This window comes from Garra rufa, chromosome 1 (genome assembly GCF_049309525.1).
Source record: "Garra rufa chromosome 1, GarRuf1.0, whole genome shotgun sequence".
Lineage (NCBI taxonomy): Eukaryota > Metazoa > Chordata > Actinopteri > Cypriniformes > Cyprinidae > Garra > Garra rufa.
In genome coordinates this window covers 26,292,675-26,358,897 of record NC_133361.1, presented here as the reverse complement: position 1 = coordinate 26,358,897, position 66,223 = coordinate 26,292,675, and the positions used below count along the sequence as shown (strand labels likewise).

At 35.0% G+C, this 66,223-nt stretch overlaps 4 protein-coding genes across 4 annotated transcripts in view; 1 reads left to right on the top strand and 3 right to left on the bottom strand.

The window, feature by feature from the left end:
* Positions 1–19,991, bottom strand: part of pbx4 (pre-B-cell leukemia transcription factor 4) — a 54,951-nt gene extending 34,960 nt beyond the window's left edge. Inside the window, exons 1-2 of the mRNA XM_073838008.1 lie at positions 18,873–19,991; positions 6,212–6,285 (exon numbers count right to left, since the gene is read on the bottom strand). Of these exons, the coding sequence (XP_073694109.1) occupies positions 6,212–6,285; positions 18,873–19,054 (256 nt within the window). The 5' untranslated portion in view covers positions 19,055–19,991. The remainder of the gene's footprint in view (positions 1–6,211; positions 6,286–18,872) is intronic.
* A 6,806-nt stretch (positions 19,992–26,797) lies between these two features.
* Positions 26,798–35,248, bottom strand: dsn1 (DSN1 component of MIS12 kinetochore complex). The gene is made up of 10 exons (XM_073849525.1): positions 35,133–35,248; positions 33,011–33,290; positions 32,846–32,919; positions 32,652–32,724; positions 30,819–30,900; positions 30,668–30,718; positions 30,502–30,573; positions 30,247–30,394; positions 27,915–28,002; positions 26,798–27,397 (listed from the first exon to the last, which is right to left on the bottom strand). The coding sequence occupies exons 2-10, from the start codon at positions 33,147–33,149 to the stop codon at positions 27,315–27,317; spliced, it is 810 nt and encodes a 269-aa protein (XP_073705626.1). The 5' UTR covers positions 33,150–33,290; positions 35,133–35,248; the 3' UTR covers positions 26,798–27,314.
* Positions 35,249–37,429: 2,181 nt separating this feature from the next.
* On the bottom strand, positions 37,430–60,966 carry atp13a1 (ATPase 13A1). The gene is made up of 25 exons (XM_073849513.1): positions 60,505–60,966; positions 60,210–60,299; positions 58,292–58,555; positions 57,891–58,046; positions 56,653–56,722; positions 55,887–55,993; positions 55,676–55,805; positions 54,573–54,628; positions 54,255–54,381; positions 53,308–53,445; positions 53,102–53,222; positions 52,566–52,723; positions 48,942–49,117; positions 47,349–47,459; positions 47,139–47,264; positions 46,476–46,584; positions 46,176–46,369; positions 45,976–46,072; positions 42,955–43,136; positions 41,719–41,833; positions 41,440–41,636; positions 41,209–41,351; positions 39,652–39,763; positions 38,595–38,738; positions 37,430–37,964 (listed from the first exon to the last, which is right to left on the bottom strand). Exons 1-25 carry the CDS (start codon positions 60,823–60,825, stop codon positions 37,854–37,856), a joined length of 3,555 nt encoding a protein of 1,184 aa, XP_073705614.1. The 5' UTR covers positions 60,826–60,966; the 3' UTR covers positions 37,430–37,853.
* Positions 60,967–62,512: 1,546 nt separating this feature from the next.
* On the top strand, positions 62,513–64,447 carry LOC141344627 (coiled-coil-helix-coiled-coil-helix domain-containing protein 5). Its single transcript, XM_073849503.1, has 4 exons — positions 62,513–62,584; positions 62,912–63,052; positions 63,909–64,060; positions 64,146–64,447. Coding segments are annotated over exons 1-4 (321 nt in total). The 5' UTR covers positions 62,513–62,582; the 3' UTR covers positions 64,172–64,447.
* The last annotated feature ends 1,776 nt before the right edge of the window (positions 64,448–66,223 follow it).

Here is a 66,223-nt window from a genome sequence, read left to right as displayed (position 1 = left end):
ACTACATGAAAAACATGTAGGAAGTTGTGACCCTGGACTACAAAACCAGCCATTTTTCAAAATGAATAAGCTTTCCATGGACGTATAGTTAGTTAGGATAGGACAAAATTTTGGCTGAGATACAATCATTTGAATATCTGGAATCTGAGGGTGCAAAAACATCAAAATATTGAGAAAATCACCTTTAAAGTTGTTCAAATTAAGTTCTTAGCAATGCATATTACTAATCAAATAATAAGTTTTGATACATTTATGGTAGGACATTTACAAGATATCTTCATAGAACATGATCTTAAGTTAATATCCTAATGATTTTTGGCACAAAGGAAAAATCGATACAATTTGATCTATACAATGTATTTTTGGCTATTGCTATAAATATACCCATGCTACATATGACTGGTTTTGTGGTCCAGGGTCACATTTAGTTTTCCAATAGTTGGAAAGCCAAACTGTTTGAGCGATTTGAATGATTTGCTACTTAAACTGTCAGGATAAGTTATTAATATCAAGCCAATCTTAACAAAACTTCACCAGACATCTCTAAACCATGCATCATGTAAAACAATGTGTTAAAACACCACTAGCTAGAGTAAGGCACAGCTGGATTTTAAAACCACTCGTGTTCATGCTAAAAATGAAAAATTAGTAGTACTACAGGAGACCAGACATGATTATTTCGTGGAAACTTAAAAGATACTGGAAATCCAGGACAAGAAGATACATAGCTCACCAGTGCACTGGACTTTTAGTCCTTTTAAAGGCTATTCAGAGTAGTTTAAATAAGCCATTAACCGCATGAAAACAAGTTCAGACATTAAAAAAAATGAAATTCATATTTAATTCATGCAGCACTGGGTTTATTTGAGGCCATGTCGTTCTAAGTCCTGCCAAATCTTTTATTTGTTTCTGGGATTTTAATAGCAGAAATGCACTATGAGTAAAGTTGACCTGGCCGGTTCTTCTGGTAGGTACTCTACAAACATCACATGACTTCACTTTTTTCAGCTATTAGCAAGGGAGTTAACAGCTTTAGAAGAGCCAAGAGAGTTAACCAGAAAACCTTCTGAGACAAATTCAGGATTTGAGATTCGAAACAAATCAAAGCAAAATTGATTCAGAGACCTTCAACATTTCTCACATTTTCAGTTTATTCACTATAGTTTAGAAAATGGTAATGAAATATGACAATTACTCAGAGTTCAACTGTGTCAGAAGAAATTAATATTGATAATGTCAGATACGTTTGATAGAAAGGTATGTAATGGATTACAATCAACCAAAAATGTAGACAACTGTTAGTATGACAATATTTACACAACTATCAATACTTTGTTGACCAATTACCAAGCAATGATTCATTTTGTTCAGTCTGTGGTGTAAAAAGGTCACATTAGCAATTAAAAAACAAAAAAAAAAAAAAAACACTTAAGCAAAACATGGTCAGATCAAAGTGTCTGAATAATTTCTGGTTTTAATGGTAGTCCACTGTATGAAGAATCTTTGGGTATAATGTCACATTTCACTTTAATTTGTTATCCACACTTACATAGATTAACTATAGTGTCCTGCTCCCACTAGTAAAAAAGTATCAAAAATTATATCTGGTGTCTGAATAATTTTTGGTTGACTGTAGGATACACAAAATTAGATTTGTTGCCCAGTTTTAAATTTTTTTTTCTTTTGCGTTAATAAATGAACATGCAGTTTTTATGACCTTGTATTGTTTAAGAAATGACAAGTATATTTGTTGCTTCAAAAAACAGCAGCGTTATGCAAGTTAACTGCAAAAATAGCTAAAAGAGTATTAAAATTGTATGGAGAAAAAAAAATAACCTAACGGTGACAGCATGTAAATACACACTTTCCCATTATACTAGGGCTCTATAAAATCGGTTTTATTTTTTTCAGATTAAATTTTAATTTTATTTTTTCTGTTTTAATAGTTTAATTAAATATTATTAAATCAAAAAGCATGTCTATTTAACTTAAATCATGAAACTTACACAATTTAACAGAAATGTATTAAAAGTTTAACAAAAACTACATTTTAGACCCTATGAAATAGTTTTTTTCTGCTCAAATCTATTTTTATTTTTACAAACTTCTGTATTTTCCATTAATTTTCTGAATTCTATTTTAATGGTTCTATTTTAAATTTTAATAATCAAAAGCATCTCGAAATAATTGATTTCTCCAAAAAAACTATATACATTTTTATAGAAATAATGTGTTATTTAAATTCTCCTGGTAAATAAATTCTGGTAAAGAATTTTTCTGGTAAATATTCCTTCAAAGTAATGTTTCTATAATATTTTTATTGCCAATAGTACCATCATTACATCAAGTGATATATTTCTATTTTAGTTTCTTCAAGTTAAACCAAACTTTTATTTTGACGGATTGCTGTGAAGACCTTCACATTTCTGTTTGTAAATGAAATGATGGTAGCTTTGTTTTTGTTTTTTTCAAAAGAAACTGTAAAATACTCATGAAGTGACTCAGAGAAAGTCCGAGGCTAAAGACACTGCACACGTATGTGTGTAATAAATAAAACTGTGCGTTTGTGCCATTCATTCACACAGAGAACATGCAGGATTCATATTTAGATAGTATTTTGTGGATTATATTCACAGACACTAGGCCATATCACATTTTAATTTAAGTGTACTGACTTACTTATTATAAAATTATATACATTAAATTCCATTTTTATAACTGGATTCTGCAATTCCATCTGCGTTTTCACAGAAATCATAGGGCCCTACCATTATGCACACAATCTGAGATCACTAGTTCAAATCTTCTATTCTAAACTTTTTAAAAAAAATACATTTTATAGGTTTTTAACAATTTGAGTGAAAAATGTAATTGGAAAATTGACCTGAATTACAAAATGCATTTGTATTCTCGATAGGTTTGCATGAAACCTCATGTTATCTGCAATAACTTGATCCAAAGAACAAGAACATCTGATGAGTTCACATGATCAGAAATTGTGCAGAATCCTAAATATTGCTGAACTATTAGTTTACGTAACATTTTTGAATTGTTTACCAATAATTTGCAAGTTAACAGCCCAAACCTGCAATGGCCAGATTGTATTTTAAAAATCATGTTGGAAAAAAAAAAGTTCACGTCCATGTTTCTCATCAACTAGCTATAATAATATTGCCTGAGCTTCATTTACAATTCAAAAACCTGTAAAAACACAAAGTACAAAAGCACGTGACCTCTGCGATGAGCTGGGCAGCCAGAACAAAAGTCCGAGTGCTGAAAAGGGTGAGAATCAACTTGCTGCGACCGTTTTTAAGTCGATGGGGGAGGGTCAAGAGCGAAGAGACAATTGGCTCGGAAACCTCATCTCTCTCTTAATTTGTTCCTAAGGAGATTAATTAACAAATCTTACATTTCACGCGCATGAAGTTTATGTTAAACAGATGGGGAAATGCGAGGTGGGGAGGGGTGGTGGGGGGGTTAGTGTGACTTGCATTTGAGCAGAACATTTCCTTAACAATAAAAAACAATCTTCCCAACTGCAGCAGCACTCAGAGGAATTCAATGCCCCTCCCCCACTCTTCCCTAACCCTCCCCTCCACCTCCATTACCATATCAAAGCCCCGAGTTCAGAGCAAGACTTCTCTTTCAAGAATGGAAGCAAGGCATCAGGAGGGAGGAGGAGGAGGAGAGGACAAGACCGCAGCGGCAGGGAAAGGCCTGAGCTCCAGCTCGCTTTTATCCCTGCTGTTCGGTGTAGGAGAGAGAGAGAGAGCGAGACAGAGGCAGACACACCGAGACTGTGGAAAAACAGATGTAAAGACTACTGATCAGCACTACAATCATGTGCAGTAGAGGAGGCTGCCTTCTTTAATTCACATTCCAGAGGCAGGAGATAAAAGCGGCGGGGAGTCTTGGAGAAAGGCAGTGCAGGTATATATATATAATGTGTGGAGCTGGGAAGGAGGTGGGGGACGTGCTGATCACAATGATGGACATCATCCACCACACAACTCCACTCAGAGCTGAGGCTTGTTCAGACAAAGTCCAACCAGATTTTCAAGCAAAACAATACATCTCTGCAAACTCCAGCACATCCAGTGTGAAAAATTGTACTGCGACAAGCCATTGTTTTTATTCAAATGCTGGACTGACTTTTTATATGTTTAAATCTCACTTAGTATGGAAAATAGAATTCAGATTCACATTCTACTTAACATTTGTTTTGTACAGTGACCAAGATTTTTACTACAATAATACAAGACGTTAATATGGTTACAAAACAGCAGCCCTCAAACATAAATATGAAATTATTTAAGTATTCCTGTTGAATAGCAGCACAAAAAATAGACAGCACATTTTCGTACAGTGCTGGATGAATGTAAAACAAAACTAAACATCATAAAAAAAATTTAATACATAAATAGATTTAAATAAAATCAAATAAATATAATAAAATTTATTGGGATTTGGAATTCCCAAATACTATTTACTGCAAATACATCAAATTTTAGTAAAATAAAATAATATAATTATGCATTAGAAATATATATATATATATATATATATATATATATATATATATATATTTGATAGAAATAAAAAATAAAAAAATAATCTAAATAAACAAAAAAATAATCTAATAAAAAATATATATTGGGATTTAGATTTCCTAAATAGTATTTATTGCAAATACAAAGCATTTGAATAAAATAATATATTATTAATTATAAATTGTGTATTGAAAAAACAAACAACAACAAATTAACTTTAAAAATATTGGGATTTAGAATTCCCAAATATACAGATTTTTTTGTAATATATATAATAATGTATATATATATATATATATATATATATATATATATATATATATATATATATATATAAATAAATTATGCATTATTAATTGTATATTTAAAAAAACAAAACTAATAAATATATATAAGAATTTTAAGAATATATATAAAGAATTTTCAAATAAATCCTTTTAGTGCAAATAGAATTTATATATATAGACACACTTTAAATTATAAATAAAAAAATCTAAGAAATATAATAAAATATTTTGGGATTTAGAATTACTAAATACCATTTATCGCAATTCCAAAGAATTTTAGTTTTGCCGCAAAAAATGCATTTTATCACAACAAATTGACCATAAACAGACTTTAACGGAAAAACTGCAGCTCAGATCAGACAGTAATGGCCTTGCTCCTGTCATCTAGTAAAACAGCTCATTTACGGCGAAGTCTTCAGGGTAAAACACGGATTGTAGATTAAGTTTGGCGATAACCGAAGTGATGTATGGAAAAATTCTGACCATTAACTTCGCCTGTCTGCACTGCCGACAACACCTTCCATTTAGTGCTGCATTTCGCCCCGGCCCTTTCTCCACTGGCAGGCTAAATGTGAAAATCAAAGTGAATGACATTAGGTAAATAAGACAGCAGGTTGCCTTGGCAACAGGGACAACCCCCGATACCCATTCCTCTAGCCTACCCTTTACTTGCATCCAATTATAGGAAAGTAAGACTGGGTTATTGACAGATTGCCACAAACCGACCGCTGCACATCATTTTTGCACTGTAATTCCACATGAGCATGCTTGTTACAGAAGCCGAGATGGATTCAAGCTGCAGGATATGACAGGAAAGAAACGAGAGAAACCATGGCACAAAGACAACGCCAACACCTCCATAAATATTTAATCATTTGTCAGCCTCTCGTTTGAGGGGAGAAAGCTGCAGATCTGCCAGAAAACTGACCACTGTGGATCTTCCAGTTAAGATGCGGGAGCCGTTACCTGTTTGGACCGCCATGGTTTGCGTGGACCGGGTTCACAATGAGAAACGCAACCTCTAAAGCAATCAGACTAAAGCAAATACACATCTTGCCAGTTCAAAGTGAGATTTCACACAACGTAAACATCGAATCCATTGCTATGACACTTAATGATTGCAGTGGGCGATACAATAAGACACCTGGAAAGCCCAGAGGAACGCTACCGACGCTAAAAAAAAAAAAAAAAAAAAAAAGAGCACAGGGACACAATAAATTTAGTCTGATGATTATTAAACACCTGTCTCTGCATATGGTCAATGCAGAATCAATACGGAGTAATGAAAAAGATCTACTCGTAATGTGGGAGTGCGGCTCGAAGACACAAACCCGCACACGAGTTCTGCATTGGCAGAGCAAGCGAACGACTTACCAGTTTTTTCTTTGATCTCGCATAAAACACTGAAGAGAGCCGGCTTCATCCTGTGGCAGTTCAGTGCGTGTTTTCTGCAAGAGAGAAAAGGGAGTGTGTTAGAGACTCTGATTTTATTTCATTTCGAACAGTCCAACATATCGACCGCTATTTGGCCTTTTTAAGCTTATTGGCATCTGTGCCCAATTAACAAAGTGCCTATCTGTCAGTTTACAAATCTACCAAATGAGGGAAATTCAAAGCCACTGATAGAGCCATTTATTTACATGCTTTGTATACGTGTTATTTTAGTGCCAGACTGACTAAAAAAATTATTCAAATACAACAACATAAGGTTCACACAAAACGTGTGCTGAATGCAATTGCAAAGTGAAGTTCCTCATTTTGTGGGTCAGTTCTGAAAGAAGCAGCAGATTAACACAATCTGGCATACTTTACCACATCTCTTTAAAATGTGAACCTGGACCACAAAACCAATCGTTAGGGTCAACTGTTCATACATAGCTTCCATTGATGTATGGTTTGTTAGGATAGGACAATATTTGGCAGAGATACAACTATTTGAAAATCTGGAATCTGAGGGTGCAAAAAAAATCAAAGCACTGAGAAAATCGCCCTTAAAGCAGTCCAAATGAAGTTCTTAGCAATGCATGTTACCAATCAAAATTTGATATATTTATGTAAGGAAATTCATAAAATATATTAAATGGAACATGATCTTTACTTAATATCTAGGGCTGTCCCCGACTATGAATTTTCATAGTCGAATCAGAATTTTCGAATCTTTCTATAGTCGACCGATAGTCGAATCATCTAGGCCTATGTGTGTGTGTGAATGGGTTGGGAGGGGCACGACACTATAGTCAGCAGGAGGGTAAAACTATTTTTATTTTATTTTACACACTGCACACAGCAACAACTTTTAATAAAGCGACCAAAACTGCCTGCCAACTGACAGACGAACTTATTTAGGTTTAAATAAAAACACAGAACGCGTCTTTTAGTTCTAAAAACGCGAGGCGCACAGCACTGCCTTTTTTGGTGACTTTTAATAAAAGAGCAGTGTGCTGCGGTTTTTTTATGTTGCTAAGCAACGACCAAAACAGCTGTCCTGTCAGTCAAATCAAAGGATTATAGCGCGAGCGCTCTAAAATCTTATTTTCTTGCTGTTAAGTAAACTGTCATATTAGCAGAAACCCTAAATAATAGAGCTCCGGGTTACCCACAATAGACACCAAAGGTTTCTCCTCCATTTCTTGCAGTCTCCGGACTTTTTAAGCAACGGTAAACTTTCCTCACCACAACAGAAGGCCCGCCTCTCCATTCATTCGATTGGACAATGGAAAAGAACGCGAATGACGTTGGGCGTTTTTCCGCTCAGAGCGCTCCTGCAAAAACACGAGTCTGTCACAGGGGTGGTTGGATTTATTCACAAACACGTTAAAAATATTTATTGAACGCTTCTTTCTTTTCACTTTTGTTTTTACTGCATTATCATAATCAAAGGCTGTATATAACTTAATATAACCGTACAAAACCAGTATTTCTGTGTGCAATTAGACATTGAGCACCCCCATATTGCCAAAATGGTATGATGCTCGTTTCACCCGCGAAGATTCGACTGTGAGATCGGTGGTCGAATCAGGCTCCGCATATCGATGCATCGAATCTTCGACTATTCGGGGACAGCCCTATTAATATCCTAATGATTTTTGCCATAAAAGAAAAATCGATAATTTTGACTCATACAATGTATTTTTGTCTATTGCTACAAATAAACCTGTGCTACTGAAGACCCGTTTTGTGGTCCAGGTTTACATATATGCCTGAATATATGACCAGATATAATGCTCTTCTACATCATTTCATAATCATTTAATTAATGCTGCCATAATCAAGAAAAAAATATATATACAAAAGCCTTTTTTACACAAAAACTATTTACTACTTGGGTTTAGTACCTGGCCTTTTTGAATTAGCCCAAAATGTTTTCACATTTTTGTGAATATTGAGTATATATCATTTACCATGCTTGAATTTTTTTATGTATAGCATCGATTTTTTACTAATCGGTCGGACCAGGAAAAACATTATAAACTGCCAAAAAATGTCTGAGGAACAAAAGGTGTTTATGGTTGGCCAAACTGAACCAGGATTTCCAGGGCAAGAATCTTGACAACATTTGTGTTGGTTTTAAACATTTCCAATCAGGTAGATGAAATAAGGCTAATTTCTTTATACTACTCTTTGTCAAAATATTGCGCATTTTCCTGCTTACTAAGTTCTTCTCTCTTTAGCAGCTTCCACACATTTTTTTTGTGGTTTAGACCGCACAAATGAACAGAACATCATATTCATTAGAACATTAACCTTGCAATCAATGCTGTCGTTTACATTTGACTATTGCCAATATGGCCGCACATCCAGGTAACTGACCAAATCGTGACCATAGCATGCAGGCATTTTATATAATTGACTAATCATGGTTTGCGGGCAAGCGGGATCTACAGAGAACGGTCAATGCAAACACACTTACTATAGAACACGTCAAGAAGAAAACAAAGCCAAAAGCCGGACATTTTAGGCCATTTAGAAATCCCAGCCAGGACATGTCCAGGAATAAGAGGACATATGGTCATCCTATTTTTAGAGAATCGTTCATGATTGATTCTTCAAAGTCTCAATTTAAAGCATGCGTCGTTTGGCCGCCAAACAAACCAGAGGATTTATGGTTATTGAGGAGATATCGACAACCTTTAACATTCCTTGCTTGAATATGATTACAATCACAGGTGCAAACATCTCCTCCGGAATCAATCAAGATGTAATGGACACACTAAGACTCGAGTCTTTTAAAAAGCTCAGCGTCTGTAGATTGAGAAGATACAGCAGCAGTCTCGGCTCACTCGGGCTAAATGAGTAACTGACACATGGCCCTCATTTGTCTTCAGGGAAAAGCATTCCACCCTTTAATGGTATTATCCAGCCCTTTTTACACCCTGAACGTGCTTAATTTATTGAGCAGGTCTGGAGAATATCAAAACAAGCGAGGACCCTCTGTCTCGCAGAGGAAACATTCTTCTCGAAGCCAGAATCATATGTGCTAAATCCAATCATCGATCATTTCAGGGCAGTCTCCCATCAGCAAACTTTATTTCCAGGCTCGGTGAGCTCTGATGCATGGGAAGCTTATCTACACGCAGCCAGATTTCAGCGCTACTGTATTAGAGAGCAGATGAAGCATGCTTTCCAGGAGCATTGTTAACCCGTAACAAATGCCAATAATCGAGGTGTACTCGTTAAAGCCGTTCAACTAGCAGCTGGGATTAACATGCCACCTGAGCACGAAACTGATAAAGCCACAAATCATGTGACATACACCCAATCGTAAGCGCTTTCTATTCTTAGAATTGCCTATCAAAAAATGTTGCATTTCGCAGAAATTCAATGCTACGAATAATCCTTTAAAAAAGGAAGAAAAAAGTCCTGAACACCACAAAACTCACCGCCTAATATTGCAGTTGGCCGCAGCTAAACAAAGTTTCCCTTTTGCTCCGAGGCAAACAGATAACGTGGGAAATCCCAAAAAAATATTGGTTTTTTTTGTGGATGAGGCCTTAAGCTGATGACACACAGTGCAACTCGTTGGGTAATTTTGTTGGAAATGGGCAACGGCAGTAGATTGGGCAACGCTGAATAGGTTACTGTTGATTAGTTAGCTTGTCTTATCACGTTGCCTGCTTTCCAGCTGTCGTGTTTATCATCCAACATGAGCTAGAGGCCGAGCAAACTTCAGATTTACTTCTAGCTATGGCTTCATTTGCTGCCTAAATGCTCTTTGTTGGCTTTGGCGTGTTCACGCCCAGATATTTCAGGTATGTTGCATTCAATGCAAGCGGTACAAATATTTCAATACATGAGATGGCAAAAAAGAATCATTGAGTTTTAAATGTAGGTTATTTCCTTTTGCTCACAAGTGACATATACACAAAAACATCAAGTAACGACAACTGACATTACAACAGAAATCCAAACTCATGTTTATGGATGGATGATCATGAAAAGGCGTAACTGACACAACTGAAACTTTCACTGGGATGTAAATGACAAGGGAAGGTTTTTTTTGTATTAATTGTATGACTATCTTAAGGCCATATGTGCTTGGGAGAGTTTCACTCTTGGTTCTCGGCCTAAGAGTGGGTGAGTTTCACCACATCTCACGAGGTGGTTTGAGTATGTTTTACGTTTAGTCTGAGGTGTTTATTGCTTAAAAAGTGCAATGTGAACACATACGGTGTCGGTTTTACCTTCTCATGCACATTATTTCTAAATATTTTGTCCATTACAAACTATTACACATAGGAGAATGATGACATGCAATGAAACAAAGGAGGAGGTAAGTTGCTCATTCTCATTTCTAGAGATAACAAGGGGCATGTTTTTAAACTATTGTCAAATACACACAGAAACTGAAAGGTTTTAGTTTAGTTTTCTGTGAATATGTAATTTTATAAATGACAAAATCATATAATAAATGAAATAGCATTTTTAAACACAACCAGTCAAAAGTTTTTGAACAGTAACATTTTAAAAGTAGTATCTTCTCTTCTGCTCACTAAGCCTGCATTTATTTGATTAAAAATACAGCAAAAACAGTATAATTTTTAATTATTTTTACTTTTTAAAATAACTGCTTTCTATTTGATTATCTCTTTGTAATTTTTTCTTGTGATTTCAAAGCTGAATTTTCAGCATCATTACTCCAGTCTTTAGTGTCACACGATCCTTCAGAAAGCATTTTAATATGCTGATTTGCTGTTCAAGAAACATTTTTATTATCATCATCAATATTTAAAACAGTTGAGTACATTTTTTCAGGATTCTTTGATGAACAGAAAGATCCATTTCATTATTTATCTATAATGTATACTTTTGTTTAGCAAGGATGCTTTAAATTGATCAAAAGTGATGAAAAAGATATTAATAATGTTAAAAATGATTTCTGTTCTTCTGAACTTTCTATTCATCAAAGAAACCTGAAAAAAAAAATTCTACTCAGCCGTTTTCAACATAATAATAATCATTTTTGAGCAGCAAATCAGAATATTAGAATGATTTCTGAAGGGCCATGTGACTGGAGTAATGATGCTGAAAATTCATCTTTGAAATCACAGGAATAAATTAAATTTTAAAAGATATCCAAACAGAAAATAGTTTATTTTAAATAGCCAAATTTAAAAGTTGTACTGTTTTGCCGTACTTTACATCAAATAAATGCAGGCTTTGTGAGAAAAAGAAAAAACATTAATCTTACTGTTCAAAAACTTTTGACTGGTAGTGTATGAATTAATATTAATATTTTTGACAAACAAATGGTTATTGTACAGACTATCAGAACTAAAACTGACCCAAATAAGAGCCCAGTTTTAGAGCCAGTGCAATGAGAACTAGTTCTTGCTTGATTCACATTGCGGTCTATTCAAATGAATCCGAGTTTGGTTGTTTTGAATGTTTAGCCCCACTTTATAAAAGATTAAGCTGCTTCTTAAAACTGTATGAAGGTGCATTTTTCTCTTTGTCATCAGCATGGAGGGGATGATGGGGGAGAGAAGAGGAGGGGGGTGCTCATGCGCTCCTGTACTGACCTGTGCTGGAAGTTGAGCGGCAGGGCACACCCTGCTGTGCTCCCCCCCAGCTCCCCCTCCCTCTGTGGGGTCCACTGCGCCGGTGCCTCCTCTGGCCAGCATCTGGACACAGGGCAACAGGGTGAGAGGCTCAGGGCAGCAGGCTCAGACAGCGCTGGCATCTGCCCCCCACCGTCCCTAATGACATCCCACCCCATCCTCCCCTTACACTGTGACCAGAGACCCCCACAGTAAATAATGCAGAGAACAAGAACAAAAAACAGAAATCAAGTCATATGAGGATGGAATCAGAACAAGTCTGATTGTGCCAAAAAAAAAAAAAAAAAAAAAAAGACATGGGTAAGAAATCAGTACCTACTAAATGCAAAGAAATCATAAAGTTACTTGACTAGAAATATCTAACCAACATGAATGAATAAGAACATTTAGTAAATGCTTAACTTGCAGCTCTTTTCTGATGGATGTAATGTGGTTTGTCAACTCAGCTGACCTTATACTTGCAGTGACAAAAACAGGCCAAAGCAAGTTAAAAAGTCTTGTGCATTTCATTTGTTTTAGCACGCAATGAAAAAGCAATCCAGACAGGACCAGGTCTTAACGCGCTCTTCCCTTTCTGAACGAAGCACGTGGCTCCACTCAGCAAATAATGCAGGTTTGGGACACATTATACTAATTAATTTAAGAGGCATTATGATCCATTTAATGAGATACCACAACTGTGCACATTTCATTAGTCTCAAATAAAGGAAATCTATTTATAAAACATGAAAAAAGAGAAATGTGTATTGTAGTGTCCAAGAATGCTGACCGGACAAGGTAAAATCCCTCTGCAAATGAAGCAGCCTTCTCTGCCCTAAAACCATCCCGCACTTGACAAAATAATAATGCATATTTCTCTCAGGTATCTGAACTATTTCAGGTCTGCGCGGAAGCACCGAAGGGCTTTTTTGCTTCATAACTGAAGGCGGCAAGGGCTTAAACTCAAGAATAACTGCAGAATATCAGTGACAGAGAAGAAGTGACTAAAGAGAAAATGCATTTACGTCCATCACTAACAATATCTGGCATTATCCTTAAAGGAATAGTTCAGCAAAAAAAGTCAATTCTGTCATTCGCTCACCCTCGTGTCAACGAGATGCTTTGAAGAGTGTTTACACTGCCTTTTCCCATACAACTCAAAGCTCCCTATGCTGCACCTCTCAAATCTAATTCGAGTCTGCATATTCAAACTTGCCATATTATGATCAGTTATGAGACACACAGTGTTTTGCATCATTAACATGACACATGCTGTGACAAATCTTCATGCCAGTTTGAAGACGCAGAAGTTTTGATTAGATTTGCAAGCTACGGCAGAGGGGGGGAAAGTAGTAATAGGTTACCTTGAGGAGTGATTTCTACCTAATCCAGCTTTTAAAAATATATTTTGTTATCTTTATTGTTGGGTATGATCTATGTAATAATAAAAACTTTTACACTCTTTCACTGGAAAACTTCAGACTCCCCTTTCTTCAAAACTTGGTTGAATGAAAGGTTTAAGCTATTTTAAGCCTAACTTTTGCATTGTCAAATTTCAAACTGTGTGGCTTTCTGGATTTTATCAGGTCTGCATAACGTACCTTTACATAAAGTTCTCCATGTAACAATTTTTGAACCTTTCGTAAGCCTATACACTGAAAGAAAATAATTAGGGATGCACGATATTTATCGGACAGATAAATTATTGACCGATATGGGTAAAAATTACGTCATTTTTATTGCTCCGATAAATAAATGAAATCCGATCCGATAAAGTACTCTTGCTGGTAAATCAATCAATCAGTCGGGTTTATCCGAGATTCATCTGCTTTCCGAATGCGAGTGACTGCAGCTGTAAACTGCAGTGACTCTCAGCCTTTGTCGCGTTTAATACGGCATCATCTGTGTCGTCATCATCGCCTTCGACAGTCTGGAAGTTTTTCGCGGTGGCAGAGGAGGACGATGCTATTGCTATTTGCAACATGTTTAGCAAGGATTCTGAGAGGAGGTAAAAAGCCGTCAAGTTTTAACACAACAAATCTCACTTCAGAGGTTGTCATCGCGGTGAATCTGTTTTAGGGGCCGTTCACGCGTGGAAAACGCTAGACGCGCCGCTTTCTCTTTCTTTCCAAACCTCTCTGTAGCCTGCTCTGCTGTGGCGTCTGCCATTGCTAAGCAACCATGACCTGCGCTCTCCATAAAGACGCTGAAGTTTCAGCAAAGGATAAATGAATTGTCAGCATTAAAAATCGCTTGCAGTAGCTGTTATTAAATTTATTTAAAAATGGTTATTCCTGTACAGCTATGATAAGCTGTTTCTCCACCTTGGCAGTGCTTTCAATGTTATTAAAGGAACGGGTGAAGCTAATTGGTTGGTTCATGTCATATGACCTGCGTTGGGCTTGCGGCATTCTGAAAAGTTGATGTTTTTAATCTCGATTCTGATGTTTTATTCCCCGCCTTGTACGATTTGGTTGCTGCACACATTCATAATATGATCAATAAGAAGCTTTAACGGACATTTGGACATCTGACGTTACTCCATGATGCACTTTTAATTTCTTCCAGGTTGACAAATGTCAAAGCATTTTATTTATTTAGAATTGTGGTGCCTTACACAAAAGATAAAAACATTTTTGAAGAGTCAGGAGTCAGGACTGATGTTTGCTATGATTGTTAGACCCAGATATATACAGCAATATACATTTCATTAGTTTATCTCAGATTTTGTATTCTCCTGGGTGCACAAAATTATCATATAAAAATATGAACGTATCGGTATCGGCCACAAGAAGGACTTAATTATCGGTTATTTGTAAAAAGTTTTCATATCGTGCATCCCTAAAAATAATCGTAGAAACAATTTTGACTCAGAAATTGTTAATAAATTTCACAAACACATATGAAATGCCAAAAATACATTAAACATGCATTTTGGAAGTAAAAGGATCTGAAACAGTATTTTTTGGTGAAATATACTCAAAGAATGTGCATGCTTATGCCAGGTGGTATAAATTCAGTTGAACTGGAACACTTTTTGTCACCGAGTTGACTGGGAAAACTAAATACACTCTAGACATTCCCCCACAAGAAACATTTTTAGGTTTCCATGACAAAAGATCTTTTCTAACAATTTGAGATGCCGGTCTGTTTCCTCGAATAAAGCTTACATATAAGACTTGATCTCAAGTCATATTGATGAACATTTTTTATTATACTTACTAATTTCTGAAGCTTGATTGCATTCTTCCCCATTCAATTTCATGACTTTCAGCAAAATATTTCCTGGATTTCATCAAGTCTGCATAATGTACCCTTGCATAATGTAATGTAATGTAATTCTCCCTGTAACAATTTTTGAACCTTTCTTAAGTCTACACTGAACGAAATTAAGCGTAGAATCAATTTTCACCCAGAAATTGCTGATAAATTTTACAAACACAAAAGAAATGGCAAGAAATATTTAATTAAACATGCAATTTTAAAGTAAAAACATCTGAAATAGTATTTTGTAAAGTATACTCAAAAACATTATTCACAACTATGTTGTACACTTACGTCAGCCTGTATTCAGCCTGAATTGGGACACTTTTTGTTATTAGGTTGACTGAGGAAAAACTGTCTCAATATATCCTAATGCAGGTGATATTAGATCATTTCAGGCTTGAGCAAAAGCATTTAATTTGGATGTTTGGATGACAAAGTCTCTCTGTAAGAATTTTAGAACCTTTCTTAAGTCTACACTGAACTAAATAAAGCGTAGAAACTTTTTTCACTCAGAAATTGCTGATAAATTTCACAAACACAAAAGAAATTGCAAGAAACACATTAAATTAAACATGCAATTTTGAAGTGAAAACATCTGAAACAGTATTTTTTTGAGAAATGTGACCCTGGACCACAAATCCAGTCTTAAGTAGCACAGGTATTGCGGTTTTTTCTTTTATGCCAAAAATCATTAGGATATTAAGTAAAGATCACGTTCCAGGAAGATATTTTGTAAATGTCCTTCTGTAAATATATCAAAACCTAATTTTTGATTAGTAATTTGCATTGCTAAGAACTTCATTTGGACAACTTTAAAGGCAAGTATTTAGATTTTTTTGCACCCTCAGATTCCAGATTTTCAAACAGTTGCATCGCAGCCAATTATTATCCTATCCTAACAAACCATACATCAATGGAAATCTTATTCATTCAGATGATGTATAAATCTCAATTTTAAAAAAATTGACCTTTATGACTGGTTTTGTGGTCCAGGGTCACAAATACACTCAAAAAGTATTTTATTCACAACTATGTGTATGCTTATGTTAGCCTGTAAGAAGACTTTTTGTCATCGAGTTGACTAGGAAAACCTAAAATCAGGATTTTACATCAGTAAAGGATTTTATATCATTCTGACTTGAATAAAAACATTTACTTTGGACGTTATCTTACATATAAGACTTGAACTCTAGTCATATTGACTATATTAATTTCTGGAGCTTACATTACGTTCTCTGTAACAATTTTTAAAATAATTCTCTAATTAATTCACAACTATGTGTAACCTATGCTATCCTGTATGAATTCAGGTGAGTAGACACTTTTTGACATTAAGTTGACTGGGGAAAAACTCAAAACAGGTGATATTAAATTGATTTGGGCTTGAATAAACTCATTTACTTAGGATTTGGTTTTTTGGTTTTAATGAAATTATTTTTTAACAGTTTGCTCAAAGCTTGAACTCAAGTCATATTGGCTATAATTTTATATTATATATATATATATATATATATATTAATTTCTGGATCTTAATTGCATTCGTCAGCCAGGACATTCTGCAAAATAATGATTTTTTTATTTTTAGACAACCAGTTCCTTATGTAGATGGCCTATCTACATCCAAACACCTTCAAAACCCTCTTCCAAAACATTATCAACACAACAATCATCTGACGGGTCTTTTGCACAAGTGAAAAAGTGGCCTCACAACACTATGCCCCAATAAATGCAGTATAGACATAAAAGCAATATGGTTGCATTCATAAGTTCCCTGTGTAGCGACCCTCCATCTCATTAATAGAAACTCAATTTGTGGACAGCTGCACACACGCGCACATTATAGGAGAATTGATTGCGCCCAACACACAATGAAAAGGATGAACACCAAGGGAGGAGGAGGAGGGTAAAAGAGAAGTGAATTAATTAAGAGAACCAGGTGGTCAAATGGCTTGGTGGAAAATCACAAGCTAATGACACATATACACGCACATACGATCCCTCATTAAAAAGGCAGCTTTTGTCCGGGATCGGCGGCTCGAGTTGACCTTTCAACAGATCGCGGGTCACCACCGATCCATACGAGATCAATTTCACCTCGGCCGGTAAAAACACACCGACTGGATTCTGCTTGAAAAGGGGGTAAAGTCTTCAAACTTGTCGGGTGCTTTCGTCTCGAGGTTAAGTCTGACACTGTTTGACGGCGATGACTTAATTAAGCGCTCGCTGATTATCTATGCTAATGACGAGGTAGCACATTAATCCAATTCATTTATCTAGTGGGGCCTCAATCTGGCAGACGCTCACTGAAGACCAAATGGCTTCACAGAGCCCATGGGCTCCTGATAACAAACATATTGCTTGACCTCTAAAGCCTTTTTGGCCCCATTTAGCAAAACCAGATGAGGGAAAACACTCAACTCCTGGAGTTCGAGCAATTATAGTCCTATTATCAATTTGGAGGATGTTTTGTTTATCATCTGAATGGAAATCGGCTAGGGCTGGGAATCGATTCTGAGACATTGGGAATCGAGAGTGAATTCCATCGTCGATTCACAAAAATAAACTGAATGAAAACGAGTCTGTACTGAGCTCACCTAAGGATGCAGCCTTCTGTTTGAGAAGCACCCATTAATTTGCCTTTTGCTAGCTAATAGTAATCAGAAGTCTGATTCGTTTTAAAAAAAAGGTTTCGTTCAGAAAGAACCAATCCAAACAATTATTTTACGGCGGAACTGGCTCATGTTGTCCACAATTTTGAGCGCTGCACAACAGAATAGATCATGACGTGATCAAGGGTCTTGATCTTATTTCCATCTTAAATGCTATTTTTTAACCTTTCTACCAGCCATTTATAATTCTCAAAGAAAATGCTTAGAGCGCATCTGATTGACAAATAAACCACAAGCTCTTATATCAGTCTTGTTGTTCTGTTGGTAATGTTCTGGTTATTTTATTTCAGTCTATAGTTTTCTAAATTTGTGCAAAGCATACTGTTAAAGTAAACATCATTCAGCTGAACTGTGCACATGAATTTAGACACTTCATGTATTGTTTTGTTCATGCAATAAACACCATGCATGTCCACTGATGAGGAATGCAGACAAAACTACAAAAATCAGTCAAAGCAACAGAAGTGTATCAAATGAAGGTTCACATTATGAGAAGGATACTTTCTACAACCTTTACATCCCGCAGTCATTGCAAAATTAGGTTCCTCTAATAAAAAAAAAAAAGAAACGAAAAAGAATTGAAAACAAGAGTGAGGAATCGATTCTTGAAATCGAATCCAGAATCGATTCGAAGAATTTTGAAATCTAACAGCGCTAAAATCGACATTTCGTGCGTCAGTTTGTCGGTAAAAAAAAGTGAAAAAACGTCGACAGTTTCAGCCACATGACTTGTACTTTGATTATAATAACTTTCATTAGGTATATTGCGTAATCATTAGTAAATGCAGATGTTTTTATCCAAAGCTAGTCATTAAAACTTTAATCTAACGCCAACTTTTAACTTGAAAGAGAATATGCAAGAACGCCCAAACAAATGATTAATTAACACTTTAAATTGCATTTTTTAATGTAACATGAGCAAAAGGTGCAATGCATTCTATCACATGCCGCACAATTGTATCTATTTATATAGCATCTGTATAATACAACGAGATGTAGATTTTATCGAGCTGCTGTTGCATATTATATGCTTTTTCGTGAGTGCCTCCACACAGGTCTTACCTCGCCTGGGCTTCGTCGAGGCTCTCGTCGGTGATAGCCATGATCTGCTGGAGAATATCCCCTATGTCTTGCTGCGGCTGACCGAGGGACTGCTTCCGAACCGAATCGGGGTCACCCACGTCGGCTTGCGAGAGTCCGCCGAGTCCGCCCATGCTAGCCAGCATTCGGGTCTGATCATCCATAATAGTTCAAGCCGTATCTCTCCCCACCGCAAACCAATGAAAGCGTGTATCAGCGCTCTGTCTCAGCGACCATGTAAGTTACCACCAACGGCGTGAATACAAACGTGGAGCTGAAGGAACCACTAGATAAGAAAACAATGAGAGTGCGACTCAAATGTGGGCTTTAGCCACATCAAAACGACGCGCGGTGGATGGATAAAGGCGGATAGCCAAGGGGGGGAAAACAATGTTTCAATTCGTGTTATCTAAAGCAACACCAGCAGTCTAACAAGAAAATAAAAGCGTCCCTGGAAACATGAAGTATCCCAAGCGCGGCATCTCAAAGTAACATCGCTTGTCTAAACAACTCACAGTCGGCGATAAAAATCATTCATGTTCACAAATACGCGAACAATCGGGGCTGTTGTCGCTGACAGCTATTACAGTAGAAATCTCAGACACTACTAACAAGCTGGACTAAACCAACCAGAGCGGCTAACAAGCTAATAGAGAGGAGAAAAAAACTCTATGCTGAAAATAAATCGAAATGGAAACTCTAGCGTTCGCTTATTAGCGTCCCCTCACTTTGAAAAAGCAAAAGCTCAACGGACAAAACGAACCCCGAGAGCGGCGGACGAGCGTAACAGCTTTTACGCGTAAAAGCGACACAATTGACTCGCAGTGTTGGCTAGCTGCTTAGCAGCGGGGCTAACTAGCATTCGAGCGCTGCTAGCAACAGATTCATACGGGCTCCACGAACCCCCGGGACCAACAGCAAACTGCCCCCCTCCCGGCTCTGCCTGCGCGAAATTAGCTGGACGGCTCGAAACGGCTTAGAACGGCAACGCTCAGCTCCATGCCAGCCGAATCGACTCAGTTGGTTTGTTCCCAAGCCGCGATGCTGTCGTAGAAAGACTTGCCCCTCTCTTGTGTTTCTGCCCTCCTCGGCGGCTCTTTCTCCCCCTCTGAGCGAGCGCACCACTGCGCGCGTTCACGCTACTACATACGAGGCCATACGTCATCAGCGCGCACAAAAGAGCCGCTGCCGTGGCGAGCCTCTAGGGGCGACACTGAACGCGCAGACGCCTCGCACGTCCACGTACGTTTGTAAACAACTCGCGCGTCTCTTTCGAACACAAAGCTGAAGCGAAGTATTTAACCATGGTAACCAAAGGTAAAACAATGAATGGCGCCTCATGGCTGTGCTTTGATCAGTGTAACTATGGTTGCTGTCAGACAAGCTGTGGTATTTAGCAACTATAATTACAATTGGGAATGGACTCACTCACTTCCCTAATAACATGACTGATAATCGCACATTGTCTGTAGTAAAACCGTGGTAAGTTTATGTAATGGTTTAGGTCGAGTGAGGAAATCTCCTCTGTGAACAAACACTATTTTTGCTAACAGCATTTGTGACTCCGGACGACAAACCCAGTCATAAGGGTCAATTTGTTTTGGCTGAGATACAACTATTTGAATATCTCAAATCTGAGGGTGCAAAAAAATCTAAATACTGAGAGAATCGCCTTTAAAGTTGTACAAATTAATTTCTTAGAATGCATGTTACTAATCAAAAATTAAGTTTTGATATATTTACTGTAGGGAGTTCACTAAATAAATTCATTGAACATGATCTTTGTTTAATATCCTAATGATTTTTGGCATAAAAGAGAAATTGATCATTTTGACCTATACAATGAATTTTTGGCTATTGCTACAAATATACCCGAGCTGCTTAAGACTGGTTTTGTGGTCCAGGGTTACATTTTACAAAATATTCTATTATTCAAATTAAATAGCTAGACTATGCAAATCAAGCCTGCCTGAATGGTTGTGAAGCCAACACCAACATCAAAATGTCTGAAATGGTGATGTTTGCTTTTCTGGAGAAATAACGACAAAATGTTCCATTTTAAAACATATTTAGCAGAGCGGCTGTTTTGTCAAATAAGTTTTATTGAAAAAAAAAACAAGATTTTGAGAATGAATTTGAAATCTCACATATTTTGTTTCTATTACATGTACAAAGAGTACAATCAAAGTAGAAAAGAGATAAAATGAAAAACAAAACAAAAACCCAAATCACAAACCATCTCATATACAACCTGTTTACATTAGTTTGTAAAGTATAATGAAAAAAACATGAAAACAAAATGATGCATTAATACGGTTTCCATCAAGGTAACAGAGAAAAGGGTTTTGAATACTCTTCTGGTTATTTAGAGGCATATAAAAACTAAAAATATGTTTGCATGTTTAATAATTTAGCTTTTAAAGAAATAGCTCCCACAAAAATGAAACATTTGTCATCATCTACTCGCCTCATGTTGATACAAACCTGTATAACTGACTTTATTCTGCAAAGACAAAGAAAATACACTACCGGTCAAAGGTTTTTGAACAGTAAGATTTTGAATGTTTTTTAAATAAGCTCACCAAGTCTGCATTTATTTGATCCAAAGTACAGCAAAAGCAGTACAGTTTTAAAATATTTTTACTATTTAAAATAACTGCTTTCTATTTAAATATATTTCAAAATGTAATTTATTCCTGTGATTACAAAGCTGTTTTTTTAGCATCATTACTTCAGTCTTCATTACTTCAATCATATGGTGATTTGCTGTTCAAGAAACATTTATTATTATTATTATTATCATCAATATTTAAGACAGTACATTTGAGTAATTTTTCAGGATTCTTTGATGAACAGAAAGATCCAAAGATCAGCATTTATCTGAAATAATAAGCTTTTGTAACAGTATACACTATACCATTCAAAAGCTTGGTCAGTATAATAAAAAAGAAATTATAGAAATCTAAACTTTTATTTAGCAAGGATGCTTTAAATTGATCAAAAGTGATCATACGGACATTTACAATGTTCAAAGAAACCTGAAACAAATTCTACTCAGCTGTTTTTAAAATAATAATAATAATACATGTGTTTTGAGCAGCAAATCAGAATCTTAGAATGATTTCTGAAGGATCATGTGACTGGAGTAATGATGCTAAAATTCAGCTTTGATATCACAGGAATAAATTACATTTTAAAATATATTCAAACAGAAAACAGTTCTTTTAAATAGTAAAAATATTTCAAAATGTTTGCTGTACTTTGGATCAAATAAATGCAGGCTTGGTGAGCAAAATAGACTTTTTACTGGTGGTGTTTGAATTAATATTGATATTTTGACAAACAAATGGTTATTGAACAAGCTATGACAACTAAATCTGACCTATATAAGAGCCCAATATTTTTTTAGCACTGGAAGTCAATGGGAGCCAAAACTATTTTATGAACATCCTTCAAATAATTTCCTCTTGGGTCCCATTCAGATTAGGTGTCTTCATTTGGTGTCTTTAGTACTAGTAATATTTATATACATCTTTATTCTTTTTGGTTCATTTTACCACTGGCCCGGATTTACCTTTCTTATGAGGAATACAAAAGAAGATATTTTGAAGAATTTTAATGTAGAAACCGTTTTGGTCACCAATGACTTGCATTCCATTTTGTTCTGCAGAACAAAAGTCATACAGATTTGGAGCAACAGGATGAGTAAAAGACCTTTAAAATGTGACATTATGGTACAAAATATTTATTCTGCATGAAATTTTTTTTTTGACCAATAACTTGCATGCGTAAGAAAATAGATTAATTAGCAAAAAGGTTTAGAGAATCGATCTATCTAAAAAAAAATAAAAGAAAAAAAGCTCCACAGTATTCACTTATTTCCAAAGTATGATTAAACATAATCTAACGAAAATATGATTATTTTCATGTTTTGTCCATAGAAAAAGGCTAAGTATAACATCAGTTATTTAAATCAATGTCTTTTTTCAAGTGCACGGACAGTTCAGATTAAAAATAAGTGGTCCCAATTTTTTTTGCAAACGTGGACATTTTGGGGTAGTTCATCACTCAGAGAGAAAAGACAGGCTTCTCAGATGAATGGGTGCTGGAATATGTGGAGGGGAGAGACTCAGCCTGGAGCATTTCAATGGGAGTTTGATGATGTGTGCGCAGAGAGAGGAATGGGACAAAAGTGGTCCAGGTTTATGCTGACGCGTAGCACATCTCTCGGCTACAATCTAACACTAATCAATCTGAAGTGAGAATGAGAATATTAGAGAACAAACTGTAACCCGAACTCGTTATCACAGCGTTGCTTTCGCACAGCCAGATTTTGAGTAATTGTAAATCTATATTTTTTTCCATCTTTCTCCTTTCATTTCCTAAACGATGGACAATGCGCTTCTGTGGCACACTGGTAAAATGAACCACAAAATCATATTATATATATATATATATATAGATGTGTCGACTTTATGAAATTAACAATAATTTGCATATTCATATGTAGGATTATGCATTATTAAGTGTATTATGAATTATTATATTTATATCATTATTAATATTTTTTTGAGAATATGTATTCAGTGCTCTAACAGTTTTGCCCTAACTGACCTTTTGAGACATGACATGAGACTGTATGCTGTTGCTATGTAGCTATGTTATTTTCGTACATTTTATCATATCTATCATTAACTCCGACAGGCAGACCGATGTTCTTAGAACAAGAAGTACTTCTTAGTAAATGTGCCTTTTTAAAGTCTGGGTTGGTGGACAAATATGCAAATTAATAACACTTTTGATCAGAGGCTGAGACATGAGTATTGCGTTCTTAATCAAAATATAGAAATATTAACACACATTAATAATCATCTTGAAATATTAGACGTTTTGTTATGTCTTATTGATTAAGCTACTCAATATAGTGCTGAATGCTTTATTCATCCTTAGAAGTATATGTTTCATCTGTATTTTTCCATCTTCATCTATGTATGTGTGTGATGTCCGAAGCACAGTTCCGCAAAATGTATTCTTGGTACTTAATGAAGACAGTTTAGGTGGACAATTAGATTAACATTAACACGTCTCAATGTCTCAAGATATAAATTAAATTAAACTAAAAAGGAGAAATGAAACTGCACGTCCACTCAACTGAGTTTATAATTACTAATCACGAGTTTATTCACGAGTTGATGTATTTTCAACTGACTTTGACCTTCAGACTTCCTGAGTTGTCTGGTTTTAGGATATAAAAAGTCTTGCAATTGTATTTAGGACAGATCGGAGACTTCAGACTTCTCAACCTCCTTTACTCCGATCTCAACTTTCTTCTGGGTGCACCTGAAACAGTCTAATTTTCTATTAGACTTATTTTTCTCAGATTTGATATTAGTATATCAATATCAATAATTTGACTTTATTAATTGCAATTTGGCTTTTATGGAATTCTCAACTTTTAAGACAGTAAATATTATTATTGCAATATTTCTTATAATTTTTGCATTTGTATATCTTAATAATGATCTTAATAATGATATACCTAAATAATGATCTTTGTGTGAATGTCCACAAAACTTGAAGACTTCCTGAGTGTATACTGTATAAGCAGTAGGCAGTTTTAGAAAAGAAAAATGTAAAAGATGAAAAAGAGGAATAAGGGAGAATCAATAAATTATGAATAATTATTGCTATTGTGTAAATAATATGTTATCATGTAATCCGTAAAAAAGTAACTGTAGTCTGATTAAGAGTATTTTAAAATGTAATATACTCTAATTACAAGTACACTCTTAAAAATAAAGGTGCTTCACGATGCCATAGAAGAACTTTTTTTGTCTAAATGGTTCCATAAAGAACCTTTAACATCTGAAGAACCTTTATGTTTCACAAAAGGTTGTTTGTGGCGAAAGAAAGTTCTTCAGATTCTAAAAAGGTAAGAAAGAGATGGTTCTTTAAAGAACCTTTGACTGAATGGTTCTTTGTGGAACCAAAAATGGTTCTTCTATGGCATTGCTTGAAGAACCTTTTAAAGCACCTTTTAAAGCAAGAGTGTAACTCCAGTTTGTAATCTGATTAAGTAATCCAGATTACATGTAATCAGTTACTAACCAGCTCTGTATACATATAAATATATATATATAAAATGTATATCATCAAATGCTTATTTTGCATACCACATGTATTTTCATTTATCAGTGAAGATTTGTTCTGCGTATTACATATATTACAACAATTTCAACCAGTTACTAATAATGGAGCATGATTTAAAGAAACAGTTTACCCAAAAATAGATAAAGGACTCATATTTTAGCTCCAAAGCAAGGGTTTGAAGTTAAAAATTGATTGATTTGTTTTGTTTTTTTTGCAACCATGCAGCTTTTCACTTCTCAAGACATTAACTGATGGACTGGAATAATGTGGATTGCTTGTGGATTATTATGTTTTTATCAGCAGTTTTGATGGCACCCATTCACTGCAGAGGATTTGTTGGTGAGCAACTGATGCTAAATTTCTCCAGATCTGTTCCTATGAAGAAACAAACTCATCTGCAACTTAGATGACCTGAGGGTGAGTAAATCGTGATTTTTTTGTATTTTTTTATCAGCTATTTGGAATTTCTGATGGCACCCATTTACTGCAGAGGATGTGTTGGTGAGCAAGTCAGGACGAATTTCTACAAATCTGTTTTTATGAAGAAACAAATCTACATCTTGGATGACCTGAAGGTAAGTAAATAAGCTAATTTTCATTTTGAGTGAACTGCTCCTTTAATATGTCCAGCAACAAAAGGATCTGATTTTAGAGGGTTTTCGCAGTAATGCCATAGAGTAACTATTCGGCTTCAAAGGACCTTCCAGTGAACTGTTTTTCTTAATTTTAAGAAATTCTGATGATCTAAAGAACCTTTTTCAATAATAAAGAACATTTTGTCTGAAGAAAAGGTTCTTCATGGAACCACAGATTCCAATAAAGATTCTATTTCTGAAAGTCTATCTACGTGGGCAACTACTACCATCACATGCATGCATTAATCTTTGTCAATTGACATTTAATTTAAAAGTATTTGCCACCATGAGAATAGTTTTTCCCCTCTTGACTGTGAATAGGTATTCTTCTTAAATCTGTTTGAGGCAGATGCACCCTCGGCCCACAAGCGCTGAGCCTCATTTTCATCTAAATAAGAATCGATCCCTCTTGCTGTGCCACCCCCAGTGCTTCTAACGCTTAACCCCACTCTCCTGCTACACCACCTCCATCCCTACATTAACAGAGAAAACTAAATACAAGCCAAGTCTAATCAGCCCGCGTGCACACCAGAGAAAAATGACCTCGTTTTCGAGCGGTTGAGATCGAAACGGTTAAAGGTTTTTCTTTTGGGATTGTTAAAACGTCTGTCTTCAATTTCTTTGATCACGGTGGACGTAGTATCGAGAGCGAACGCAGCTTTGTTCAAACTCAAATACTATTATTATGCCATGGGAGTTCAGAGCAGGTCGTGTTTAGTCTTGTGGGCATGGAAATGTGATATAAACAGAGAGGATGTGAAGTGGGGAAATCACTGGGAAAATCTTCTAAGCCTGTTTCTTGCTCAGCAGCCCTGTGTGATGGTGAATAGAGAACAAGGGCTGGAAGTGTGGGGGAAGGGGTCACGGGACGCACGAGAACAAACATAATAGATGGCTAAAAGGCCCTCAAAGAGCTCATGACTAAAGCCCAAAGGCCAGTGCCTTTTCTTTAAGCTAATAATGATGACTTAAAGCGTATAAATACAAGCTTGCGATGTTTGTCCTGGAAACAAGACACCAGCACAAACCGTTTATTCAATTTTACCATTCAGGCAGAAGAAAAAAACGCCAGTGATGGATGAATGAATATCATCCTTAGTCCATTAAACATACAAGCCAGTTTAGAAGTTCATATAAAAGCAACTGGGGGCTAAAAACGAAATCTTCTTTTATTCCAAAACATGATAAACTAAGAAAAAAAAGTTTGAAGCAAATGTCAAGGCATTTAATTATAGTCAATCTGTACAAAACAAAACACTAAAGTACACAGGTAAATGTAAAGCTTTGAACTAGGTGAATAGCTAGTCTGCCATCTAGTGTCCATCTTTGCTCTTACTAAATTCAGGGACACAAAGCAAGAGTCAGACATTGAAGACTATTCAATATTCATCAGAAACTTCTATTACTGTCTACATAGAACATCAAGGGCAGATTATGCACTTGTACATCTAGTATGGATTTATATACTTGTTAATCCAAATGACTGGGTAGTATAAAAAGGATGTGTATTTTTGATATAGAAAAAAGTAGAAATGATAGATTAAAAAGAAAATGATGCATAACCGAAATGGTCCTATCAGATCATAGAGCTGTTCTGTGGAAACTCAGTGTCCTATGGGATTCATTACCGCACTGTAAACTAGGAGGAAACACTAGATATGGCTCCTTTTATCAGCTGTCTGACTGGAGATGAAGGGAGATTCTGAAATCCGGCCCTGGAAGCTGTGAGAAAAACAAACAAACAGACAAAACACAGTGTTTAATGCAAGAAAGTGGACTAAATAAAAATCAACTGGCACAATCAAGTCAGCTCCCATTAATCTGTATTGCATTTGATTTTACATAAGTAGTGATATTTTTCATGCATCACATGATTTGTTGCCGTTTAGCACTTGATTTTGTCAGTAAGAATTTTTTTCTGAAAGACTACATTTATTTAATCAAAAATACTGTAAAAAACTAATATTTTGAAATATTACAATATAAAATAATTTTCTATTTGAATACATTTTTAAATGTAATTTATTCCTATATGTACAGTAGTGAACATTTGAAGTGGATCACTGGCATTGTTTTGGTTTTGGGACAACTTTGATGAAAGGTTTTGATCCACTTCAAATGCTGACTACTATATATCTTGATTTGCAGATCAAGAAACACTTCTTACTATTATTATCAATGCCGAAAACAAAGGTATTAAGTTCATTTTTAAAAACACTTTTGGACTGTAGTATCTCACCTAGTCTGGCGCTGGTCTCCTTTAGCAGCAGCTGTGATTTCTCATGGAAAGACAGCAGCTCCCTCATTATACAACACTGTGAGTCCATCTGTGAAGAAAGACAACTGCACATGACAGCAGCTCTCAAAAGCAAAACTTACTTTTCTGATTTTTATTTCTTTTAACTTTATTTAGTGACATTATGTTGGAATATATTCAAAATGTGAAGAAAGAAAGACTGAGCACCATGAAATAAAACTAAATACATGGCATGACCAGTGTAGTCTGACTCACAAAATGAGACTTATGAGCCAGATCTCCCAAAACCCCCCAAAAACGGACAAAATTGAGCTCACTCACTGAATACAACAGACTGGAACAGTTCTTGACAAACAAAGTTTAATTTGTGTGTGTGTGTGTGTGTGTGTGTGTGTCTACATTGCAGGGTTAGAAATTAACAAGCGCTCATGGCAAAAATGGCACCAAAATGAACGAAAATGCCCCACTGATGCAAGGCAAAGGGGCAGAAAATGCCCCATGCACAATTAAACACTGTTATGGCTGTCACGATTAACATTAAATGTGAAAATGAATTTAAAAAAAAGGCTCCGATAATCGAATTAGGCACTGATTTGTGCAACGTTGAGCCTTAATAACTAAGTAAACGTGTTGTTTTCTGTATATATTGATATTAATAGTGATTATTGCAATATAAAGAGTAATAATGTTGTTATTAACAGTTTAAAATATTGCTTTAAGTAATATTGTAAAAATGCCCCTGAAAATCAATTCCAGGGGACAAATATTGCCCCTTAATGGAATAAATTCTGACCCTTACATTGTTAACACAACGTTGAAATATGCCACCAAAAAATAACGTTAGTTTGTTTAGAATATTTGTTATACATAGTGTATATACAGTATATATTATCCTGTAAATAAAAAAGATGCCCTAAGTGGCCATGATGACCTTATAAATAGGAAAACAACAACAACTGGAAATAAAATAAAACAGAAAAATAAAAACATGCCATTTTTTGCTTTATTATTTAATTGCATCAAATATAAATTAATTAGATAAAAATAAAAATTGTTCATTTAAATTCTACATTAAATCTAATATAGCTGAGTCAATGATGAGACGCCCCAAGAATATGCATGCCATTTAAGCATTTTTTGTGTTTTAACATGTCTTGCCTTTTTTATTTAAATGTAGCAAATATAAATTCATTAGATTAAAAAAAATAGTTAATTTGAATCATACATTAAATCTAATATAGTTGACTCAAATATGAGATGTCCCAAGAAAACAGAAATAAAAACGTGCCATTAAAGCATATTTTTTGTTTAACATGTCTTGCCTTTTTCATTTAAATGTAGCAAATATAAATTCATTTGATTAAAAAAAAGGTTAATTTAAATCCTACGTTAAATCGAATAAAGTTGACTCAAATATAAGACGTCCCAAGAAAATAAAAATGCCATTAAAGCATTTTTTTGTCTTTGTTTTAACATTTCTTGCCTTTTTTATTTAAACGCAGCAAATCTTAATTAATTTGATAATAAAAAAAGTTCATTTAAATCATACATTAAATCTAATATAGATGACTCAAATATGAGAAGTCCTATTTCGGTGTCTGCAAATTAAATGTAGAAAAGTGATTTTATTTACATAGAAAGCATATTAAATGCAAGAAAGGTGTTTATAATCTTTCAAACTTTTCTCCAAAAATTTCTCGGTTGAAATAATATTTCATCGTTATGTAAAAGTTAAGCAACACTTATTCTGACCTGAGCTTATTAAAATATACGAAAGAATAACTGATCATACTAAATATTATTATATTTTAAATGATTAAAAACCTCTTGTTTGGCAAAACCTTTGAAGCGTTTGATTAGATGACTTACTGTCACAATGAAAAACATTTTAGTGGGTGTCTTTGTAAATAAAAGTAAATGTATGACAGTCATAATTGTTTTTGCTCAGAATAGGGCACATGCAAGAAAAAGAAAGCATGCTGTATTAAACCTATTTTTTTAATGCTTGAAAAACCTGTTTTATCTTTGACCCAGTTATATTATAATACTACATTTACTTTTATATTTATCCCTTTGTAGTAAAAATGTTGGGCTCCTCTGGTATATAGTTGCCATAAAATGCTAAAGACAACATAACATTTATTAATACAAATGTGAAAATTCATAGCAAATGAAAACCGATAATATTTTCATTCCTTGGTGACGAGGCTAGTGAAAATGTTGGCAGAACTACTGGCCTGACTGATTTCTCCGGCTTTCTGGTCTGAATAGATACTGTATTTGAGTCCTGAAGTCTAAAGCATTATGGTCTTACCACTAGCTCCATGTTTCTGAGTAGTTTTTGCTGTCCCACGAGTACCGCCTTGTAGTCAGGTTTATTCAGAATGAGCTGACTCTGTGAAGACTTGGCAAAGCATGATGGGTCCAGTGGCATCCCTTTCTCTTCACCTCGCTCCACACATCTGCAACGACACAGAGATGTACAGCTAGCAACCAATTCAAACTGAATAAATCCGAACATCATTCTGTATCCATATGTGTGCTGGTGTATTTATGTAGTTGTGCTTACTTGTCTAGTTCGTCAGCTTTGCCTCTGTGTTTGTTCAATAGCGATTCCCATGACATACTTTCAGCCTGTAACCTTCATGAGTACATGAAGACCATTAACATGGCAAATGCAGTCATGAAATGAATTGGATTTGCACTGTAACGTCTTGTATGGATGTTAATGTTACCTGGTAATGTCCTCCTGAATGTGTGCACTGGTCATGTTAACAACAGGGTCACTGCATATACAGAGAGAGAGGAAATGTAATAAACTGGAGTGTGCTTCAAGATTGAAAGACTAATGATGAATGTAATCAACACAGAAAATCTGATGTTTACCTCTCAACAGTTGGAAGTGAATTCTGAGTTTCTCTTCTAATGTCTTTAGCCAAACTGTCCCACTCTTCATGCAAAGACTCAACTGGAAATGAATGGCATTCACATAAATACATAATTTAAACAGTGAATCATTTTATTATAAACAGAATTATATTTTGGATAAAATTCATTTTTCTACAGAGCCCTAATAGATGAGGTTTTACTGAAAATACAAAACATTTGGTTTGGGAATATAAAAATGTGTTGAAAATGACACCCAAAATTACACAATTAGTGTAAGCAAGATTTTTTACATTTTAGCCTGCATTTATGTGATCCAAAGTACAGCAAAAACAGTAGAATTTTGAAATATTTTTACTATGTAAAAAAACTGCTTTCTATTTGAATATATTTTAAAATGTAATTTATTCCTGTGATTAAAGCTACATTTTCAGCATCATCACTCCGGTCTTAAGTTTCACATGATCCTTCAGAAATCACTCTAATATGCTGATTTGCTGCTCAAGAAACTTTTTTAAAATTATCATCAATATTTAAACAGTTGAGTATATTTTTTTATTCTTTGTTAAATAGAAAGATACAACTTACAGCATTTACCTAAAATAAAAGCTTTTGTAACATTATACACTATACTATTCAAAAGCTTGGAGTCAGTATAATTTTTTGAATGATACTTTCATTTAGCAAGGATGTGTTAAATGTTCTATTTATCAAAGAAACCTGAAAAGAATCTGCTCAGCTGTTTTCAACATAATAATAATAATAATAATGTGTTTTTGAGCAGCAAATCAGAATATTAGAATGATTTCTGAACATGAATGTGACTGGAGTAATGATGCTTAAAATTTGGCTTTGAAATCACAGGAATAAATTACATTTTAAATATATTCAAATAGAAAAGTTATTTTAAATAGTAAAAATATTTCAGAATTGTGCTGTTTTTGCTGTACTTTGGATCAAATAAAAGCAGGCTTTTTGAGCAGAAGAGACTTTACAAATCTTACTGTTCTAAAACTTTTGACTGGTAGTGTTTTTTAATTTATTTTTTATTACGCACTCTGATCTGTGCTTATTAAACAATATATAAGAATACATGATCATACTGAACTATTATATTTTAAATTATTATTTAAAAAAAATCTTGCTGGGAAATGGGTAGGTTTGAAGGATAGTGGCAAAAATTGGTATATATTTTTAAAATGTAATTATTGTTTAGTTTTTTTTAAAGAAATGAATGCTTTTGGTCAGCAAGGATGCATTAAATTGACTGAAAGTGATATATTATATTTATAATATTACTAAAGATTTTCAATATTTTTGAATATTTTTTTAAATAAATATTTCTTTAAACTTTTGGTTCAAAGAAAAAAAAAGACATCACACTTTCCACAAAAACATTCAGCAGCACAACAGTTTTCAACATTGATAATATTAAGAAATGTTTCTTGAGCAGCAAATCAGCATGTTAGAATGATTTTGGAAGGATCATGTGACACTGAAGACTGAAGTAATGATGCTGAAAATTTAGCTTTGATCACAGGAATAAATTACATTTACAGCTATTTTAATTTGTAATAATATTTGACAATATTGCTGTTTTTATTGTATTTTTTTAATCAAATGCAGCCTTGGTGAGCATAGAAGGCCTTGACCAATCCCAAACTTTTGAACTGTGTAGCTTCTATCTTGCCACAAATATTCTTTATTTATTTCTATATTTCAATATAAAATACTGCTAAAAACTGATCTGTCCTTTGTGTTGAAGCTAGTGAAAATGTTGGCAGAACAAGTAAAAATGTAAACATCTGGCTTGACCAGGACACCCTGACTTACCTTGAGTCTGAAGTGTCTCTGCATCAACACCCGGAACAGTGTACAGACTATTTTTGGCCCTCGTCACTGTCCTCTATGTACAATCAGGAAAAAATAAATAGTTAGAATCAGGAGGAAAAAAGGCATGAAAGTGGATTCATGCTCACAGTGACAAAGCTGAATTTAATTTCCTTAATGATACGCATTTCAAAGACCTGCATAGCAGCTTTAATTAGCATCTCCAGCCTCTCATTATCAGGTAAAGACAGACTGATGGTTTCACACAGTGCTGAAAGACACAAAGAGAAGAGAAAATCAACACAATCATAAACAACTCCAGCAGGACGTCTGGTGAAAATGTCTCTGTTTCGGCAACTCACGCTGTGAGGAGCTGGAGAAGGCTGGCAGAGAGCGTCTGACCCTGGATGATCTCCTCCAAGATTTTCTCCGCGAGCGAGGGCTTCGTTCTGGTGCGGCTACAGTCACACTTTCCCTCATGCCATCCTCAACAGAGCTCATCTTCGAGTCCTCCGGCCGCTCCTCCTCTCCTAATTGCTGCGTTGTTGCAGGCGCAGGTGATGTGCAAGGGGATTTCTGAAGAGGACCTGAGATGTGGTTACTATCATGAGGCCGTTTGACTCCATGAGACGTTTCTGAGACCTAGTTCAGACAGACGAAATGGAAACACAACACAGCATTAGATACATATACAGTGCCTTGCAAAATTATTCATACCCCTTCATTTTTTTCCACATTTTGTTATGTTGCTGTCTTATGTTAAACTACTTTAAATGACTTTTTTCCCACATCAGTCTACACTCCCGTCTCCATAATGGCAAAGCAAAAAATAGGTTTTTAACATTTGTGAAAATTTATTAAAAATAAAAAACTGAAAAGATCCCGTTGCATAAGTATTCATACCCTTTTCTGGGAGACTCGAAATTTAGCTCAGGAGCATTCATATTGCTTCTAGATGTTACTACACTTCGAGTGGAGTTAAACTGTGGCAAATTCATTAGAATGAGTATGATTTAGAAAGGCACACACCTCTCAGAAAAGGTCTAACAGCTGAAAATGCATATCAGAGCAAAAACCAAGTCCTGAGGTCAAGATAACTGCCTGTAGAGCTCAGTGACAGACTTGCGTTAAGGCAATGATCGAGGGAAGAGTTCAGAAACAAATCTGCTGCATTGAAGGTTCACAGAAGCATTATCCATAATGGAAGACGATTGGAACAACTAGGACTCGAGAAAATGTCTGCCAGCCCCCATCCAAGCTGACAGAGTTTGAGAGGTGAAAAGGTGAGGCAAAGAATGGCAGATAATTGTCAAATGCAGATGTGCAAAGCTTGTCACATCATACCCAAAAAGACTTGAGGCTGTAAAGGTGCTTCAACTATGTACTGAAAACTTATGCAATGTACTAATTTCAGTGTTGTATTTTTCGCAGCAACATAACAAAATGTGAAAAAAATGAAGGGGTATGAATAATTTCGCACGGCACTGTACAGTGGTTGCCATTTTGGCGGCACTGAATGTAAACAATGCCACTGAACCAAACAAAACTCACATATTTTGCTGATTATTGCTGCTGAAAATGGTCCATTATTGTCATTTTTAGGGCTGTACTAAATTTGAAGTACTATAGACTGCCAAAAGTTATAACAAATCAAGGAGAAGAGTGCAAAAAACTGTCTGAGGAACAAAAGGCGTTTGTGGTTGGATTTTCAGGGCAAGAATCTTGACAAGATTTGTGTTTGTTCTTATCATTTCCGGGAGGCGAAATATTAGGCTAATATCTTAATTAATACTGCCTGTATGTACCTTTTCTGCCTATTAACTTTAGTTAGTCAAAATATCACACTCTTTCCTGCAAACTAAATCCTTCTCTATATGATTTAGCAGCTTCCACACATTTTTTCTGTGGTTTGGACAGCATAAATTAGCAGAACAACGTATTCAGTAGTACATTAATGGTGCAATCTATGCTGTTGTTTACATCTGAGTGTCGCCAATACGGCCGCACATCCTGGTAACCAAATTGTGACACAAGTGCAAACCCTTTATAACGATATTGGAAGCTGTAATAATGCATAATGACATTTTTAAAAGCATAACTAAGGAACAAGTCTGAAAATATAACAGGTACTAAGCATGATAATGATCTTAAAACATACACATTCAATATTTCCTAGTAATTTGTCAGTAATGTTTTTTGTTTATGTTTTTGAAAGTCTCTTTTGCTCACCAATACTGCATTTAATTGATCACAGTACAACACACAGTAAATATGTAATCTTGTGAAATATTAATACTATTTAAAATTACAGTTTTCTGTTTGAATGTATATTTAAAATGTAATTCACTCCTGAGATGAGTCAATGTCACATAATCCTTCAGAAATGATTTTAATATACTAACACATAAAAGTATTAAGTACTTTACTGAACCAAACGTCTAATTGTTAAAGGTAAATTTCATAAACAACCGAAAACAGAATTACCGTGGTATTGAAGTTGCTGGCATCACACCTGTGAGAGAGATTGAATGGTCATGTACATTACAACACAACACAGCGAACAACTAAATTCAATATACTGTAATGTGTTTTTAACAAGTTATGTGTATTTGTTCATTTGTTCAAGTCGTCGAGTTTACGTTAGCTGTTTGACAACATCAGCAGTGTTAAACGTTATTCTAAAAGCTGTGCTTTATTAAATAATTGTCACTACATGTTAATGGAGAAACATTTAGTACATATATTTCACATGTTGTAAATAATAAACACTCACAGTTCGGATCCTCCACTCCGAAACTCCGCCATTTTCTTTCAAAGATCGCGCGCAGTGTCAAATATGCCCCGCCCACTTTCATGTCGACCGCGATGGTTCTTGGGAATTGTAGTCATGTTACGTTAGCGTGAAATTACCTTAACAGTCTTTGGAAATTACCGAATTACACATGAAGATTCTGATGTTTTAGTTTTGACAAGTATTACGTTTGATAAATTATTAACCAATATAAAATGAACTTAACATGAAAAAATAATTCCTTAACAATGCAACGGGCGAAATGTACACTCATTTTTACACAAATTGCAGAGTCTACTGAATAAACCGCAACCCTTACAAGCTTGTTGCTTACGTTATTTTGAGGAAAATGGCACACAAAGATTTTATTTAATTTATGGGCAATAAAATTGTTTTGGAAACCAGTCTAGCTTGTTTCTACTTTTTCCAATAAATATATTATTATTAATACAATTTATATTACTAATAAATATAAAATGTCAGCCTGAATGGTAAAAAATGAACACACGTTTGTTTTATTTTCCCCCTCAAACTAGTATTGTTTCTTTTTGTTTCCCAGTTGTTTATAAAAAAGAATTATAGCAGAAATACTGGGAGAAATATCTTTCCACCATACAGTTGAGGTCAAGTTAAAATACACCTTGCAGAAACTGCAAAATGTTAATTATTTTACCAAAATAACAGGGATCAAACAAAATGCTTGTTTTTTTTATTTAGTACTCACCTGAATAAACCTCACTGTAAACTAATACTGACTGAATAAATATTTCACAAGATGTTTTTTTTCCCAAAATGTTTACATATAGTCCACAAGAGAAAATAAGTTGAATTTATAACAAATTATTATTTTTAAAAATTTATATGTACCATTGATTCTTAATAGTTTGTTCTTACCTTAATGATCCACAGCTGTGCGTGTTTTTTTGTTTTGTTTAGTGATAGTTGTTCATGAGTCCCTTGTTTGTCCTGAACAATTAAACTGCCTGCTGTTCTTCAGAAAATTCCTTCAGGTCTCACAAATTCTTTGTATTTGAACCCTTTCCAACAATGACTATGATTTTAAGATCCATCTTTTCACACTGAGGACAACTAAGGGACTCATATGCAACTATTACAGAAGGTTCAAATGCTCACGGATGCTCCAGAAGGAAAAACATTTGCTTATACATTAAGAGCAGAGAGATGTAAACTTTTAATCAGAAAGAAGGTGTGTACATTTTTCTTTTTTCGCCTAAATATCGTATTTTTTCCTTTTGTACTCCCTCAGAAGCTACAGAAGACACTTGCATGTTTCCCAGAAGACAAAAATGTACCCTGATCTTCAAATTCTAATATCTTATTCAGGTCAGTACTAAATAAAAAATAACATGAATTTTATATGATCCCTTATTTTGGTCAAATAATAAGCATTTTGCAAATTCTGTAAGGTGTATGTAATTAAAAAAAAAAAAAAAAAAATAGAAGTTTAGTATGATCTTTAAACTTGACAATCAACATTTCCTGAAAGTAAAGGCCTTTCTTTCACTGAACATTTTCTTTTGAAAAAAAAAAAAAAAATAATAATAATCTGGAGAAAAGCTTCAGGCTCTATTACCATATGCCTGTTGAAATGTTCATATAAAGAAATATTCCATTAACAGACAGTATTTTATAACTAATCACCCCATGTCGTGCAATCATATCATTTCATTATTTGCATTCTTACATGTGATTTAAAGCTTTAACGGCCATTGTAAAATAGTGAACTTTCCTTACAGTATTAGCTTATGTAATATCATATAGATATGCTTTGTAACAGACAGGACAGTAGAGAATGACAGGAAAGTGTGGGGTGGAGAGTTGGGAATGGGATTGGCAAAGGACCACGAGTCGGGACTCAAACACCGGTCGCCAGAGATGCAGTTGCACTATACGTCAGTGCTCTAACCACTAGGCTATCGGCACCGTCTTCAATAAGAAAGAGTGATGGAAATAAAAAAAACACATCAACAGCTTTTTTTGGTCATTTATAAGTCTTTCTGAGATTTGTCTTTTTACAAAATGATGAAAACAATTCAAAACAAAAAACGAAACACTTCTTCAGAACGCCCCAACACAGCCGTGTGCTTCAACCGCACTCAAACACACTCTCACCCTCAACACAATACTGTAGTTTTCTTGGCCTTCAGAGCAGGAAGGGGGTGGTTAAAGATGTCAGTAAAAAAGAAAATGAAGCTAAAAGTATTAAGACAGAGCAAAGACAAGAGACAGGGAGGAAAAGGAAACACTGGGGTGTGTACAGTATTGAGTTTCACGCCCATCCTTTCGCATCTCGCAGAGTTTGCCACCAGTCAAGTACCGTGTTCCTGTAAAGCCCGTTCACAGTCTGGTCACGAGGGGCAGCAGCTGCTTTGGTGACTGTTGGCAATAACAGTTCATTTAGGAAACCTTAGGGCTCCTTTGCCCAGCAGGAACTGCAAAAGTCTGTCCACCAACAGGGCAGCGGCAAAATCCACAACTAGGACCTGGGCTATTATTAACTTAAACTGCAAAGAGGAGAATATAAAAACATATTAACATGACATACGACAAAACTTCTGCACACGCTTATAATAACCAGAAGGTTGTGGATGCTAATAAGGTTATATGTGACCCTGGACCACAAAAACCATCATAAAGGTCAGCTTTTTTTGTTGTTTTGATGTGTACATCATCTCAAAGCTGAATAAATAAGCTTTCCACTGATGTATGGTTTTGTAGGACATGATAATATTTGGCTGAGATACAACTATTTGAAAATCTGAAATCTGAAGGAGCCAAAAAAAATCAAAATATTGAGAAAATCACCTTTAAAGTTGTCCAAATGAAGTTCTTAGCCATGCATATTGCATGCATATAGTTTTGATATATTTACAGTAGGAAATTTACAAAATATCTTTATGGAGCATGATCTTTACTTAAAATCCTATTGATTTTTGGCAGAAAAGAAAAACCTATAATTTTGACCCATACACTGATTGCTGGCTATTACTACAAATACAGCCGTGCGACTTATGACTGGTTTTGTAGTCCAAGGTCACATATAATTAGAGTTATCACTCTTGGTGTGAACAAGCCTTAACTGCATGCTTAAAATACAAGCACATTTCCATGTGAATAGTGTGGAGTAATCATACCTCAGTTGGAATATCCACTAAGGCAAACTGCTCATTGAATTCAGGCGAAGATCCCGTTAGCAGCCCTACTATGGCAAGCCCTGATATGCCGATGCTCCACAGCAAGGGCCGATTCTCAGTGAGAGACTCCATGAAAGGATGACCCTGAACAAGACAGTGTGTTGAATCAGGTCTCAAATCTCAGGTGTGCTTGCAGTGTATTTATTCTTAACTGAGACTATTAAAGGGATAGTTCACCCAAAAATGAAAATCACCCCATGAAAACATGTCCTGGCTCTTCTAAGCTTTATAATGGCAGTTAATGGGTTTGAGATTTTTAAGTCCAATAAAGTGCATCCATCCATTATAAAAAGTGCTCCACACGGCTCCAGGGGTTTAATTAAGGCCTACTGAAGTGAATCAATGTGTTTGTATAAGAAAAATATCCATATTTAACACTTTATAAACTAAGCACAGAAGCACAGGTGAGAAAGCGGAAGCAAAACAAAACTCCGGTCTCAAATTAGAAGTACAAAACGAGAATTTCAAAGGAAAAATTTTGGAGGATTGCGATATAAGTTTAAAGGGGACTGGTTTTCCTTTGCTGTAAACAAAACTTGGCTCTCACAAGATTAGCATATTCTCACATCTGCTGCAACACCACTTTCTTTTGAACAAGCGTACGTCATTTAGCAGAAGCTAGAGATTATGGTTTATAAAGTATTAAATATGGATTTTTTTTTTAAAGAAACACATTGATTCACTTCAGAAAGCCTTTATTAACCACCTGGAGCCACGTGGAGCAATTTTATGATGAATGGATGCACTTTATTGGACTTCAAAATCTTAACACCCATTCACTGCCATTGCTTGGAGGAGACAGGACATTTTTTAATATCACTCCGATTGTACTAGTCTAAAAAGAAGAAAGTCATATACACCTAGGATGCCTTGAGGGTTACTAAATCATGGGGTAATTTTCATTTTTGGGTGAACTATCCCTTTAAGTGCTATACAGCGTAATTTCATCACAAATCATCATTATATGTAATTGACATCAAAGTAACAATGAAAGTACCTTATAATTAATGGCAAATGTGGCCATTTGCATGGCCATGGACATGATGTATACAGTACTGTTAATGAGACTGGGCTCAAACTCTTTGTACAGGTCCACAAACTGCTCTTTCCTGCAGGAGAGGGAAAAAAAGGATAAGAGAGAGAAACATGAAGCCAGATTGCAAATGTTTTGAAAATCAAACACAAATGTGAACAATGACGTCACATGTAAGGAATGTGTGGTACCCATTGAAAAGCCTAAACAGGCATTTTTAAAGACAGTTGACGATATCTGACAACATGAGCCATTGGCCAAAAACTTTTGAAAATAAATTAATACTTTAATTCATCAAGGGCACATTTACTGATCGAAAAGTCATAAACTACATTTATAATGTTAGAAAAAATGTATATTTCAAATAATGTTATCACAGTTTCCACAAAAATATTAAGCAGCAGCCAATCAGTATATTAGAATGATTTCTGAAGGATCATGTGACACTGAAGACTCAGTATTGATGCTGAAAATTTAGCTTGGCATTACATGAATAAAATTACATTTTAAAATGTATTCAAATAGAAAAAAGCTATTTTATATTATGTAAAATTTTACTCCTTTTCCTGTATTTTTGATCATATAAATGCAAGTGCTAGCAAGATTTAAGATTTTTTTGTAAAGATACTGGGAAATCCCACTTGGCATTAAAGTAGTAGTTCACTTTCAGAACAAACATTTACAGATAATGTACTCACCCCCTTATCATCCAAGATGTTAATGTCTTTCTTTCTTCACTTGTATAGAAATTATGTTTTTTGAGGAAAACATTTCAGGATTTCTCTCCATATAGTGGACTTCAATGGTGCCCCCGAGTTTGAACTTCCAAAATGCAGTTTAAAATGCACCTTCAAAGAGCTCTAAACAATTCCAGCCAAAGAATAAGGGTTTATTTTCGAAAAACATTTACAATTGATAAACTTTTTAACTCTGTGTGTTCCAGTTCAATACAGTCCCGTCTCATTTTCTCCTCCAACTTCAAAATTACCTACATCGCTGCAGAAGTACAGACTCAGTGTTTACAAAGTGAACATGCAAAGATCAAACTCCCTTTACAAAAAAAAGGTAAAAAAGCGATGTAGGGTGATTTTAAAGGTGGAGGAGAAAATAAGATGGGAGATTTTTGACATACCCTAACTTGTTACGAACCGGAATGCACGCAAAAGTTCACAGTTCACTCAAAGCTAGACAAGATGAGGTTTCAAGGTTAGAAAGTATATAAATTGTAAAATTTTTTTCGAAAATATCTCGTTTCACTAGATACCCTTCTTCCTCAGCTGGGATTGTTTAGAGCCCTTTGAAGCTGCATTTAAAGTGCATTTTGGAAGTTCAAACTCGAGGGCACTATAGAAGTCCACTATATGGAGAGAAATCCTGAAATGTTTTCCTCAAAAAACAATTACTTACGACAAAAGAAAGAAAGACAAGAACATCTTGGATGACAAGGGGGTGAGTACATTATCTGTACATTTTTGTTCTGGAAGTGAACTACTCTTTTAAGTATCCTATTTCCATTCATACCTGGGTGGGCTTCTGCTCTGTGCCCCTTTGTAGAGGTACACCAGACTGCAAAAATGGACTGCAAACTGTAGCAGCACTGTGAGGACAGTGTACAGGTTGAAGATGTTCGGTAAAGGCCGTTCTTTGGACAGAGACTTCAACGGCTGAGGTGAAAAACATACATCGTTTACAGTCAGCAAAACTCGGTCCATCATAAACTACAAGCAGCTTGACAAAACACTACAGTCTCACCTTTGACCTTGAAATGAAGAGAAAGCAGCCGGCCAGCAGCAGGCCCTGAAGTGTTGCCTGGAAGTCGCTAAATTTGACCCCTTCCAAGTAAAGCACAGACTGACTGTAGGCCAGAACCAGAGCGTTCAGCGCCAGGATCTTAAACATCTGCAGGGTGGTCACCAGAGTGCAGCGCCCCTGTTTAATCACGTGACAGACTGAAAACAGACGGGAACATGTTAGGCCAAAAGTACGTAGGACTTAATGCAAGCGCAAGCTGATCTAAAACATGTTACTTACTGCACTGTATGGAGGATAGTTTTGAGGTGAATGGAGCAGCAATGGAGGCATCGCCCAGTTTAACCACCTGAATCTGATCCTCTTCTAGCTCTCGCAGCACCTGACTGATCCTCTCCTATGACACAAGTCATGGTTACATATTTAGAGGAAATAGTTCAAAGCTTAAAGGGACAGTTCACCCAAAAATGAAAATCCTGTCATTAATTATTCACCCTCATGTCGTTCCAAACCCTGTAAGACCGTTCATCTTCGGAACACAAATTAAGATATTTTTGATGAAATCCGAGAGCTTTCCGACTCTCCATAGACAGCAAGGGTCCTTCCAAGGACGTTCAAGGCCCAGGAAGGTACCAAGAACATCAACAAAATAGTCCATTTGACATGAGTGGTTCAACAGTAATTTTATGAAGCTAAGAAAATACTTTGTTGTGTGCACAAAAAAAAAAAAAAAAAAAACTTTCTGGGCCTTGAAGCTCTCGGATTTCATCAAAAATATCTTAATTTGTGCTCCAAACATAAAAAATAAGGTCTTAGGCCGTGTTCACACTTGGTGTCTTTTTTGACAAGAAAAAGTTGACTAGGGCGTTTTTTTAGGAAAAAAAAAAAGCTGGCAGCGTTCTGTTACAAAAAGCAGCCGAGTGTGTCTTTTTGTCGCTATAACAACAGCTGCAACAGTAGCGTAGTGCTGTGTGGTGAAGAAATGTCGAGAAAGAGCCTCTTTGTGATGTATATTATGATAGAGTTGTTTACTCATATCATACAACTCCTTGTGCTCTGAAACTAGTACGATAAGTTTATCTACCGGCAACTTCTCAGTTTTTTCTTCTTGTTTTTGTTGTTATGGAAACGATAGGTCCCGCTACTCGCTTGTCATTGGTCAGCTGTCAAAAAAGCGCTTGACGTAGGGCGTTTTCTTCAAAAAAGTTCAACTTTTTTCAACTTAAAAAGACGCTCTGAGCTGCAAAAAAAGACGCCGGCGGTGGCGTTTAAAAAAAGCGCTAGGGCTTTTTTGAAAAGATGGTTTACTCCATAGGATTAGAATGTAAAACAGACGCTGGCAGTTTGAAAAAGGACGGCAAGTGTGAACACGGCCTTACGGGTTTGAAATGAGTTCTTTTGTGCAATGGAGAAGAAATGAACTCAACACAAGTGTGAGTAAATGATGACAGAATTTTTTTTTGGGTGAACTGTCTCTTTAAATGCTGACTTTCAAACTTGAGCTGCTTTAAATATTACCTTCTGTGCAGCGAGATGCTCCTCTCTCTGGGCTATCATTCTTTGTCTGGCTGCACGGGAGCTGAGTTTGACCCCTGAACTCGGGACTGGGGGTTTGGGCTCCCCAGAGGAGTAATCTTTGTCTTTGCTTCTCCTCTTCTTCTCAGGCATGTGCTCTGGGGCGTTAGCTAACAACGCCACACCTGATAAACACAATGGACATGTTATGTATGAGTACATCTATTGTATATTAAACCTGTAAAGCCTGACATATGAAATCATTTTTGGACAGTAGTGTACACATTTAATGAGATTAAGTCTTTTACAAATAGGCCTCTTAAAGAAACAGTAGGAGTCTGTTTTAGATTGGAGAGGGTGAAAATTGTTGGTGCATATCAGGGAAACAAGTTAAATGCTAATAAAAAACTGTGTGGAATATAACCCCTTTTCCCTTTCATTATAATTTATTGGTACTGAATTGTGAAGTGAAAGAGAGGAAATGTGTGAAAGAAAACGCAAGATGCCTTCATGAGGATGTTTTTACAAAATCGTGTAATTTCCTGCTTTTCCGCTCACTAATTCATAAGTAATGCGCGACGTCTACATATTTTCTGCTTTTACTAATACATAAAATAAGATATAAACTCACAACTTTTGAAAATCTAGAATTTGAGGGTAAAAAAAAAAAATCTAAATATTAAGAAAATTGCTCTTAGGAAGTTCTTAGCAATGCATATTACTAATCAAAAATTAGATTTTGATATATTTCCTGTAGGAAATTTACAAAATATCTTCATGGAACAAGATCTTTACTTAATATCCTAATGATTTTTAGCATAAAAGAAAAATCTGTAATTTTTCACCCATACAATGTATTGTTGGCTATTGCTACAAATATACCCGTGCTACTTATGCCATATTAAAAGGTATATTACTTGTTACAAATATATAAACTATTAATCAGATGACAGAAGGCATGCAGTAGATTGTGAACAACAGTTTTACAGCAAAGTTCTGATCATGTTGATAACCAAAGGGGCCTTTAAGAGGAATTTTGTTGATCAAATATGACACATTAGACTTTATAGTGTGAATTTAATTATGTTCCAGATTCAACACAAGACAATGTGCCATTCTATCAACTGACTTTGAAATTGTCTCTTGGTTTGTAAAAAGAGTTAACACACTCATATCTTGTTTTGAGCAGTGGTTCTCAACCTGGAGCCCACTAGGGGGCCTCAGCAAACTTTCAAAGGGGCCTCAAGATCATTTTAAATGATTTTAAATCATTTGCATTCACTCAAATACTGTTTGGTGTCTTTGAAGAATTAGCGTTCCCACATTTGTGGAAAACCTAGATATATATGAGGAAGTATTCATTTTAAAAGTGTGACTTCTAGACCTGAATAAGTTATTTGATTTAATAAAAACTTTAAAAAGGCCATGGGCTTTTTTATAATTCTCAATGACATTTTTATAGTTATGCCAAGCTCTAAAATTTTATCAGGTAGAACCTGTAAGCAAAAATATTCTTAATTACAATTCACAAATGATTGGGAAATTAATTTGTAAAAAAAAAAGAGTGGGATTCCAAAAGATCAATCTTAAGGAAAGAATCAATTAATCAACAGATCCATCTTCCTAAAATGTAATTATTTTAATTTAAATCATAATTACTTTAGTTAATTATTATTATTTAATCTATGGACCCATTTAGTTTCTATATATAAAAAAAAAAAAGTTAATTGATTGATTGAGAGGCTGTCAAAGTTACCATTTTCAATTCAAATATAAAAGAAATGCTGTTCTAGAACAACATTTACAGTGTAACGCACACTACAAATAATTATAAATTGTTAAAATTATAAATAATTAAAAATTACAGTGTGTAAAAATACACAAGTAAGAGTGCAAAGTAAAAATCTTTCAGATTTTTTAAGAATTGGCTTTAGTTGAGTGACAAAATAAATGCTAATGATTGTGGAAAATGATAAAGAAAATGTTGTCTTTTATATCATCACACATTTTCGACACACAGTATAAATAGTTTTCTGTACACTACCAGTCAAAAGATTTTTAATGTTTTTTAAATAAGTTTCTTCAGCTCACCAAACCTGCATTTATTTCATCCAAAGTAAGCAAAAACTTTTGGAATATTTTTTACTAAAATTAACTGTTTTCTATTTGAATATATTTTAAAATGTAATTTATTCCTGTATTTTTAACGCTGAATTTTTAGCATCATTACTCCAGTCACATGATCCTTCAGAAATCATTATCTTATATTCTAATTTGCTGTTCAAATTGTGTTGAAAACAGCCAAGCAGAATTTTTTCAGGTTTCTTTGATGAATAGTAAGTACAGATGAACAGAATTTATCTGAAATAGAAATCTTTTGTAACATTATAAACATCTTTATCATCACTTTTGATTAAGTATATTAAGTATTCATTTCTATAATCCCCCCCCCCCAAAAAAAATTATACTGACTCCAAGCTTTTGAATGGTGTAGTGTGTTTTAAATATTAATAATAATAATAATAATAATAAAAAAATGTTTCTTGAACACAGAAAATCAGCATATTAGAATGATTTCTAAAGGATCATGTGAAACTCTGAAGTTACAAGAATAAATTAAATTTGAATTAAATTTTAAAACATATTCAAATAGAAAGCAGGTACTTTAAATTGTAAAATTATTTCACAATATTACTGCTTTTTCTGTATTTTGGATCAACTAAATGCTAAAGGCTTGGTGAGCAGAAGAGACTTCTTTAAAAAACATAAAAAAAACTTACTGTTCAAAAACTTTTGACTGGTAGTGTGATTTTAACAAAATATGACCTGACTGCAAACGTCCATTTCAATTATAAGAATCACAGTTTTTGGTTGCTTTAAACAAAACCAAGTGACGAACCATCCATGACATTTTGCTGATAGTTCTCAGCATGTTTTGAACCCCAAACATTTCTTTCTCTACATAGTCTTGGATTTGTAAATTACACATAGTGTAATTCATAACAGGCATGTTTACTGACTTACCTATGTGGGCATGTTTGAGTGCACCAACATCATTTGTGCCATCTCCACACATCAGCGTAACGAAACCCAGTCCCTTCAGACTAGTTATGACAAACTCCTGCACAGACAGGAAAATCAACATTGTTAAACCTGCTTAACCATGACTACAGATCCTGATCATTCAACTATCAGGAAAGGCTTCTGAAACATGCAAAGCTGACCTTCTGTTTAGGGCTGACGCGAGCAAAGACTCGCACATGAGGAAGCAGCGCGTTGAGTAACGGGGTTTCATAGGTCAACCTGGTTAGTCCCTCTCCTGTCACACAGAGGTCATACCGCCTGATCAAATCTGGGACTGAGGAAGTAGGTAGAGGGAGGCACACGCTGTTGTCTATGGACACCCACTGCCATTCAGCTGCAAAAATCATAAACAGACAGGTGAGCGGATTGAGTGAGACATTGATTTAAAATGTTCCTCCAGCACTTTTAGTGCAGTATTCAGTGTCAAGTACGTCACACACCTTGATTGGGGCTTTGCTGTAGTATAAGTGTGTGCTCTTTTTGAATAAAATGCAGTTCTCTGGCCACATGACACGCTGTTAGAGGGTTGTCACCTGTGATCATTACAACCTGTGGACAGAGAGTGACAAATGTTAGAAATGCTAGAAAAATATTCCTTAATGTTTGGATAATACAGACATATTAACTGTTAAAGACATGGTTCACCTTAAAATGAGAATTCTGTCATTAATTACTCACCCTCATGTGGTTCCAAACCTGTAAGACCTTCGTTCATCTTCAGAACACAAATTAAGATATTTTTAATGAAATCCAAGAGCTTTCAGACCCTCAATAGACAGCAACGCAACTGACAAGTTCAAGACCCAGAAAGGTAGTAAGGACATTACTACAAAATAGTCAATGTGACATCAGTGGTTCAACCATAATTTTATGAAGCTAAAGAGTACTTTTTGTGTGCAAAGAAAACAAAAACAATGACCTTACAACCTTTCTGGGTCTTGAAGGTGGTAGCTGTGTTGCTGTCTATGCAAGGTCAGAAAGCTCACAGATTTCATCAAAAATATCTTAATTTGTGTTCTGAAGATGAACGCTTACGGGTTTAACGAACGAATGAATTTTCTACTATCTCTTTAACTGTTAATATATGCAGTTAATCCACTCACATGGTGTGAGGCCTCTTGTATCTCTCTGATGACTGCTTTGCTGTCTGTCTTGAGAGGACAGGACACCACCATGAACCCTGCAAAGCGCAGGTCGCACTCCAGCATGTCACGGCTCACCTCCCTCACCTGCACACACAACAGACTGTGATAAACAACAGGGCATGTGTAAATGTGACGTTTAGCATTCATTCAGTGATCGCTGCTGAATACCTGCTGATGGCTCAGGTGGCCCATCTCTTTGTATCCCAATGCGAGAACTCTGGCTCCCTCCCGTGACATTTCTCTGTGCACCTCGTCATAGCTGGCCGGACACTCAGAGAACTGAAAAACAACGTCTTATTATTCAGAACCACCAATCTATAGCAGCTATTCAGATGTCCGAAGTCATAATGTATAAAATAATTATCTCAATTTCAGGACAAAATGGCAGCAACAATTAAAATTTGAGATATATGAAAATCTTCAGAGTAAAAAGTATTTTCATCTTTTGTTTTTAAAGGATTAGTTCACTTACAGAACAAAAATGTCAGATGATGTACTCACCCCCTTGTCATCCAAGATGTTCTTGTCTTTCTTTCTTTAGTCGTAAAGCAATTATGTTTTTTGAGGAAAACATTTCAGGATTTTTCTCCATATAGTGGTGCCCTCGAGTTTGAACTTCCAAAATGCAGTTTAAATGCAGCTTCAAAGGGCTCTAAACGATCCCAGCCAGGTAAGAAGGGTCTTGTCTAGCAAAACGATCGGTTATTTTTTACATAAATTACAATTTCTACACTTTTTAACCACAAATGCTCGTCTTGTCTAGCTCTGCTTGAACTCTGTGTATTCCGGTTCAATACAGTTAGGGTATGTCGATAAACTCCCATCTCACTTAAAAATCGTCCTACATCACTGTTTTACCTTTTTTTTTTCTAAAGGGCATTTGATGATCTTTGCACATTCCCTTTGTTAACACTGGGTCAGTACTTCTGCACCAATGTAGGATGATTTTGAAGTGGGAGGAGAAAATGAGATGGTAGTTTTTCGACATACCCTAACTGTATTGAACCGGAATACACAGAGTTCAAGCAGAGCTAGATAAGACGAGCATTTGAGGTTAAAAAGTATATAAACTTTAACTTTTGTTAGAAAATAACCAATTGTTTCGCTAGATAAGACCCTTATTCCTCAGCTGGGAACAAGTAGAGCCCTGAAGCTGCATTTAAACTGCATTTTGGACATTCAAACTCGCAGGCACCGTTGAAGTCCACTATAAGGAGAACATTCCTGAAATGTTTTCCTCAAAAAAAAAAACTATTTCTTTACGACTTAAGAAAGAAAGACATCTTGGATGACAAGGGGGTGAGTACATTATTTGTAAATTTTTGTTCTGGAAGTAAACTAATCCTTTTTAACTAACATTTTTATTCTCTATGCAGAAACACTCCTCAATTATTCTAGAATGATGAATTATTTGCAAACTCCTGTATTTTTCCTATGGAATAAAAAGTCACCATGTGATGTTTTTTCCCCCCTATATCATGAATCGCTAAAAGCAATTTTACAAGGTTTCCTAGACTAAATGATCAACTAATTGTTCTGTCAACCACTTGACTTTGGTTTTGGTCAAAACCCAGTGTAAATAAAGATAACTCTGTAACTAAAGTGTGTGAGGGAGCAGAAGTTCTTATACTAAGCTAAAAAACATGTGGACTTTAGCAGTGTTATCATTGTTTGTCAGTGCCAGCACAGATCTGCTGAAAAACAGAGCGAACTTTCAGCAGTGTAGCAGATATATACCTAAAGAGCAAAAGAGATGCTCACCATGTCTTTGAGGGTCTCTGGTGCACCTTTAACGGTTGAGATATAGCAAAGCTCAGAGGAGCCCATCCGCTCATATGATGCCAGCACTGACATCCTCTTTAGAGCACTAGCGAAATGAAACCTCTGATGGATCTTCAGCCCCGGAGTCTTTATGCTGCGAGAAAACACCTTCTCATCTACATAAATGGACAGAAACCATGTAAAACATCAAGAATTCAAGTATGTATACTATATGCTGGGTTAACTAAACATGTTCTGTCAATTACTCAAAATGAGGACAACTTTTTCTGACATTTTGACAGATAAAAATAAAACCAACTTGATGGAAATGTACAAACTTACTAAATAGGGATGCAAGAATAATTACTGCTTCTCTCTACAAATTGTCTGTGATATTTTATTACCCCCTCTCAACATTCCTTTATCTCCCACTTTTCCATTATCTTCTATTGGTAACAAGGCTTCACAAGCTTTCAAGTACTGGGTTGCCAATGCAGATTTTATGTTCTTTTGACTATATTGTAGGGCTGTCAAAAATAACGCGTTAATGGCGTTAATTATTTTGTTGCCGTTAATTACGTCAATTTTTTTAACGCATTTCACGCATGCGCAGTGTGACGAATTATTTATCAGGAAAGTGTTTGGGGAGCTAGAGGCGAGATAGAGCAAGGTGAGCCTATGGACAGATTCAAATATAAAAAGAATGATGATGGTACAGTTAACAAGTACAAGCCTGGCCGACAGCCCCTCTGCAACTGGAGTGGTTATAGCCAAGCTTAGGCCCGGTTCTACTGGGGTAGATGGTGCTATATACCCTCAAACCAAAGCAAAGCAATTGAAGATCTGGCAAACAATCCAGCGTGTTTTTGCAGCGTTGAGAAGTGTTGATTTCAAAAAATTAGAAACAGTTTGTCAGAATTCACTCACCGCTGAAAGCGCCAGATCGGTTTTTGTTGCCGTTTTACGCGCTCGTGAATCATCTCATGACTAAGTGCAGACGCGATGTAAATAAAAGATTCATTGTGTAGTTTAGAAAGCTTTATTGATTGTAACGAAACTTTGTGAGATCTCTATTTGTGACGCTTTTAGTGATAATAAGGGGAGCGCGCCTTGCACTTTCCATGCTATAATCCATTCAGAATTTGAATTAAACTTTCGTTTTTCTTATGTTTTGGGAATTACATCTGCATAGTTATGATGGGTTCATTCTCGAAAGAGCGCTGACTGACACAGTGATATCAAAGCAATTGACGGGAAAAAAAAAATCCCCCTTAGTTCAATTTTGTATGCAATGGCAAAGTGTATATATTTAGTTTCGTTTTTTATTTAGTTAATTTAGAAAAAAGTTTGGAGCATTTTTTGTTCGTTAAATATAAGTTTTTGTTTTTTTAATGAACAGCGCCCAACGGAAGACTGGTCATAGCCTGTTTGATCAGTTTGCCTTCTCAAATCATCACGACTTGCCTAAAATAAAATCTATAGATAAAAAACAGTTCAAGTATAGTTTAAACATTAAAGATAAATGTGCGCGACTAGGCCAATAGTTTGTGCGGAGAGAGATAAAGCCGCTTTGCAGGTCATCGTGGCACCAGCGCAATCACTTGCAGTTTTTCAGTGGAAGCAATTTAAAATTATCTTTCATTTGTGCTCACAAAGTAAAGAGTAATACATCAAAAAACGTTAGTGTTTTTATAAAATAAAGAAAACAAAAATGATGCGCTTTCTGTCGTCTCATTCTTGAACTGAAGTGCTTAACAAAAATAAAGCGAAATGCATGCCTCACAGACATGATAAAAATATCTATAGAAAGCTTTAAATTCCTATTACTTAACGAAATAAAACAAATCGAAAACAAAAACTTGTTCATTGTGTAATCCGTAAAGATAAATGTCTCTCTCAAGGCGCGTCCAAAAAGGAGATTTTAAGTCAGGATCTTTGCGACATTGACTCAGAATACACTTTATTAATAAATAATTCAGATATGTCTTTACTCTTTCCCCGACACATTCATTATTTATTTTGCCGGTATTTTGTGGCAAGTTTCAGCCTACTGCGTGCGATTGAACACGGATCTCTTCCAGCTGCGCCATCCGAGCCGCTCTCGAAAGTAAAAGCGAAAGTCTTGTGTTGTTTCCACCAGCGCGGCATTTTTTTTCTTCACCATAATTGATGGATGGATGTAGGGCTGGGCGATATGGCCTAAAAATAAAATCCCCGATTTTTTTCACAAAAAATCCGATTTACGATTTAAATCGATTTTTTCCCCCCTACTACTTTTAGCATGTAAAGAAACCCCAGCTTTTCCACAATATATATGGGCACCATATATTTTGCAGTATACATTGCACCTGCATCAGTGATCGCTTTCCACCAGGCCCCATTCTTATCATACCAGACACAGTAAATGTTTGTAAGACAAATAAATATGAGATGGGAGGAAAATATATATTTCCATGCTTTTCTCTTGGACTTATATCGTATACAAAAATATACAATTTTGAACACAGAAATATTAAATGATTTAAATAACTGAAACGATCTGCCAGCAGGTGGTGGTAAGACACTGATTTAATTACTGAATCATATTCATTTGATTCGTTTGAACGGATGGTTCATTCAAGAATAATGCAAGTGACTCTTAATGAACGGGAAATTGAATAATTTCACTAGATTCGTTTAAAAACGCACGTTCATTCATAAACGAAACACCGCTGTGTTTGAGTGGAGATGCGCAGCGGCTCAGCTGTGACTTGTTTCAGACCACTTTTGACGACAAAATAGAGCAAAATCAGGCAATAGTCTTATAGTCAGACAATGTAAGTCACTTAATAATAACTTCTTGTTTATTTAACTGTTATAATAAATCAATATCTCGTTTACAAACTCCCTTAAAAATGACTAAAAGCTGTCACTCATCTTAGTTCGCAATATCACAAAGCTCTATTATAATAAACGAAGCTACTGCCCATTCAGTCTCTTATTTACACTCTCTACACTTGAGATACATTAGTCAACGTGCAAAACACATAGAAACCTTTGAAGCTCCACTCAGCGCAAATACAAATATGCTGGTCGCGCTCGAGCCTTGATATGCAAATAATTCGCTATTGTCTTCAATCATCTCTCTACTCTGTTTATGTGATAAGTGAAATTGTATGTAATATAACAGGCTAACTTGCTAGCAAGCTAATCATGTCCAAGTGACTCACGTTATTTTACCAGAACGCGTTATTTGTTTTCCGTTCTGAATACAGCGGTTAGTAAGGCGCGCCATCATGTGGTCGGACAATATTGCCTCTTAATTAAAAAATCCTCGATTTAATAAAAAATTAAATCGTCTTAAAACGTAAATTCGAATTAATCGAAAAAATCGCCCAGCCCTAGATGGATGCATTTCAGAAAAAAAAATGGTTAGGATTCAGGTGTAGTTGCAAGTAATGATTAATCATGATTAATCCACTGAAAATTCTGATTAATCTGATTAAAAATTTTAATCATTTGACAGCCCTACTATATTGTGATTATACATTTTGAGCAAAACAATCATCGTGCAGCCCTACATTTAATGATCATATGTAGCAAAGCCTCCGAGTTTGTGTGAACAGATCTGGGTTTAAATCAAACCTTTAGTGAGTGTCCAATCTGCTGCTGTCAGCATGGCCTTCTCCAGTGGATCGCCCACCAGCTGCCCATCATCTAGCGTGACTAGCGAATGACACGTAGCCACCACCCGATGAGTGTCCACTGGAATATCTGAAACTGGCATCACTTGTTTCCCATCCCTAAGAAAAAGAGGAACAGAAAAAGACTATGGATGTGCTTTTCACATTTCTGGGGTTCCCCAAAGTCATCATAGTTGGGTAAACTTCAATTTTGGTGAACAGGAAGTACATCAAACATAATTTTTGTGCTCCCATTTGATCTAATAGCAAAAAAACACAATGGCATTTCTTTAATTTTAAAAAGAGGAGAAAATAAAGAGACATTTATTACGTTGTCCAAAAAAAAGAAGATGTGAAGATGCGTTAAATGTCAAGGTAATATGTTGTATAGGTAATATATCAATAGCTATAGCAACACATGATCAGTTTCTGTGAAATGGGTCAAAAAAGAAAAAGGCAGACTTTTTATGGTCGTTTTGCAAGTTGTTCAGACTTTACCTGAGTCCTGCAACGCCACGAACCACCAGGCTGTCACTTGTCAGGGTGCCAGTTTTATCGAAACAGCAAATCTCCACTTTCCCAGCGAAGGGGATTCTGAAAGGTTCTGTGCAAAACACATCTGTAAGGGAAGAATATTAGAGGATAAGTGTTAAACTATAGTGAGGTTATGGGACAATTCTGTTGAATTCAGTGCAGCCACTCACAGAGTTTGGCCAGGGCTATTAGAGATGTGTTAACAGCCAGTGAGAGCTCTATGGGTAATTCAGGAGGCACTACTGACGTCAGGATCAGAGTGCACTCCAAAAACAGCTTATACTTGTTTCTGCTCAGGTCCTTTGTCCCTGAAAGACAAGGAAAATGAAGTATGAGACAGCTGATACATAATATATAATGCTCCTCTAGGACCAAGCATAAAACAGTGAAACAGTGCAATATGCTGTTTATATGCAAGCAATTTCATATCACACATATGCAAATCAAACATAGGCTACCGTTTAAAGGTTTTGAGATTTGTCCAAATTAAAAAAAATTAATTATTTCATATTTATTCATAAATAAAAATTAATTTAATCAAATGTGACAGTAAAGACATTTATAATATGATAATGTAAAATGTTTCTTGAGCAGCAAATCAGCATACTATAATGATTTGTGAAGGATCATGTGACACTGAAGACTGGAGTAATGATGCTGAAAATTCAGCTTTGATAACAGGAATAAATTACATTTTAATTAAGTTATTTTAAATGGTAAAAATATTTCACAATATATTTACTGTATGTCATTAAATAAATGTAGCCTTGGTGGGCATAAGAGTGTTTTTTTTTTTTTTATTAAAACTTTTTTTTTTTTTATCAAAACCAAAATTTTGAATGGTTATACAAAACTGAAACAAATTTCCAAAAAAGTTGCTTAGAGGGAACAAAACCCAACAGAGACTTATATAGAGTACAAGTGACATTACCAAAAAACAGGAAATAAAATTAGAAAAAAAAAAGAATGAAAATTTAAATAAGTGAAAAAATAAAAAATAAATGCGTTACTGCGAAACAAAAAACATGCACACAACACATTTTTCAAAATGGACAAGTCAACTTAAAGAAGCAGTACAAAACTGAACAATTAATAATCAAATAATTACTTGACTCACCTTCAACCCAAACATACACAGCTGCTGCAATGGCAAAAACCAACAGGAAAAGAATGAAGATAAAAGTCTCCAGGTTGTTGGCTGTTACCCTCTTCACACCAAACAGAATCGTCCTCAATAATTTGCCCTAAAAACAAAAACAATGGTTTAGACATTTTTCAAATACAAATCTAAGTGTTGCGACTCATTCTTTCCAACCCTATTAATCATTATTTGTTGAATTGCTTTGTCAATATTTCACTGTTCTCCAAACAAACAGACCGCAAAATGTTCAAAGAAATAATTTTCAAAAACATGTCGCTTGATCAAGCACCTCACCTGAGAAGTGTAGAACCCCGTCCGCAAAACATATGCAACACAGCCATTGTCTACAGCTGTGAAAAGACAGAAAAATTAGTATAATTACAAACAATTTTTAAAATCATTGTTAATCATTTAAAATGATTAAAGGGATAGTTCACACAAAAGTGAAAATTCTGTCTTTAACTACTCACTCTCATGTCGTTCCAATCCTGTAAGACCTTCGTTCATCTTCAGAACACAAATTATAATATTTTTGATGAAATCCGAGAGCTAAGAGCTAAAAAAGTTGTTATTTTAGTTTTGACTGCGCACAAGAAGTATTCTAGTAGCTTCATAAAACTTTGATTGAACCACTGATGTCACATGGACTATTTTGTCAATGTTCTTACTACCTTTCTGGACCTTAAATGTGGTAGGACCCTTGCTGTCTATGCAGGGTCAGAGATCTCTTGCATTTCATCTAAAATATCTTAAAGGAACACTCCACTTTTTTTGGAAACAGGCTCATTCTCCAACTCCCCCCGAGTCAATAAGTTGATTTTTACCGTTTTGAAATCCATTCAGCCATTCTCCTGTTCTGGCGATATCACTTTTAGCATAGCTTAGCATAGATCATTGAATCCTATTAGACCAATAGCATCGCGTTCAAAAATGACCAGTGAGTTTCCATATTTGTCCTATTTAAAACTTGACTCTTCTGTAGTTATATCGTGTACTAAGACCATCAGAAGAGTCAAGTTTTAAATAGGACAAATACCAAAACTCACTGGTTATTTTTGAACGCGATGCTATTGGTCTCATAGGATTCAATGATCTATGCTAAGCTATGCTAAAAGTGATATCGCCAGAACAGGAGAACGGCTGAATGGATTTCAAAAAGGTAAAACTCAACTTATTAACTCGGGGGGAGTTGGAGAATGAGCCTATTTCCAAAAAAAATGGAATGTTCTTTTAATTTGTATTCCGAACATAAGCAAAGCTCCTATGGTTTTGGAATGACATAAGAGTAACTAATGACAGAATTTTATTTTCTGGGTGAATTATCCCTTTAAGTTATATTAAGAGCTAAAGCACATGTAAAGGTTTTTGAGGACTAAATCACAGCTATGAGTACTAACGTTTTAGTCCTGCACTGGCTCGGAGAGGCGGGCTGTGCTGAACCACTTTGGTCCCTCCTGAGATGATGTGGAGACGGGAGTCTGTTTGTAGGTCCAAGATCCTGTCAGGGTCCAGGTCTTCTACAGGCTCCTACAGAGTACAGACATAACACAGGTAATTAGTGACAGCAGATTTTGCTGCTGATTCTGTGGAGACAGCAGCCAGACTCACCTTCATCTGAGGTACAGACTCTCCTGTGAGCATGGCCTCATCCACAATGCAGCGGCCTCTCAGTAGCAGCACGTCACAGGGAACCAGGTTATCTTGAGGAGAACGTCCTGTGATGACATGAGAAATAGACACTTATTAACATATTAAATTAACATTTCGATTTTTATTGGATATATGAAGTCAGTACTAGTGTAGTAACAACAGGTTTAGATTATCACATTAACTACAAACGTGTGACAACCAAACGCCAAATTCTACCTTGTATCTTAATTTTGAACAGTATACCCTATCGTTTAAAAGTTTGGGGTCAGTATGTTTTCGAAAGAAGTCTCCTATGCTCATTTGATCAAAAATACAGTAAAAACAGTAATAGTAATATTGTAAAATAGCAGTTTTCTATTGCAATATATAATAAAATGTAATTTATTCCTGTGATCAAAGCTGAATTTTTAGCATCATTACTCCAGTCTTCAGTGTCACAAGATCTTTCAGAAATCATTCTAATATTCTGATATGATGCTCAAGAAACAGTATCATCAATGTTGAAAACAGATGTGCTGCTTCATATTTTTGTGGAAACCTTTTTTTCACAAAAATATTAAGCCTTTACTGTCAGTTTTGATCAAGCATCGATCAAAAAATTATTGTGAATGTGATTTTGCTATCAATTTTTTAATTAAAATACAGATACAGCCTTTTTTATGCATGTCTCAGATGTACAAATATTTTTGGCCCACTGTATGCATTCAGATTCCATGAAACTCACCAACTGAGACAATGTCTCCAGGAACTAGTTCATCACTGGATACCGGCCTCCATTTTCTGTTCCTATAGACCTGTTACAAATGAAAAGAGCTCAAATTATACATCTCTCTCTGATTCTCTCTTAGTCTGTTTATTAACCAATCAATAAAGCAAGATAGGATGTGCCATATCTTGAAGACAGTAATGGCAAGATCAGCCTCAGCGTTATGTTCTTTAAGCGGCATACTTTCGGGAAAAAAATATATACACAACCAGTCAAAAGTTTTTGAACTGAAAGATCTTGTAAGTCTCTTTTGCACCCCAAGCCTGCATTTATTTGCTCTGAAGTACAGCAAAGACAGAAAAATTCAGAAATATTTTTAGTATTTAAAATAATTGATAATAATTTGAATATATTTTAAATTTTAATTTCTTGCTGTGATCAAAACTATTTTTTCAGCATCATTACTTCAGTCTTCAGTGTCACATGATCCTTCAGAAATCATTCTAAAACACTGTTTTGCTGTTCAAGAAACATTCATTATTATTATTATTATTATCAATATTTAAAACAATATTTATAACAATATTCAATTGTTTTTTCAGGATTCTTTGATTTATCTGAAATAAAAAGCTTTCGCAACATTATACACTACATTCAAAAGTTTTTTGCGGGGGGGAAGAAATTAAATAATAATACTTTTATTTAGCAAGGATACATTAAATTGATCAAAAGTGATGATGAAGACATTTTTAATGTTACAAAAGCTTTCTATTTTAGATAAATGCTGTTCTTCTGAACTTTTTATTCATCGAAGAAATCGAAGATTCGAAGAATTCTACTCAACCGTTTTCAACATAATAATAAATGTTTTTTGAGCAACAAATCAAAATATTAGAATGATTTCTAAAGGATCATGTGACTGGAGCAATGATGCTAAAATTCAGCTTTGAAATCACAGAAATAAATTACACTGTAAAATATATTCAAACAGAAAACATTCATTTCAAATAGAAAACATTTTAATGTTTTTGCTGTACTTTGGATAAAATAAAAGCAGGCTTGGTGAGCAGAAGAGACTTCATTAAAGAACATTAAACATTTTACTGTTCAAAAACTTTTGACTGGTAGTGTAGTGTAGGGAACGCTGTATTGACCAATTAGAAGACAGAACCAGCACAATATGCTTTATTAAGAACATTTCAACAGTTACAGCTGAACCAAAACTGGAGCTGGAAGCTGAATGTCACTGCAGTTACCTGGATCATGTAAGGTTTGTTCCCCATTCTGCGGATTTCTGACATGTTCCTCATCTGCTGCTGCACCAGAGATGCTTCAAAAGCCACAAGCATGAAGAGTGTAAAGACGCTGTAGTACCAGTACTCATCCAAACACCAGAGACCCACGCAAAACACCTGCGGGGGAACAAAAACATACTGTTCATAACACACTCACAGGCTGGTGTTTCACAATCATGGACCCAGGATGTAAATTCGATGCAGTTTCAGTGGTAAAAAGCTTTTAGGACCGGGACTGAGATCCACAGAATGATGATGCATTTCTAGTACACTCATGCATTTATAATTCACAGGCCATCAACTCATCATGCAAAAGCTCAATAAAAATCAGTGCAATTAAACCGCGTGCTCTGCGCATGTACCTGGAAGACAAAGAAGGGTGCTGTGGCTCTCTCCTTGAAGAGCTCCAGGAAGTCCGGCACCACCATCTCTGCACGGTTAGTGCCATAGCGCTTCTCTGCAGCCCGTAACTGATCCTCTTCTTGATAACCTTTCCAGTTTTGGAAATGACTCAAGGGAAAGTTGATGGGAAACGCCACCGGTAGAAAGCTTTTCTTCTCCTTGCTGTCGTACACGTAACGAATCTTTTGGAACTCAAAGGACAGGTTTTCCACTCCATCCTCATCCTGCACAAAAAAATAAAGGCTTTAAATATAAATTTTTCATCTGTTATAACCTAAAAATTAGGCTTTTCACACCTTTGACCGATGCATTGAAACAGATATTTAAAAATCTGACATCTAAATACTGGGAAATCTTAGATTTTTTTGAATGGTGAATGTGACACCTGTATAATAAACATTTGAGACCCTACAAAGCATTAAAAATAAATTACAAATAATAAGACGAATACTAAAATAGCTATTAATGCATTATTTAATTTATTTCTCTGATAGTTTTAAGTTTTGATTGTTTAAAACATCTTACTTCAATAATATGAAACTACCTAAACTTACACAAACATAAAAACATGGATGTGATTACAAATGACGAAAAATAGTCACTTTTGATTTTCATGGTTGAGAAAAATGACTGTTAAAGGAAATGAATCGGAAATAATGTATTGAGATCCACTGAATGATGATGCATTTCTAGTACACTCATGCATTTATAATTCACAGGCCATCAACTCATCACTACCAATCAAAGTAAGTTTTTAATGTTTTTAAAGAAGTCTCTTCTGCTCAAGCCTGTATTTGTTTGATCCAAAGTACTTATAAATATTTTTACTATGCAAAATAACTGTTTTCTATTTGAATATATTTTAAATGTAATTTATTCCTTTGATTTCAAAGCTGAATTTTTAGCATCTTTACTGCAGTCACATGATCCTTCAGAAACCTTTCTAAAATTGATTTGCTGCTCAAAAAACATTTATTATTATGTTGAAAACAACTGAGTAGAATGTTTTCAAGTTTCTTTGATGAATAGAAAGCTCAGAAGAACAACATTTATCTGAAATAGAAATCTTCTGTAACATTATAAAATGCATTTAGCACTTTTGATCAATTTAAAGCATCCTTGCTAAATAAAAATATTAATTTCTAAAGATTTCTACTTCTTTCCCAAAAAAGAATGTTACAATGTTAATGTTACAAAAGCTTTTTATTTCAGATAAATGCTGATTTTTGAATCTTTCTATTCATCAAAGAATCCTGAAAAAAATTACTCAATTGTTTTAAATACTGATAATACTACTACTACTACTAATAAATGTTTCTTAAACAGCAAATCAGCATATTAGAATGCTTTCTGAAGGATCATGTGACACTGAAGACTGGAGTAATGATGCTGAAAAGTCAGCTTAAAAAATTACAGGAATAAATTACTTTTTTAAAATATATTAAAATAGAAAGCAGTTATTTTAAATATTAAAAATTTCACAATATTACTGTTTTTGCTGTGCTTTACATTAAATAAATGCAGGCTTGGTGAGCACAAGAGACTTCTTAAAAAAAAAAAAAACATTAAAAATTTTACTGTTCAAAAACTTTTGACTGGTAGTGTATGAAAAATACGAAAACACATCACAATTTTTTAGGGCTCGATCTACAAATCAGCCAAGATGAAATAGTCTTTAATAATGTAAAAATATCTATCCAAATTCAAAAGCTACATAAAGTAAGCAATTATGCTTGAAAATACTCTTATACACAACTAAGGAAAACAAACCACAATGTGCTTATTGCCTTCGGTTTGTTGTGACAGCCTAGGATCACAAGTGTGACCCCTAAATGAGGAACACCAGAGTATTCAAAGAAACAAAAAATAAGATCTCACCTTATCCCTCAGAAGAGGCACCAATTCAGCTGAACCATTGTTGGGTGTTGGTATAACTTTTGCAAATGTGGCTTTGGCTGGGTCAGACTCCTGTTGTAAATATAATTGTACAATTACAGTCAGCTTACTGTACAAAATGATGAGATGTCCCAAACATATGGCTGAATGTATGAATTACATCAAGCCAAGTAAAATATAAGCAATAAAAGCGATCACTCAAATACACTGGTCTTTCAAAACAACATTTATATTCAATGTTTACAATGCACATATATGTTTTTATGACATTAGTCACCTTCGAGCAGGTGAGCCAGCAGTGCGCGTGCACGGACCAGTAGCCAGAAAGCACGGTCAGGACGTGCGCGATCCCGAGAGCGGCGAGCGCCAGCAGGCCAGCCTCAGCGTACTCGGAAGCCCCGTAAACTCCAAACCACGTATATAAGCAGCCTGGGTAGAGGAGGAGAAACGGGAACACCGTGCCGTGCAGAACGCGTGGCCTGCGGTTGTGGAGAGACACTGATCTCACCAGATCATCGCTCGGTGCGCGCGTCTGCGTCCTCCCCGGCCCGTCAACGCCGTCTGCGGCCATATTTCCCTCTTTTTTAGCTACATCCATTCTAGAGTGTGCCTTCCTCCGTCGACCCTCCTACTCTCCACCTCCTCCTTGCAGGCGCTGATGGTAAAAAGGCAGCTTCGCACCGGCCTGTTGTCTGCCCACTCTACAGATTTCTGAAAAATTTCAGACACATACGACAGCTTCCGCGTACGCAAGCACGTACGCCGATGACGCAACATCCGGTACATGTCCTTGCCAGGAAAATTTTCCCGAATTGACTATTTTTTTTTGTCAAATGCCATGTTATAATAAAAGAAAAGACATATATTCCATGATTACGTATATCAGAAAGGTTCTGTATGCGTAAATAAAACGATCTAGCTCCAAAACAAACTGTAATACACTACCAGTCAAACGTTTTTGAACCGTAAGAAGTTTAAAGTGTTATTGAAATTTTTTTACTGTTTAAAAAACTGTTTTCTATTAGAATATATTTTCAAATGTAATTTATTCCTGTGATTTCAAAGCTGAATTTTTAGCATCATTACTCCAGTCTTCAGTGTCACATGATTCTTTAGAAATAAATATAATATTGATTTGCTGCTCACAAACATGTATTATTATTATTATTATGTTGAAAACAGCTGAGTAGATTTTTTTCCAGTTTATTTGATGAATAGAAAGTTCAGAAGAGCAGCATTTCTTTGAAATAGAAATCTTTTGCAAGATTATAAATGCCTTTATCATCACTTTTGTTCAATTTAAAGCATCCTTGCTAAATAAAAGTATTAATTTCTATAATTTATCCCCCCCCCCCAAAATACATACTGAATCCAAGCTTTTGAATGTTATAGTGTATAATGTTACAAAAGCTTTTTTTTCTTTCAAATAAATGCTAATAAATGCTTTCTATTCATTAAAGAATCCTAAAAAATGTACTCAACTGTTTTAAATATTGATAAAAATAATATGCATGATTTCTGAAGGATCATGTGACACTGAAGACTGGCGTGATGATGCTGAACTTTAGCTTTGATGACAGGAATAAATTACATTTTAAAATATATTCAAATAGAAAGTTATTTTAAATAGTAAAAATATTTCAAACATTACAGCTTTTGCTGTATTTTTGATCAAATACATGGAGGCTTGGTGAGCAGAAGAGAATTATTTAAAAACAAAAATCTTATAATTTTCATAAATGTAAAAGCAAAAATGCAACTAGAATATGTAAAAATATTAAATACAATTAAATATGTTAATATATAAATGACATTTTCTCTTTTTCATTTAAACAAGCTAATTTCTTACATCTCTATATTATAAAAAAATAATAAGTGACAGGGTTTTTGACACTAAAAGTGCTAAAGATACCTCTGATGGCACCTCTTGTACCTCTTTTACTCTTATTCTTGTGTTTTAACCATAGGGTTTTAACTCGTATTACTGTTAATTTAAAAATATTCTGGAACGTGTGTATATAGTAGGAAACTTAATGTTTATTGAAACGAATAATAAAGAAAATAAATTAATTAATGAACAAACTCGTTTTAGTAGCACATAACTATCACTGCTTATTTTTTTTCTTTAAAAAACAAAATAAGACAACGAGGAAAGAATATTACTTTAAAGAATTACGTATTTTCAAAGCCACGCCCATTCATTCACGCTACCGGCGATACGACCAATAAGATCTCAGTAAGCGTACACATGGACCAATCGAATTCCTCCGTCGAGAGCGCGGACGTTCCCTGTGCACATGTGCGGGATGTGCTTTGGATAGTAACCTTCAGAGAACCGACTCAAAGGTGTTCAACATGTAAGTAGTTCTGACTGACAGCGGTGTCTTAAATACGTCTTTACTATGTTGTATATAACATTTGTCATTCTTACTTTGTAATAGGACGAGAACAGTCTAATAGGAAAACCAAGCTTTCAACCCAATTAGCTAAAATGAACAATGAATTGAATAAACCAATGTTAGAATGTGTATTGTAAAATAATAACGGCCCTAGCTTGGACGAAATGATATTAAAACAGTTTCCCGTCTGTCATATAAGTGTTCCTTTTAAAACGTGAACGTGCAGTGTTAAGAATCTGTTGTTATATATGCATGTATAGGCTAATTAAATGCATATTATAACAGGGAGGCGGCGATGGCCATCACAACCAAATACTGTCAGAAGGAGCTGGAGGAATATGGTACCTGTGTTGTCTCTAATCCAGCATCATGGCAGGAGAAGTGTCTAGACCTGAAGCTGAAGGTGGCACAGTGCACTTCCTCACAGTATGTATATAATGCTCTCACACCAATGCAGTGTATTAAAATGGTTATGCCATTGCCACAACTATTCAAAACCCTTATAAAATGTAGTGTAGTGGTGGCCATATTGGAGATACTTGGATGTAAACAACAGCATGGATTGCATGGTTAATGTACTACTGAATACGTTGTTCTGCTAATTTATGCTGTCTAAACCATGGAAAAAATGTGTGGAAGCTGCTAAAGCATGTAGAGAAGGACTTAGAAAGCAGGAAAAGGCACAATATTTTGACAAACTAAAGTTAATAGGTGGTAAAGATACATACATGTGGTATTAATTAAGATAATAGCCTAATATTTCACCTATTGGTTGGAAATGATAAGAACAAACACAAATGTTGTCAAGATTCTTGCCCTGGAAATCCTGGTTCAGTTTGGCCTTTTGTTCCTCAGACAGGTTTTTGCTCTCTTCTACTTGATTTCTTGTAACTTTTGCAAGTCTATAGTACTCCAAATGTTTTTTCCCAGTCCGACCGATTAGTACAGCCCAAAACATGACGATAATTGACCATTTTCAGCATAAATAATCAGCAAAATATGCAAGTTCTGTTCAGTTCAGTGGCTTTGTTTACGTTCAGTGCTACCAATATGGCCGATTGAAGACACTCGATTCAAAATTGTGAAAACACTGTGGTTGAAATGTATATGGAATTTAGTAAGTGGGTGAATTCAAATTTTTATATATATATATATATATATATATATATATATTTACAAAATTCCTGAATATTTGTGTGCAGGGACAAAGACTGTTTATATACCTTGGATAAAACACAAAGGACTATATTTTTCTCCTGGTTTTTCTTCCATTTTAATGCAGTCCCGTGATAAGGAAGATCCGAACAGACTGTGCTGGTGAGTTTTCAGTGTTTGAGCGCTGTCTGCGGGAGAACCAGAGCTCTGCTGAAGCATGTCAACCTCACCTCACACGTTTCCTTGCCTGTGTTGAGACCGTCGACCTTTCAGAAATAGGTAAGCACTGAAGCATTATAATTATACCTGTATAAATAACTAAGTAGAATGAATTAAACTATGTATAAAAACTTTCTTCCAACAGCCAATGCTGCGCCGCAGCCCACATAGAGGTTTTTTGTCACTGTTCTGGGTAATAAGGACAATAACAGATGTTTTATACACAGTACTGAGAGAAAATGGGCTGTGGAGAAGTTTATCACCTTTGAAGAACAAACCTTAGTGTTTTGCACACCTTTTTTTTCCAAGCTATTCAATGTAAAAGTTTTATTCTTGTTTTATTTTGTTAATGGAACTTTTCACACTATTTATGAGAGAAATCATTTTTTAAAAGTTTCCGTGATATTAAAACACAATAAAATATGCATTTCTGGTTTTGTCTCTATAGTTTTAAGCTCTTTTGGAGATTTAGTGACCTATTTTAGCAACATTATCCCGAAAAGCAATGTTGAATCCCTAAATCTAAAAACGTTTTTACTTTACTTGTATCAGCATTCAAAAATTATTACTAATATGTATGTAGTACTAATAGTTAATAATTAAAATGAATATTGATGTTAGTTAGGAACATTTAAATTATATCATTTTAGATGAACATGCTGTTCTCTGCTTTATTTGATTTGTTGCAAGAGATTTTTTTTTTTACGTTACTTAAATCAGCATTTAAAATATTATTACTAATATGTGACCCTGGACCACAAAACCAGTCTTAAGTCGCTGGGGTATATTTGTAGCAATAGCCAAAAATACATTGCATGGGTCAAAATTATTGATTTTTCTTTTATGCCAAAAATCATTAGGAAATTAAGTAAAGATCATGTTCCATGAAGATTTTTTGTAAAATTCCTACTATAAAATATACTATATCAAAATGTAATTTTTGATTAGTAATATGCATTGTTAAGGACTTTATCTGGACAACTTTAAAGGTGATTTTCTCAGTATTTTGATTTTTTTTGCACCCTCAGATTCCAGATTTTCAAATAGATGTATCTCAGACAAATAGTGTCCTATCATAACATGAATAGAAAGCTTATTTATTGAGCTTTCATATGATGTATACATCTCAGTTTTGTAAAATTTAACCTTATGACTGTTTTGTGGTCCAGGGTCACATATGTATGTAGTACTAATAGTTAATAATTAAAATGAATGTTGATATTAGTTAGGATAAAATTTAATTACATATTTTTAGATGAACATGCTGTTCTTTGCTATATTTGATTTTTGCAAGAGCATTTTTTTACATGACTTAAATCCGCATTCAAAATATTACTTCTAATATTTATGTAGTACAAATTGTTAATAATTAAAATAAATGTTGATATTAGTTAGGAAAAAAATTAGTTATATATTTTTAGATGAACATGCTGTTCAGAGAATTTATTTTTGTCTTACACTATCAGTCAAGATTTTTTATGTTTTAAAGAAGTCTTTTCTCCTCACCAAGCCTGCATTTATTTTAAAGTACAGCAAAACAGAAAATTTTTGAAATATTTTTACTGTTTAAAATAACTGTTTTCTATTTGAATATATTTAACAAAAAATGTTATTTATTTCTGTGATTAAATCTACATTTTAGCATCATTACTCCAGTCACACGATCCTTCAGAGATCCTTCAAAAACATTTAATATTATGTTGAAAACAGCTGAGTAGAATATTTTTTAGGTTTCTTTGATTAATAGAACGTTCAGAAGAACAGCATTTATCTGAAATGGAAATCTTTTGTAACATTATAAATGTCTTGATCGTCACTTCTGATTAATTTAAAGCATCCTTGCTAAATAAAAGTATTAATTACTATCATTTCTTTCCCCCAAAAATTATACAGACTCCAAGCTTTTAAATGATATAGAGTGTATAATGTTACAAAAGCTTTTTATTCCAGATAAATGCTGATCTTTGGATCTTTCTATTCATCAAAGAATACAGAAAAAAGAACGGTTTTAAATATTTGTAATAATAATAATGATAAAAATGTTTCTTAAACAGCAAATCAGCATATTAGAATGATTTCTGAAGGATCATGTGACTGAAGACTGGAGTAATGATGCTGAAAATGTAGCTTCGATCGCAGAAATAAATGTTAAAATATATTCAAATAGTAAACAAATCGTGAGCAGAAGACTTCTTTAAAAGCATTAAAAATCTTTGACTGGTA

Coding starts and splice junctions, on each gene's coding strand:
- LOC141344627 (XM_073849503.1), top strand. Junction 63,053..63,908: donor GCACAGTGCACTTCCTCACA/GTATGTATATAA, acceptor ATTTTAATGCAG/TCCCGTGATAAGGAAGATCC. Junction 64,061..64,145: donor CGTCGACCTTTCAGAAATAG/GTAAGCACTGAA, acceptor TTCTTCCAACAG/CCAATGCTGCGCCGCAGCCC.
- atp13a1 (XM_073849513.1), bottom strand. CDS start 60,825: ATGGATGTAGCTAAAAAAGAGGGAAATATGGCCGCAGACGGCGTTGAC. Junction 54,629..55,675: donor AGCCAGTGCAGGACTAAAAC/GTTAGTACTCAT, acceptor GTCTTTTCACAG/CTGTAGACAATGGCTGTGTT. Junction 53,223..53,307: donor AATAGCCCTGGCCAAACTCT/GTGAGTGGCTGC, acceptor CTTCCCTTACAG/ATGTGTTTTGCACAGAACCT.
- dsn1 (XM_073849525.1), bottom strand. CDS start 33,149: ATGAGCTCTGTTGAGGATGGCATGAGGGAAAGTGTGACTGTAGCCGCA. Junction 32,725..32,845: donor TAATTAAAGCTGCTATGCAG/GTCTTTGAAATG, acceptor GATTGTACATAG/AGGACAGTGACGAGGGCCAA. Junction 30,574..30,667: donor ATTCAGGAGGACATTACCAG/GTAACATTAACA, acceptor GTACTCATGAAG/GTTACAGGCTGAAAGTATGT.